Source organism: Lontra canadensis, unplaced genomic scaffold, assembly GCF_010015895.1.
Source record: "Lontra canadensis isolate GAN:19392208 unplaced genomic scaffold, GSC_riverotter_1.0 scaffold127, whole genome shotgun sequence".
NCBI classification, from domain to species: domain Eukaryota; kingdom Metazoa; phylum Chordata; class Mammalia; order Carnivora; family Mustelidae; genus Lontra; species Lontra canadensis.
In genome coordinates, this window is record NW_022631121.1 from 4199069 (window position 1) to 4271157 (window position 72089).

The 72089-nt window shown below is 35.6% G+C and overlaps 2 pseudogenes; both read left to right on the forward strand.

Moving 5' to 3' along the window:
* The first annotated feature begins 14262 nt into the window (after positions 1-14262).
* Positions 14263-14748, forward strand: LOC116857870 (annotated as a pseudogene).
* Positions 14749-17282: 2534 nt separating this feature from the next.
* LOC116857871 lies at positions 17283-43578 on the forward strand (annotated as a pseudogene).
* The last annotated feature ends 28511 nt before the right edge of the window (positions 43579-72089 follow it).

Genomic DNA, 72089 nt, shown 5'->3' on the forward strand with positions numbered 1-72089 from the left:
TCGGTTGCCTTTCCTTGAACTTGTTTTTGAGATCAATCTCCTTTACTCAGGCAGTCAATGAATAAATATCCCAAACCTCAATCCCAAGACACCAATTTCTCCTCCTTTTAGTATTTTTGAGTAGTCCAGTTTACTTTTAAGCTTTCAATTGGCAATTTATATCCTAATAGCTCCCCCCAAAAAATCTCCCTGTTACAGATCTCACTCCTGAAGTCCATTATCTCAACATCTAATGGCATTCTTGCCATCTCTATCCAACCAGATAAAAGATATTTCAAAATCATATATAAAAGGCTATTGAGATTTTTATCTCTTGGCTCTGTTTTTCTTATACTCACTACTGTCTGTGAGTGGTAGGTGTTATGGGTTAAATGCTTGTGTCCTACTAAAATTCGGAGGTTGAAATCCTATGGCAAATGCAAGAATATTAGGAGGTGGGGACTTTGGGAGTAATTGGATCATGAGGTTGGAGCCCTCACAAATGGGATTAATGCCCTAACAAAAGGGAACCCAGAGAGCTTTCTAGCCCTCTTTCTGCAGTGGGAGGATACAAGAAGATAATAGTCTACACCTGCATGAGGGCCCTCATCACAACCTGTTCATACTTGCACTCTGATCTCAGACCTCCAGGTTCTAAAACTGTAAGAAATAATTTCTTTTTTTTTATAAGCCACCTAATCTATGGTACTTTGTTACAGCAGTCCTAACTGAACAAGACAGCAACCATGAAGCCATTCTGTTAGGCAAACCAAAATCTAGGGGTCAATCTTTTTTCTCCTGTATCCAGTCCATTAGTAGGTGCTGCATAACTCCTACATATTTCCATACATTCGCATCTCAACTGAAAAGACAGCAGTGATCAAGTATATGACAGCAACTGCAACTTCACACATGGAAAACTAACAAACATTAAATTTGAAAATCTCCTCACTTCCTGAGAGTTACAGAGACTGATCCCTGCCAGTTTTCTAAGGTCTTATGCTACAGTCTTTTATAGGGCATCAATGTTAGTTCCTAAACAAAATGCATAGGAACAATGTTATAGACATTTGACTTGCAATAAAAATTATCCATTAGCTATTGCAATATAACGAGATTATGTGTCACTAAGAATTGATTTGGTTTCCACTAATGAACTACCAGCAGTTACAACTAGATTTTGCTACTTCTTCAGTCATTTCTTTTAATGCATGAGCACTCAAGTTAATTATTGAGTTGACTTCATTTACATTTTTAGTGCTTATCAAAATGAATACCAACTGCATATATCCATAATTCAATAAGTAATGCACATGATAAATAAAATGAAGGTTTTTGGTGAGTATGGGTTTTATTTAAAAGTTAAATAAAACCAGTAATCTCATATGAAACACTAAATTAACCTATAGTGATATTCCAATTTTCTTAATCTGGGTATAGCACCTTGAAGGTGCACTGATTTAATAACTATATTGAGAAAAAAATGTAATATATGAAACAGATACAATGCAAATTTATGTTCAAATGACATGATCTTTTACAATTATTGTAATGCACTGGAAATCTTTAATATTTCATATCACATTTGTTATTCTAATAATTTCAAAGGCAATGATTATATACTTCAGTTAACTTCTTTCAAAGGATATTAACATCTTTCTTCAAATAAAGGGAAAGACAAGAAAAAATATTAATTTGACATCAAACACAATAGTACAAAAGGAGAAATGGCTTAGTAGATGAACTTTTGTGAACACTGGTTAAGATTACATTATCTAAACCTTTCTGAACCTGGTGATTTAAGCTTTTAGAATCTTAGAATCTCACTAGTACTCTATGAATGTCCATCTAACTGGTTATCTAGGAAGATAATCAGTTTCATAACCTTTCTAAAGCAGAGCACCATTCACACCAAGGCCTTTAAAAAAAATACTTCACAGGCCCCAAATTACCAACAAAATAAAATCCAAAATCTAATAGCTACTATTCAAGATATTTTTGCCATCTGGCCTCTCTCTTTCCAAAATTATCTCCCACTGTTTTTTCTCACACATTCTTATATTCTAGCCAAAATAAATTATCTAGTTTCTCCTGAATATATACTAAGTCTCTACTGCTCAGTGGCTTTGTCTCAACTCTTCCAGTGATGCCATCTCATCAATCCCAAATCTAGACCATCTGTCAAGGTGTAGTTCACATGCCAAGTCAACCATGAAGTTATACCAGACTGCTATGCATGAGAGTAATTTCTCCTTCCTCTAAAGTTCCATCATCCCCAGTGCCTTTCATTTTGACATTCACCACATTCTAGTATGCATTAAAAATATTTATGTAGATATCTTACAATTTAGAATAAAATGTTCTATAAGCAGAACCTTCTCTTTGATTTATCATTTTTCTTTTTTTTTTTGATAGTGCCTTAATCTGAGTATTGACTGAATTGTCATGCTAACAAGGAAAGGGTAACACCTATGTGAACACTCAAAGGGAAATACCACTTGCTGATTTCTCTTCATTTTTTTAAGGTTTTATTTATTTACTCAACAGAGAGAGAGATCACAAGTAGGCAGAGAGACAGGCAGAGAGAGGGGAGAGAGGCAGGATCCCCGCTGAGCAGAGAACCCGATGTGGGGCTCGATCCCAGGACCCTGAGAGCATGACCTGAGCCGAAGGCAGAGGCTTAACCCACTGAGCCACCCAGGTGCCCCTGATTTCTCTTCATTTTAACAAGTGTCCCTGTTTGTTTGTTTTTAATAAAGATTGTATTTATTTGAGAGAGAGAGAGAGAGGGAGAGATAGCATGAGAGGGGAGAAGGTCAGAGGGAGAAGCAGACTCCCTGCAGAACTGGGAGCCCCACGTGGGACTCGATGTGGGACTCGATCCCAGGACTCCGGGACCATGACCTGAGCTGAAGGCAGTGGCTTAACCAACGAGCCACCCAGGCGCCCCTAAGTGTCCCTGTTTCTTTGCTGAATATAACAGTGTAGCTCTGACATATCCAGAAATCTTTATGCATCAGTCTCAGAATGGTTAAATCATTATGAGCTACAATTTAATCACCAAAACAAAACCAGTTTAATTCTTTGTCCTTACTCCTAAACAAACATTTAAAGAGAAACAATTAAAATGATCTAAGCAATGGCAGTATTATACTTGGATTATATGACCTGGCAAGTGCAGTATTTCAGTCATGAAAAAACCTCTATTGTTTAAGTTGTACCTTTTTCTTTTCCACTGGAAGAAGGCCCAGTACATAAATAAGGAAGAGAATATTTTTCCGAAAAGTGGTAATTCAGTCTCCTTTTCTATCCCTACTGGCTCAATTTGTTCTACAAATATCTTTTCTAAAAAGTGTGCAATTCGTTCCCAGTAAGATTACCTCATTACCAAAATGAACTCAAATGAATGAGGAGGAATAAAGAGCAAAGCAACTGTAATAGAATTTTGGAAATTGGGATGGCAAGAAACCTTGGCTAAGAGATACTAAAATTATTGTCTGATACAAATAAAAGTATGGTAATAGTACATAAATAGATTAAATGAGTTAGCTCAGAAATAACTCTCTTATATACAAAATTTTTAAGATATAAAGATAAAACCCCCAGTTTAAATGGGTTAAAAATATTTATTAAATAGTATTAGGACAAATAGTTGACAACTGGACACAAAATTCTACCCACTGTTAACACAAAATACCAAAGTATATATTTTGAGTGACTTAAAGAGATAAATAGAATAAAAATATAAATATGCCTGATTATTTATCATATTTTAAGTATTTGAGCAACAGATCAAAAGAGGAACATAAAAATCTAAATATGCCAAAATAAATTTTGTACCTCTATAATTCTAAATTCACTTTGAACTTCAGAGAATTTCACTGTGCAAATTACAAAGAGAAAGACAAACAGATGCAAAGAAAACATGGTAACATCTACAGAAGGACAACCTTTAAGTTCTACTTAATAAAGAAAGAGAGAAGTGAAATATTTCCCTATCACTGAGATAGTTAGAACCATGTAAAACTTGGTATCAGCATAGAAAAAATACTGTCAGAAACATTAAAAGAGGGGAGAACAAGTGAAAAGGTGTTTCCTTGTTCTAAGAAAGAGACCTTAAAGGGGTGCCTGGGTGGCTCAGTTGGTTGAGCACCCAACTTTTGGCTTCGGCTCAGGTCATGATCTCAGGGTTGTGTGATTGAGCCCCATATTGGGATTTCTACTCAGCAGGGAGTTTGCTGGAGAGTCTCTCTCTCCCCCTCGCCCTTTATCCCTCTCCCAACTCATGTGTTCATGTGTGCATGTGCACGCTTTCTCTATAAAATAAATAAATCTTTAAAAAAATAGAGAGAAACGGTGATCATAATTTGTTGGCTAAAATACAACAACAAACCTTGTTTTAGAGGACTGCATATAGTTTTACAGTTTCTCAGGTTTAGAAGGAAATAATTATTATCTTCATTTTGCCGGTGAAGTTAGTTGAGGTTTATAGAAATATAATTATTTGCTTAAGGACCCATTAAGCCTTATTCCAAGGTTTGGACTCCACTGTGACTGCAGGTAAGTGTCATTACCAATATCCCAACAAGTCTGGATGGTTTACTTGATCCACAGAAAAATAAACTAAAACAAGTTTGTAAAATAAAATATAAAAGTACAAATAAGATTATAAAATGCTGTCGCAAATGGCAGCATTTTATAATCTTATTTGTACTTTTATATTTTATTTTACATGCCAGTGTTTATAATTGGCCTTTTAGTGCATTCAAAACAAATAGAAAAGATACAGTTCCCAGCAGGCATCTCTTCCAGGGAAATGAGCTGAGTCAAATCAGATGAACCATATGTCATAGTGATGATATGGTCTGCTTTACTTTTAGATCCTGTTCAATTGCCTCTGTGTGTATGTGTGTGTGTGTGTATACTATAAGAAGTAATTACAAATTAACCAAATTCTTTAAGAGTCAATGATCCAACAAATTTAATTTTGTCTCCCCAAAGACTGCATTACAAAGAAAAAATTATATTAAATTCTACATAAGAAAGGTGTACTTTAGGGGCGCGTGGGTGGCTCAGTGGGTTAAAGCCTCTGCCTTCGGCTCAGGTCATGATCCCGGGGTCCTGGGATCAAGCCCCGCATCGTGCTCTCTGCTCAGCAGGGAGCCTGCTTCCTCCTCTCTCTCTGCCTGCCTCTGCCTACTTGTGATTTCTGTCTGTCAAATAAATAAATAAAATCTTTAAAAAAAAAAAAGAAAGAAAGGTGTACTTTATTAATGTTTAGAATAAAAAAGCAATATTTTTGCAAATACTTATGCAAGAAATTCTGTGTAGCAAATGGCAAACTGAGAAGGCACAAGCTTATAGTCATTGCTTAGCAACAATCTCGGATGAATGCCCAGGAAATAACTGCTAACTCTTAGAGACAGGTAAAATTCAGAGAGGATAAAACAAATCATTGTTGAAGCTTCTGAAAGAAATAATGCTTTATTTCTGAGTTTAGATATCACTGTTGGATACTATATAGAGGCATTTTTTTTCTTGATCTGTTCTTATTCCAAGTCCTGTTTATTTCTACTGATAATCTTTCAGTAACTATGTGCTACTCACATCTTTGACAACTAAAGGAAATTTTGCTTATTTCCAAATTGCTATCATCTTGCATAAATACAGAGAATAACAATGAAATAAAAACCTTAAATACACTCAGAAATACCAGATACAAATATATAAATTTTCTGAATAGAAAGTATAATTTAATAATTCTATGTCCTCATAGTTTATAAAATACTTTCCTAAACAATAACAATAACCTAGAATTGAGACTCGTATTTTCCTACTTTACATATGTGCACATGTAATAGTAGGCATAGATGAAAAGCACATTAAATGAGTATGAGAAAACGATGAATATTCTGTGGATTTTAACTACCTGAATAATAGTCCCAGCAAATATTTAAGGTCATTTTCCCATTTTAAATCTGCTGTTGAGGGATAATCTACATATACCTAAACTCATCAATTATAAGTGTGCAAGGTGATAAAATTTGACAAGCCAGCAATAGAAAGGAATTTCCTCATCTTAAGTGAACCAATGAAAAATCTACAGTTGGTCTAGTATTTTGAAGAAAAAGACTGAATGACTTCCCACAGATTTCGGAATAAGGCAAGGAGACAGGTTCTTACTATTGCCATTCAAAATTGAAATGATGGTGCTAGTGAGTTTCTTAAAGCAAGAAAAGAAAATATATACAGGTTGGAAAAGATGACTTATAATTGTCTCTTTTTTCAGAGATAGCATTATCATATATAGAAAATCGGAAAGAATATACAAAAAAGCAGACAGAATAAATGAATTTATCAAGTTTGTAGCATACAAGATCAATGCACAAAAAATCAACTGAACATCTATATGCCAGCAAATTATCATTAAAAATAAAACTGATACTTTATCATGTACAATAGTATCCAGAAACATAATGTACCCAGGGAAACATTAGCAAATATGTGTAAAACTTCCAAATGAAAACTACAAATATTGCTGGAAAAAAAGGAAGAAATTGAAAGAAATGTGACACACAATTTTCTTGGCTTGGAAAACTCTACAGTGTTAAGAGATAGCAGTCCTTTCCAAATTTAGGCAGAGACTCACCCTCAATAAAAATGTCAGCAAGCTGTTTGTGCAAAAATTTACAAAACTATTCTAATGGGTAAGGAGGATGTGGTCCATATACACTATGGAGTATTATGCCTCCATCAGAAAGGATGAATACCCAACTTTTGTAGCAACATGGACAGGACTGGAAGAGATTATGCTGAGTGAAATAAGTCAAGCAGAGAAAGTCAATTATCATATGGTTTCACTTATTTGTGGAGCATAACAAATAGCACGGAGGACAAGGAGAGATGGAGAGGAGAAGGGAGTTGAGGGAAATTGGAAGGAGAGGTGAACCATGAGAGACTATAGACTCTGAAAAACAATCTGAGGGTTTTGAAGGGACGGGGGTTGGGAGGTTGGGGGATCAAGGTGGTGGGTATTGGAGAGGGCACGGATTGCATGGAGCACTGGGAGTGGTGCAAAAATAATGAATATTGGGGCGCCTGGGTGGCTCAGTGGGTTAAAGCCTCTGCCTTTGGCTCGGGTCATGATCCCAGGGTCCTGGGATCGAGCCCCGCATCGGGCTCTCTGCTCTGCGGAGGGCCTGCTTCCTCCTCTCTCTGCCTGCCTCCCTGCCTACTTGTGATCTCTCTCTCTGTCAAATGGATAAATAAAATCTTTAAAAAAAATAATGAATACTGTTACGCTGAAAAAATTAAAAATTAAAAAAAAACTATTCTAAGATTAATATGTAAGTGCAATAGATCTTGAATAGCCCCAAATTTTAAAACAAGTTGAGGGATCTTTACCACCTGATTTCAGAACTTCTTATGAAGCTCCAGTATTCAAGAGGGTATAGTATTGGCATAAAGAGACAATGGAACAGAACAGAAGGTCTAGAAATTTGGCCAATTAATTTTTGACAAGGGTGCCAAACTAATCTAATCAAAGAAATGAGAGTTATTTCAATAAATATTGTAACAACTGAATAACCATATGCAAAAATGCATTTGGACATGAATTTCACGCTACACAAATGTACTTGAAACAGATCAAAGACTTCAATACAAAAGTACAAACTGTGAAGCATACAGGAAAAAATCTTTCAATCCTTGCTATAGAAAAAGATCTGTTAGACAGGATTAAAAAAAGATAAAATATGGGGCACCTAGGTGGCTCAGTTGGTTAAGCATCAGACTCTTGATTTTGGCCCAGGTCATGATCTCATGGGTCGTGAGACAAGAGCTCTGCATTAGGCTCCGTGCTCAGCTACGAGTCTGCTTGAGATTTTCTCCCTCTGTCCCTCCCTCCACTCACATGTGTTCGTGTGGGCTCTCACTCTCTCTCTCTCTCTCAAATAAATAAATAATTTTTTTAAAAAGATAAAATGTATTTCATCAAATATATAAACTTTTCATTCTAAAAGTTAAAAAATAAAAACAAGTCACAGATCTAGAGAAAATATTTATAATAGATACATCTGAAAAAGGGACTTGTATCCAGAATCCATAGAAAAGTATCCCAATCAACAATTAGAAAATAAATTTTAAATATATGCACAACTTATCTTTAGTAAATACTTCCTTAGAGAATATTCAATAAGCACATGAACAAATTCCCAAAACCTTTAGTCTTCCAGGGTGTCATAATAAAATCCATAATTGGATAGCAATTCCCACTTTCTCTAAGGGGCAAATTTAAAAGTGTCACAAAACCAAAAGTTGATGTGGATATGCAGAACGATATTGGGGTTGCAAAATTGTAGAATAACTTGGAAAACATTTAGGCAATTTCTTAAAAAGTTCAACATATTCCACCATATGATCCAAACCCTCTATTTCTAGGTATTTACCTGAGAGAAATGAAAGCTTGTGTCTATACAAACATTTCTACCCCAAAATGTTCACAGCCACTTTATTTATAATATCTGAAATCTTGGAGGAACTGTCATCTCTATCAACTCATAAATAGGTAAACAATAAGTGGTTATTAACCACATAATAAGTCAGCAAGGAGAAGGAACTGATTTCTAATACATGCTAGAACATAGATGAACCTCTAAAACCCTATGCCAAATGAAGGAAGCAAGACAAATTATACCACATATTGTATGAATCTATTAACATAAAATTATCCAGAAAGGCAATTCTGTAGAGACAAAAAGCAGGATTATAGATATTTCAAAATAACCTTTAGTATTATGTCTTTATGTGACTATTTCCTTGACTTTTACATTAGTTACAAATACCACATGTACTTATTCTAAAACTTGCAAAAAATGCAAATGTATTTCCCTCTGTAGAAAGAAACCATGATTAGCAATCAAACGTGTGTATTAGCAAACATACATACACAGTTACATAAATAATGTATTTATACATCTGTAGACTTATTTGAAAGAATTCAATTTATCTTTTTTATTGACATTGTGTCTTGAAGATGTTTTCTGTGAGTACATCCAGATTTAACAAACTGTAAAAGTCATATAATATTCACTGTATGGACACATTTTATTTCACAACTGTTTTGCTTTTCGTGCACCTAATTAAAAAAAAAAGTGGTTCCGGGTTGAATCAAAGAAAGGGAGAGTACTGTACTGCTGCTAAGAGCCTGGGCCCTAGATGGAACATTTTCTTTTTGCAATTGAATAAAGGAACATAGTATAACCAGAAATATCTTAAAGCCCTCCTGGTCCAGACTGGACCTGAGGGGGAACTTGGTGGCTCAGCTGACTAGACCTTCTCTTTGGGACAGATTACCCCCACCTCCTAGGTCTGGGAGCCTCCTCCTTTTACTGCTTTTCTGAAGTTCTTTTTTTTTTTTAAGATTTTATTTATTTATTTGAAAGAGAGACAGTGAAAGAGAGCATGAGAGAGGAGAAGCAGACTCCCCGTGGAGCTGGGAGCCCGATGTGGGCCCCGATCCTGGTACTCCGGGATCATGAACTGAGCCGAAGGCAGTTGCCTAAACAACTGAGCCACCCAGGCGACCCCTGAAGTTAATTCTTGAAGAGGTAGGGGAGCCTGGAAGGGAGAGCCACAGCTGGGACAAACAGACAGGGAGCTGGGATACCAGAGTTCCTATCTTAAAGTGTCCCCTCTCTCCCAGTATATGTTTAAACAACGGTGTCAGATATAGTTCTAGAAGCAGAATTACTATGAAAAGGGCAGGCAATAATAAAATTTGTGGAACAGTGTCAAATTTTTTTCCAAAACACAGCAGCATTTTAAATTTGTTCATAATCTGAACTAGGGTAAAAATATAAAAATTATCATTATTTAATTTACATTAAATATTAAGCATATTTAAAATAGTCACTGGTATTTTATACTTTTTTGTATTTATATTTTGATGTTTTTGACAAATACCATTTGTTAAATAGGTAACCATTTAATTATTACTTGAAATATCAAAATCATTACATATTAAGCACATGTATATATGAATATTTTCATCTTACTTTCATATGTTTTATAAATTGTGTTAGTGCATTGAGACCTCTTTTTTTAAGATTTTATTTATTTGACAGACAGAGATCACAAGTGGGCAGAGAGGCAGGCAGAGAGAGGGAGGGAAGCAGGCTCCCTGCTGAGCAGAGAGCCCGATGTGGGACTCAATCCCATAACTCTGAGATCATGACCTGAGCCGAAGGCAGATGCTTAACCCACTGAGCCACCCAGGCGCCCCTAGTGCATTGATTCTTATTTGAATTATTTTATATAAATTACAGAATATAAAATGTTTTGTGCAAGTTGTATGTTATATAATTATTATAAATATAAGAATTTTTGCTATAGGTAACACAAATGTCCCTGCATTTTCTTTAGTAAAAATCTGCTATTCATAAAATTTTTCATCCAGGTCAACATTAGAAGCAAATCAACAATTATAAGGAAAAAAGTTTTAATACTTTGAGATTTTGCTCGGAAATATGCTTAAATAATTTTAATTAGCATATATTTTATTCAAACATTTTAATAAGAAATAAAGAAAATTTCTTTTTTTTTTTGCTTTAGTTACTTTTATGCTAGATCCCCCCTTTTGCTTTATGTGTTGTTATTGTCAGATAACTGCATTTATATTAATCACTTTATATAAATTAGTTTTGATTGAAAAACAGCTATAAATTTTTGAAAAGTTTTAGCATACAATATATTCGACATATACATGAAATATAAATACTATTTACAAAATTAACAAATGCATTTCCACCAACAGTGCCAGAGAAATGAGGACATATTACCAACATGTAAACAGTGATTTAAAAGGCAACTAACCTCTTGTTAGACAAGCCGAACTGCTTTTGTGGGGCGATGTCATTGTCTTTGAGAAGATGGCTGCCTCCTCAAAAGCAACAATGGAGAACTACAACCAGAGTGAAAGAAAAAATAAAACCATCATGGTTGAATTCTATATTCAGCAAGATTATCCTTCCAAACTGAGAATGAAATAAGACACATTCACATAAACAAACCTGAGACAATTTGTCTCTCGACGATCTAATTCGCACGGCTACCGGAAGTTTTTCTGGCTGAAGGGAAGTAACACGTGATAGAAACCGGGAACCAATGAATTACTTGGAAAGAACACTGAGGGGAGGGCCAAGATGGCGCCCTCCATAAGTGGCAGTTGGTAATGGCAGTTTATTGGAATTTTAGCCTAAAAATTTATATAGCCTCAAAACCACTGCATTCTGTTGATTAAAGTGTCATGAGTTTGACCCAGAATCCTGGGAAGAGCCATAAGTTTTATTTGTTGAAAGAAAAAAATGTCAAAAAATATGTGGACATGTTTTCACCTGCCTCGGACAGAAACCCAATAGAGGAACTTAATATGAATAATAAAAAATGTTCAATAAACACAGAAGTATGCACAAAACTAAGAAAAGAGAAAAAGAGATGAGAAATAGAAAATGAAGAGCACTTAAAGTTGATATTTTAAAGCAAACTATATTAATAGTAACTAAATATAAAAAGACCTAAACATTCCAGTTAAAAGCGGAGATTTTCAGATTAGATTAGAAAAAAAAAAAACAACAAAAACTAAGTCCCAATTATAAGAAATTTTTGAAAAAATTTCCCCCAATTATTTGCTATTTACATGATGTACAACTTTTATATTTAAAGATATGGTTAGGTATAAAATATGGCATGAAAAAACATTTAACAAACAAAAGTAAGCATAAGAAAGCTCAAATAGGAACACTGATGCTAGAAAAAATAAACTTTAAGAATACAATTATAACTAGAAATAGGAAGGAATGTTTTATTTTGATTAAAATATCCATTTAACAGGCATACTACAAACCTAAATATTTGGGTGCCTTATAAAAGGACTTCAAATACATAAAACCTGTTGTTTTCATTTCCAGTTCTCTGCTAAATTCTTGTGTTTTTTTTTTTTTCTTTTTCGATATATGTGACATTTTAAATTACATATCTGGTAACTCTATTATATAGTTATCTGGGGTATCTATCTTTATCTGTTGTACCAGGTGGGTTATTTTTTTATTTTCCTTATTTTTCTTAAAGATTTTATTTTTTAAGTAATCTCTACACCCAGCATGGGGCTCTAACTCACAACTCTGAGATCAAGATTAGCACGCTCCACCAACTAAGCCAGCCAAGCATCCTTCAATTGGGTTTCAGTCACATTTTTTCCTCATACTTTTCCTAGTCATTTGTACTTTTGTGTCAGAAATAATATATGAAAATTACAAAGATAATTCAAATTTAATTGTACCCCGGCTGATGAACTAAACAGCACAGCACTATCATTTCCAGACATCTTTAATCTAATCAGAGGCTCCAATAACTCAAAGTCAGGCTTTAGGACCTGATTAGAATTGGCTGATTTCAGGTTCACTATAGCTTCCAAACCATAACCATTAGTGTCGCATCCAAACCCTACAAAGTTGACACCCATTTCATCTCCTACCACACAAAGACAATGATTAGTGACTCCTGAACTTTGTTCTCCCTGCATTCTGGTGAACTTATGGAAAGGTAGTTTTGTTTATCGTCCAGTCTCTAAGTAAGTTCCTGGGACCTGCAGACCTCTCAAAATGCAAGACACTTAAAATGCTGAGTTCACATCTGTGGATGTTTACTCTGCAATATTTATTAGCCTTGCTAGTTTTCCAATCTCTCTCTCTTTCTCTCTCTGTTCTAGTTTCTCAGGTTCTAGTTTCTCAGGTTGTAGTCAGGGGAAAGACGGTCTGATGTCCCCAGTCTACCTTGATCAGAAAAGCTCCATAATACAAACGAGCACAATATTCAAACTACAGATCTTCATATACTGCTGACAGCTTGACCAGAGACTGTGATTTCTTTCATACAATTTCCTTGAATTCCTTCAGATTTTTGTTAAGTCCTAGCATTATGATTTTGTTTCATTAATATGTGCTAATACAGGAACCTCTGCTTACATGAACCTGTAAAGAGACCTTATTTACTTGATGCTATTTTTACTAAGTAGTAGATCTGTAACAGTAGTAGACCATAGTAGATCAACTGCTAGTGAAGACCATGTACTCTAAAATAAATGGTTTATTTTCTTAATTTTATATTAATTGGCTTTATGGATGAAAAGCTACAAACTATAGCATACCATAAAAAAATATACTGTGTTTATGAAGGTATCTGCTACCAGCAATGGCAGAATAGCCTTTTTCAGCACTACCATCATGCTGAGGAAATGTAGAAAAACTGGAAAAATTATCAAAGACATTTGTTTGAAGGCAGAATCTGAAGGGACAAGATCTGAAGAAGAATTTCTCAGGTGGTAAGAATTGCTGTTTTGCTTTTTTCCCCCTTGTTTTTCTATAAGTTTCAGAGATAAGTGAGTTAAATTCTCACACTGTGCTTATTTGTCTCTATCTCCTTCTATTTCTATGACTTCCTGCATTGTAAAATGAGGCTATATTATCATATAAACATAAAGTTAGGATGTTCACATCTTTCTCTTGGACTTAGCCTCTTATTATATTGAAATAAGCCTACTTTTTCCTAATAATACTTTCTTCCTTTAAATCTACTCTGTCCAATATAAGAATAAAAAACTAACTTTTCTCTGCTTAACTGTCACATTGTACGTTTTTTTCTATTCTTTTCCACAGGCCAATACAGTTCACTTTTAAGATTAATGCACTTTTTCTGAAGACCTTTAACTTCTAAAATGGAGTATTTATTAATACCCAGTATATGTGGATTTGACTCTTCCATATTATCCTTTCTTATTTCTTCTTTAGGATATGCTGAGTAGAAAATAACCAAAAGAAAAAACTGAAACAAGAACAAGAACAAAAAAACCCATGCACTATAAAATTTTACAAAGAAAAAAATTTACAGAACTACAACACTAAAGTTGAAAACTTTGGTACACCATCATAAAAAGTCAGAAAGGGCTCTGAATATGGGAAATCATTTGAAGGACCATTAGACACAAGTCTTAGTCAAAAATTGTGTCACATTTTAATAGCAACTGAGATTTATATACATCCCTCTAATTATTTACAAGCTTGCTTGATTTAAATAGATGTCTTTTCAATTTTATGTCAGAAGCTATTTTAATTACAGTGAAATCAATATTTAAGATTCTCACTGCAGCAGATCATGTTGGGTTGCCACTGTTGCTGCCGACATCATGCAGGCTCCCCAGGTCTCAATGAGGTCGGGTGATGCTCCAGAATGGGAAATAAGCCAATTGGGGAGCAGACTGGATCCAGCTTCATTCAACATTACTACCAGTTATTTAATAATGACAGAATGCAACTAGGTGCCATTTATATTGAGGCATCATGCCTCAGGTGGGAAGGATAGCAATTGTAGGGGAAAGCTACCATTGTGGAGAGATTGTCTAGCCTTCTGTTCCAGAAAATCTAGCACAGCCTCATGGCACGGGATCATCAGCCCATGCTAGATAGCCGCATCATCGCCAGGGTCATGGGCCAGCTCAAGGCTGATGAAGACCCCATGATGGGATTCCACCAGACATTCCTATTAAAGAACATGAAGGATGCTTGAGTTTGCACCAATGACATGTTCAGGTTTGCCCTGCACAACTTCAGCAGACCTCCTCTCCTCCCATCCAGGTACTCACACTGTTCCCCCCTCCATTCTCTTTCCTATACCACTCATACTCCTCCAGATGCTCCAAATATCATACACAAATGAGCAGCACTGTTCCAGGAGCAGGTGCAGTATGCTGCTATTACTGAGGTACTGTGCATGATGTTTGGATGCTATGCTAGTTGCACCTGGACACAAGTTTGTGTTGTACAAGCGCATGCCTTGGAAAGACTTAAATAACAGAAAAGGTTGTCTTTTTAAAAAATACACTGACAAGTTGCTCTAGTAACCCAAAGAAGTGAAGGAGAAAGCAGCTGACTCACTACTCACATACTGATTTGTTCAGATGTTTCAATGCCTCATGATACAACAAAACCATGAAAATGTTTTTAACAAACAAAATAAAATAAAATTCTCATAGATGGATACTTTAAGAGCATTATACTGAAATCAGTTTCCCCTACAGAAATCACCTCCAGGATGACAATCTATAAAGTGGGTTGCCTAATATATGTGGACCTTATTGTAGATAGTCCTACCAGACTATGAAGCAATTTCTCTAGATGAAAGTTAGCTTACTTCATTTAAGAATTTGTATATCAAGACCAGACCCATTATTTTAACCACAATAATAAGATGTTCAAGCTCACTCTTCACTACAACTCTAATATAATTAACTTTACTAAGCCTCCTTTCATTTTAAAGCCATTCTAGGATAGGAGCCTATTCATTTACAATATCAGCTTTATTAACATCTTTTTTAATTTAATAAATCTAGCTACACAAGATTTGTTGATTCCATGGAGGCAATGCTGAGTTTTGTTTTGGTCTTGACAATAAAGTACTACAATTTAATTTTATGTTAATTTCTATTTAAATATGGGACTAGTGGTATCACTACCCATCTAATAATAGATTTGGCTGCTTCCAAATAATATTTTTATGTTTAGACTTTTTTTTAATCCAAAGGATAACTATCTTACAATTCACTTGTTTCATCCAGAGGCTTTAAACATCACTACCATATTTTTAGTATAGTATGATATTTATCAAGATTATAAAAAGCAAAAGATTTTTATTTCTCTTAACTATTAAAAAAATGGAATGCACAGAAGTAGAGATTTTCATATGAGGCATGTGGAATTACTTTTATCTTACATATCTACTGTAAGTAGCTTTTAAGTGAGGGGAGATATGGAAAGTTCAAAACTATGACAGTTTTAAAAATGAGTTCACGACTTATCCGAGTGCTATATTCAAAAGCCTTCAATACAAATGAGAGAAAACAACAAAAATAAAACAAATTAAAGAGCTAAGGTTTTAATATTTAAAAAAATATAGATATATATTGCAGTTACTAATAGGGGTTCCTAAGTCCAATGATAAATATGAATGATATGCTAGCATTCCAAATCAGGCTCTGATAGTTCTGCTGGTATTGTATGTACCATCAGTGATTTCCTTATTATCCTAAAGAGGCCGCTAGTGTCATATCTTCTAGCAGAAAATGTAGGGAGTCATTAGAGTCTTTGAAAATACATGTGGACACAATTGGGTATAGGGGTTTTGCAGGTTTATGTATATCAAAAAATAACTGGATTCCATGGAGGTGAAAGTATGGTCTAGTATCAGGAAACAAATGGTTAAAAAGAAAGTACAAATAACATTTAAGATGAAACTACTGGATGTATATTTATTAATTTATGATTTAATGGAGCTGCTAATTTGTGTTAGACTTGATGGAAGGAAAAGCAATGTATATATCTCTCACCAAAACAAGTTACAAAAATAGTACACAGAGTTCCTTTATGTTTAAGGGACAAAGGAATATTATCATATATAACCACACTGAATATTATCGTCTTATATAACCACACTGCTATTACCAGAATCTGGCAACTGGTAGAGTACCACTAACTAATCTACCAAATTTAAGCAAGTATCACCAAATATCACATTAATGTACTTTTACTACTCTAGAATCTAATCCAGAATGACACACAGCATTTAACTGACATGTCTTCCAACCTGAGTCATGGCCTTGACAATTTTGAAGAGAGCTGGCCAATTATTTTGTTGAATTTTCAGTTTGGATTTGTGTGATGTTTCTTCATGATGAATTTCAGTTATACATATTTTGCCAAGAATGCTACAGAAATACAAGTGAATTCTTCTCATTACATCATGTCAAGGGGTTGGTTCTTGATGTTGATATGTCTTGTTACTGATGATATTAACCTTGATCACTTGGTTAAGCCGTCAGGTTTCTCTACTGTCAAGTTACTATTTTCACCTTCATAATTAACATGTATCTTGAAGAGAGAATAATTATACACTATGAAAAAAATCTTCATGAGGAATTGCAGTGTGTCATCAGTTCATACATGTTAAGTATATAAAAGTATTACTCCATGTAGAAATTACAATGAAAGCATGATGAAGTAATAAATTCTACTGAAAGTACTAACTCTAAAATATAATTTTGTTTTTCCTACCAACAAAATATTTTCCTTTAGAGAGACTGTCTATTGCTATTTCTTATACTTTTAGTACATCTGCAAAAGCAAAGAGAAACAGCTGAGTAGAGAAGTATAACAGAACACTATGAGGCCTATAGCAGAATATCCTTCTCCCAGAGTATGCCGATCAAGAAAGCAACAGTGCCACCAGATCTCAGTGAAATCAGTGCAGCAAAAAATAGAGTAAAGGCTTGGCCCCCGAAGCCTTCTGTATATTGCAAGAAGATTCTGCTTAAATGCTTAAGTGCTAATTTTTTTGTTATTTTGAATAAAATAATTCTTATTAGAACTGTCCATAACAAGTCTCTCTTATCTCTCTCTCTATCACACACACACACACACACACACACACACACACACATCACATGTATTACACACAAGCAAAGCTCCAACGAAGCATTATTTACAAAAACAACAACAACAACAACAAAAACAGGTGGTGGGCTGGATTTGGTGAAGAGGGCCATAGTTGCCTGATCCCTGCTTGGACAACTCAGCAAGATTTCTGCACCTTGGCACGACTGATATTTGGGGCTGGATAATTCTTTGACTTGGGGGAGCTGCTCTGTGTATTGTAGCATGTTGAGCAACATTCCTGGCCTCTACACACTAGATGTCCATAGAGTTCCCTCACCCCAGTGATCATCCCAAATGTTTCCAGATGTTGCCAAACATCCCCTGGGGAACAAAATCCCTGGCAGTTGAGAACCACAGCCCTCCAGTCTCTTGGCCAGAAAAAGCAGACCTACTCTATTTTTTCATTGTTTTTTTGTTTTTTTCTCACCACCTGCTGGCATTTCTGAGTTAAGAACTTCTCTTATACTCAGGTTGGGATATACAGAAGGTTAAAAAAAAAAAGAAAGAAAGAAAGAAAGAAACAAACACAAAAAACCCCAAGGGACTCAACTCTGATTCCTTTCTGGAATACCAAGGGCCCTAGCTTGGTCAGCTTTCTTTTCTCCACATTTCATAGCCTTCTGCTGTTTGTTTCATTTACCTTATCCAGGTTCTAGGTATAAGAAACAGAAGGATTAGAGTGAAATATTTTATATTCCCAGATATCTATTCTTAAAAGATGACTCTTGTCTGAGGATATATAGTATCATGCTTAGAAAGTGGTTTAAAGTTCATTAGGCAAGTATAATGAATTATGAAATTAACTTCTAGCTCCACTATTAAAAGGATGTGAAACCCTAGGCAGGACATACAGCCTCTGCTACTCAGTTTTTTCAGATACAGATTTATAGTTTTATTAATATACAACTCACGGTCGTATGTAATATAATCTCATTTAACTGATAAGACTTAAATGAGTTGCTACATATAAATAATAGGGCCTAGTGTTCATTAAATATCTAATACTATGTATTAGATATCATTAGTGTCATTTTTTAGTTATAATTATCTGGAAAAGCATTGACAAGTAAGTTTACAACGATCACACCGATGATTATTAATGTTCCATACTCACAGCCACCCATCCCAAGGTGAAAACAAGAATCATCAGAAAACAAATCTTTCAAAACTGGAAGAGAAGCACTTGAACCTGCACTAATTTAATGCATTATTTTAAAGGGTTGAAAAGTGGGGATGTCTGATATCTTAAGGTACTTCAAATCATGAAGAATTTAAATGCCAGAACTACAAGGGCTCCATCACAGTATTTTCCTTTAAGTAATTCTCCCCACTAAAAGATGGTAACAGAGAAAGGACTAGTGTCTCATTAAGGTGGTACCTACTTTCATTCTCTCTAGAACAACACTTGCCTCCCGTGCAAGGGCACACATTAAACTCTCTTCATGGAAGGACTTTTACCCCTTGTCAACCTGTAGAGGAGAGGTTCCTTCCATCCTTCAAAATTCACAGTATGTCATCTAAGGTTATAAAGCTAAACAGTAGAAAAAAGAAACCCACACAAAATTCACGCACCAGGGGGCACCTGGGTGGCTCAGTGGTTTAAGCCTCTGCCTTCGGCTCAGGTCATGATCCCAGGGTCCTGGGATGGAGCCCCGCATCGGGCTCTCTGCTCAGAAGGGAGCCTGTTTCCCTTCCTCTCTCTCTGCCTGCTTGTGATCTCTCTCTGTCAAATAAATAAATAAAAATCTTAAAAAAAAAAAATTCACACACCAGAAGGGAGAAAACGAAGCATTTAAGATAAAAAAAGAACAACATAAAAGAACTAAGACCAAATATCTATATAACAATAAGCAGAAATGGGATTAAAGTTCACATATTAGATAAAAATAACACTAGCAAATAGATGCTGTGTCAAATCGATTCATCTAAAATGACTTAAAAGCAAAAGTATGAACAAAGTTGTGCCATGATATTAATGCTAGACAATACAGAATTCTTAAAGAAGAAAACAAAGGGCATGTTATAAAGAACACTGCTCATACTGAGAAAATTTTGTGATTAATTTTAAGCTACTGAGTAACAAAATGTTGAAAATATGAAATATAGACTGCAAGAACAAAATTAAGTGAAACAATGAATGAGAAAAAGATTTTAACCTACCCTGAATAGCTAATGAATAAGTCACATAATCTTCAGAGTAGTTTACCACATAATCTAACAGGAAAAAAATGTAGTAATACGATTGGTATTGTCTCATTTTGGATTCCCCCCGAAGCAAGTCTTGAGACAAGAATTCCAGTGAAATGCATTTATTAGGGAAGACAAGGAACACAAGCAGGGAAGAGAAAAGGTGTACAGTGAAAGGAAAGCATCCTATAAAGTGTGCATAATTAAACTACCTGTCACAGATTAATCACACAGAAAAACTCTGGGATATGGTATAAAATATGACCAAATTTTCTCACCAAAGGGAGGGAGGGAGGCAGCTTGAGTGTTTATACACCATATCCCAGCAGTCTTTAGTTGAGAGTTATGGTGCATGTGTTAATTCAGAGCTTCTGGATTATTCATGGGAACAAATAGGCTTCTAAGACTCCAGGGAAAGTCAGTGTCAGAGAGATATGGACACTTGGCAGCTGGAAGTTCAAAGGTGCACAGTCAAAACTATAAGGTCTGAGTGATATGAGCAGGGCACTATAGGATAAGGTGACTGCTCAAACTGAGCGTATTTTAGATCACAAAGGAAATTACAACTCATTTAAGAATGGAAAAAAAGCCATATTTTCTGATGGTATCATATTTAACATCAAAGAGGAAAGAAAATTAAAAATTATCTAAAAATATTTAAGAATTAGAGATAAAACACTATTATACAACTCTTAGATTAAAGGTAAACTACAAATCAAAACTACACAATACAGAGACAATAATGATAAAGGACACATTTTAAAAACAGATAATGCTAAAGCTAATCGAGAGTCTTAAACTCATATACCCCTAAATAAGAAACAGTATTTTTTTTAATTGTTACATTTTCAATGTTTAAAGTTTTGGGGGAAAAAACCCAATATATAGACATGGAAGTAACAAAGGAAAATTTTGAAGTCTTAAATCAAATCAATAGTATTATTTAATCCAAAACCAGTTAGTTTATGTATTTTTAAATGTTAAACTTATACTAGATCAATATATGAAAAAGGATAAATTGTTATAACAAAATTAAAAATGAGTAAAACAGAAAGAAAATTAACAGATATATATCAAAATTCTTTAAAACAAATTGCACGAAATTCTCTGAAAACCAGGATTGTGTATTGTATTACAGAAATAACATAAATTACCAAAATTAGTCCCAGAAGAAATGGAAAATCTAAACAAGCCAGTTATTTCATGCAAATTAATTCTAAAATACTTGATAAAAAACCTCGCTAAAAACTGAGAGGCCCAGATGGGTTCATAGTAAGTAATTTTAAACCAAGAATTTAATTCCAATGCAATTTAAAATTTTCCAGAGCAGTAATTCAGGTGATGCTTAAAAGTATTTTTTTTGATATCAGAAAAATTCTGATAATAAAATTCAAATGAGTAAAATTTATTAACATCCATACTTAGGAAAGAAATCAGGTGTTAATAAGAGAAGACACTGGTATTTTAAAATAACTATATAATTTTAGGGCAAGGATTTTACATGTTTTGTTTATCTGAGTCTCTAGTATCTGAGAAAATATCTGCCACATTTTAGGCACACAATAAGTATTGTTGGCATGAATGAATAATGACAGGAATACAAGGGTGGCTCAAAATTGACAATTCTAGTAAATATATAATGTAATACATAAAATACATATATAACATATATAATGTAATACACAGATTACATAATATATATAATTTAAGTAGATCACAGGAAAAATGCATTGTTGCATTAAAAACACACACAGAATAATATTCAGTACTGATTTTTTAATTAAAATATACTTGACATATAACACTGTATAAATTTAGGGTATACAATGTGTTTGATTTGATACATTCATATATTGCAATATGATTACACTTCAGAGTTAGGTAGTATCTTTATCACATCACATAATTACCATTCCTTTTTTGTGGTGGGAACAATTAAGATCTAGTCTCTCAGCAACTTTGAAGTTTATAACACAGTAGTGTTGCCTTTATCACTGTGCTGTGCATTAGATCTCCAGGACTTTTTTATGTTGTTTAAGGGTACAAACCTGGAACAAGTAGGTAAATATATCCTGTAGTCTTGATTTTTAAAAACTGTCTATATTAAAAAATCAAGGAAAGCATCATGCTTAATGAAAAAACATTATTTATTTAGATGCTCACAAGTAGTTTTAGCATGGATGGTTTTCCACATCATGTGCCAAAAAACACTAGAATAAATCCATGAGGGGCGCCTGGGTGGCTCAGTGGGTTAAAGCCTCTGCCTTTGGCTCAGGTCATGATCCCAGGGTCCTGGGATGGAGCCCCACATGGGGCTCTCTGCTCAGCAAGGAGCCTGCTTCCTCCACTCTCTCTCTGCCTGCCTTTCTGCCTACTTGTGATCTGTCAAATAAATAAATAAAACCTTAAAAAATAAATAAATGAATCCATGAAAATTTAGAAAAACTAAAGAACTCTGAATAACAGCATTATTATTTAAACTTGTTCTAAAATTCCAAGTACTTTAAATTGTAAGCAGTGTGTGTGTGTGTGTGTGTGTGTGTGTGTGTGTGTGTGTATGTGTGTGTTTACAGATATCAAGTACGAAAAAGAGTGCAAAACTTACCAGGTGGCTAAGAAATAAAAGTACAAATGACTGAAAACATAAAAGACATTTAACTTATAGAAATGCAAACATTTTTTCAACCATAAGATTATAAAAGGTAAGTAAAATTATGATTTGGCACATGGTATAGTAAAACAGTCCATTTTAAAACTGTTTGTGAACATCTAAATAAGTTTAACATTTTTGGAGGCCAATTTTTCAATGTCCAAGAAATGTTAAACTCCAGGATCTTGCAATTTTTTTTAAAGATTTTATTTGTCAGAGTGAGAGAAAGAAATCATAAGCAGGGGGAGTGGCAGGCAGAGAGAGAAGCAGGGTCCCCGCTGAGCAAGGGGCCCAATGTGGGGCTCAATCCTAGAACCCTGGTATCATGACCTGAGCTGAAGGCAGCCACCAAACCAACTGAGCCATTCAGGCACCCCTGATCTTGCAATATTTTTACTGGGGAATTACTCCATAGTCCTATTCAAAAACCATGATAAGGACTAATTATAATATCATTTAAAATTTGTATTGATTTTAATAGCAAAAATCAACCACCTTAAGAATGCTTAAACACTCGTGTGCATCCATTTAATGAAACAGAGTAAAACTTAAAAAAAAATATATACTCAGGGAGAATTCCACATGCTGTATGTTCTCCATTATAGGCATATACAGAAAATGTATCTTTTAGGAAAGGATTTAAGGATTCTTACAGTGAGTCATAAGAGAGAACTTAATGTTTATAATTTCATATGCTTTTTATCCTGTGCATATAACACGTTTATGCTTATGTGTGTTTTATATCCATCTACACAGGTTTATATATCTAGAGATTGGAAGAGAGTTTCCTATGACATATTACTAGAAAAAGAGTAACTGCACATTCCACTTAAAATTTTGTATTTCTTGGTATTGAAAATAAAATAAACATAACACGTCATCCTCAGGATCTACCGTGTGTGTGTGTGTGTGTGTCTGTGTGTGTGTGTGTAAAATACCAGGTTGCTACAACATAAGCTATCTCCAATTATTCAACTCTAGAAAATCGCAATTAAATATTCTTGGTAACTTTTCAAAGGGCATGGAAACTCCATTTGTGTTTTGATGATAGAAAAGTATCTATAACAAGAGCCACTTTCTTATTTTTTTTAATTTTAATTTTAATTCCAGTTACTTAATATACAGTGTAATATTAGTTTCAGGTGTACAAGTTAGTGATTCAACACTTTCATATAACACTCAGTATTTATCAAAAAGCTATTTTATTTTTGAAGATTTTATGTATTTATTTACTTATTTGCAAGAGCGAGAGAGAAACTAACCAAGTGGGGAGAGGGACAGAGGGAAAGGAGAAGGGAGAGGGAGAGAATGTTAAGCGGACACTGCGGTGAGTGCAGTCTGAGCAGGGCTCTATCTCTAAACCCTGAGATCATGATCTGAGCTGAAACAAACTCAGATGCTCAACTGACTGAGCCACCCAGGTGCTCCAAGAGCTACTGATTTTAAACTTCATAGTCTGACTTTTTAGAGGTGGTTTTTTTTTAATATATTTTTTTAAGATTTTATTTATTTATTTGAGAGAGAGACAGTGAGAGAGAGCATGAGAGGTGAGAAGGTCAGAGGGAGAAATAAACTCCCCATGGAGCTGGGAGCCCGATATGGGACTCGATCCCAGGACTCTGGGACCCGACCAGAGCCAAAGGCAGTCACCCAACCAATTGAGCCACCCAGGTGCCCCCTTTTCAGAGGTTTTAAGTGTGCGGCAAGGTCTTCTAAATATATATAGGATGGTGGCTTTTTCAGATGCTTTGGCAAAGTAGGCAAATATGCAGGTTACCATTTTTAGCAAACCCATCATGAATGTACTATATATAGCTTTTTTGGGGAAGATTATCCTGATTCACTTGAGAAATAAAATTCCTTAGTGATAGATATATAAATGAGCCCTTCATGTCAGTACAAAAGAGTCAGGGATTTGGTTGTGCCTTTGCAGACATAACTTGGAGTAGAGAAACTGTGGACTCCACTGATGTTTCAGAGAGAGAGCACGTACAAACAGAAGAAGGAGCAGGCTCCCAGCCCAAGTAAGGTGCCCAATAAGGGACTCGGGATCCGGGGATCGTGACCTGAGCTGAAGGCATATGCTTAACGGTCTGAGCCACCCAAGTGTCCCTTTACTGATGTGTCAGATTTATTTTCCCACTCTCTATTCTTATTAATATATTAGAATCCAAATATTAGAAAGAAATTAGAAATTTTATATTATTATAATATAAAATATAATATAATTCTAATTATATTAGAGGTATAATAATGTATTAAAATCCAAATATTAGAATAATAAATATTCATTTATTAGAATATGAATAAATTACAATTTGTTTATTTTACAAAAATGTATATAATTTAATTCATTTCTATATTATGGTCATTGCCTTTAAAATATTGTTGAGTAGTTTTATCTAGCTATAGCTAAAAACAGTAACTTGGGAATCTGTTCTTGGACCATACACCAAAACAGGTATTTGCCACTCATGAATAAAGCTAGAGAGATGTAGAATTGAGACCTTTAAGGAGAATTTAAAGCTACATCCCAGATGATATATAAATAGTGCTCTGACTACACCCTAGAATATACAGTTCTAAGTAAACAACAGATACATAAAATGTAAAACAAAATCAACCTAATTACAGCAAAAATGTATACAATGGATAAACCAGAAGAAAAAAAGAAATACATTGCTAATATCATAAAAAACAAAATACTTGTTAGATAGCATTATGGTATTTTGTCTCCTACAAGTATTTCTATTTAGTAAATTTAAGACGTTGATTTGAAGCTGATTCTGCTTTCCCATGTTCAATGCAAATAGCCTTGCATAGTTGAAATTGTAAGTAATACTAAGAGATCAGCATATTTTGATGAGTCTTCCAATTAGAGAATAATTTTAGCTACAGATAAAACCATTTTACGATTTTGTCAATCTTTATTGCTATCACTTGATTAAAATGCTATCATGAATCTTAAAATATCAAAACTTTAGAAATTAACATTCTAGAACTGCAAAATATATGAGGCTAAAAATTATATTCTATGATAAACATGAATCCATATTTTTTTATTATTCACAAGGCTGAAAATCATATAAAATAAGCATATTTTTCAATCAAATTTCTTGCTCAAATGGTCATTTGAGCCACATCTTTCAGGGACAGCTGTACTATTAAAACTATGTTTGTCCAGGGGCAAACTGGATGGCTCAGTTGGTTAAGCGTCTGACTTTGGCTCAGGTCATGATCTCAGAGTTCTGGGATGGAGTCCCATATGGGGCTCCGTGCTCAGCAGGGAGTCTGCTTGTCCCTCTGCGCCTCCCTCTGCACGTGATTGCTCTCAAATAAATGAATAAAATCTTCAAAAAAAATTCCACCTATGTTTGTCCAAATGTATGAATATGTTTAAAGCATTTTTCTTATAATGTTGATCATGTATATCAAAGATGGAAATATTCTAAAAACCTGGTCAATATCATTTATTAAGTTCCATGAAAACACAAACCAGGTAAATGTTTTTCAAGGGATTTCAAAAAGCATGGTACATAGTGGCTTATTCAATATGTATTTGTTGAACAAAGGATTGAGTTACATATATTTACCAATTATATTCATATCCCATTGGCATTATGTAAAAAAATTTAGAATAATTTGCTATATTTTTAATCAAATAAGACCAAAATACAAATGGATTTCCTATTATTTTCAAACCAATATGTAAATTACAGCAAAGTGAGGAACTTAAGATGGGTATTACAAATCTTTGAATAGCACAGCACATATATGGGGAAAGAGAAGACATTTATTGGATGAATGAATGAATGAAACCTGAATCAGGAGTCAGAAAAAATAGCCCAAGAGTTTTGTACCTCAACACTTGAGTAAAACAATATGATATTATAAATTTAATAACAAGTTAATCAAATGTGCTGTGGGAGCACCTATGGAAGTTTTTAAATGAGAGCTGAAATTTAGGAAACCCTGCCAGAGGGATATTAGCATGAGCTAAATTTCAGTGTACGAAATTTTTAAAATTCCAAGAAAGCAAAACAGTGCATTTGAGAAACTACCTTTGTTTGCCATGGCTGTGATAGGTACCTCTATAATCATGGAGAAGCTTATTTAAAACAAACAAACAAACAAACTGTAAAAAGACCCATTAGAAAGGGCAGTATGGAGAACACTGGTAAATGTAGTGTCTACTGGTATATGAGTTATGTTGGTTATAACTATAACCTAACTGGGTTAAATCTATATATTAATTTAGGGAGAAGCGATACCTTAATAATGGTCAATCTTCCAATCTATGAACATGGCTTATCTTTTCATTTGTTCAGATCTTGATTTATTTCATCATCAGATGATGTACAAAGAAAGCTACATTATTTCACTGCTTGTATATCCTATTCCTACTTCTGCATTAATGCAACCTTTTGGGGACATAAAACAAGAGTCAACAGTGAAGGCTGCACAGGATAACAAAATCATTTTTCCATGAGGTTTTTGTACTATTACAGTACATGGTGCCAGTGGAGAGTAGGAAAATCATAAGGGAATTCATCTTTGTCTCCATTTAGTGGCTAGTATTGTCTCCCTCCCAAAAATGGATTTATACTAGATTAATTTTGTTTGTAGCCAAGAATGGTTAATTTAGCTTATCAAAGTAAACTAAATTATACCCAGGTTGCCCATAATAAGCAATACACAGGGAAAACTAACTGAGCTAGTATTAAATGAATGTGAAGGTAAGAAATACTGAAGAGAAATGTAATGCCTTTTGAGTCTTCGGTAACTTGGGTAGGATGAAACAATTTTAAACTTAACCAAAATATTACATTTTTAGAAAAATGAACAAAATAAACAAAAGGTATTATTTATAGCTTAGTCATAAATATATCTAGTAGCTTTCTTTGGCTTCTATAGTTGTCAGTGCAATCAGCAGAAGTTGAAGGATTTGAGGACTGCATCCCATTGTCATGCCTCTTTCCATCTAAACATGAACTTAATTATAAAACTCCTCACGAAGTACTATAAAATACACTGAAGGTTTTATTTGGGCTAAGGCAGGCCTATAAAACTGATAAATCTGTAATAACTGTTTGTACATTAGTAATATTATTTATTAATATATGTAGTTGCAATCAGCCATCACTGAAGAAGCTTTATTTAAATAAATTTGCAGTAATATACAAACTAAAGGATAGTTCATAAGCCTTCTTAATCAATTAGAGTTTATGTGGTCAATAAAGCACACAGGACCACAACAGCTCATTTCATTTTTTCCCTAGGAAATCAATATCCACAATAAAAAATAAATGTCAATTTGAAGCCTTGAATTTTGTGATCATGAGGTGTACTAGGAATACCTCTGGGCTGGTGCTCAAGGCACTAGGCTTCTAATCCAATTTAGTCACGATTATTGACTTTGAAAGAGTAACACCTTCTTAGAGACTTAGTTTCTCTTCCTAATTTAATTCATGGTCTTGTTACTGAAGTGTCATTGAATGCACTAAGAGAGGACCACAGGATACAATGAGTAGGAACAGTTTTACCATAATTATTGCCTGTTATCTTTCAAAGTCCTAGATCTAATAGCTTGTGGGATTTTGTTACTGTTGCTAAACTCAACAGTAGAAATATGCATGAAAGCATGGTCAGCATATAAGAATCCTTACTATCTTGTTAGTGTCATAGGGTAAAAATAATGAATTTCTGTGAACCTAAAGCCAAATGTTCCAATATTTTATAAATATGGAGTTAAGTACAAAAATAAGCTACTGTTTCTCCCCACATACTCATTCTGACTACCCCATGTCCTTGAACATAACGGTCTGTGATATTATTATTTTGGACTTAATCTTGTTACTTGGATTTCTTACCCCATTCATGTGATTAACTTCTATTTATCTTTAATACACAAATCAAAAATTCTAGGTTGATATTGAGATATTTGAGTAACTGAAAGCTTTGCCAATCTCATTCCTAATTCCCCAACAAAAGGAATGAAAGGAATGTTTAAAACTAATAATAAAAAAAGAACATATTCTGAAACCAGAAGTATTTTATACGACCTTCCATAATAACAGAGATAATTAAGACAAAATACGTTAACAGCTGATTTGATGTTAACCATCCCAAGTCAATGTGCATAATTTGGACAATATTAACCAAGAATACTGTTAAGCTTTTTAAATATCAGCATATGCCCCATGTTAATAAATAAATTCTTAATTGGCCTCAATGGTTGAGAAAGAGCCAGATTCAATCAATGTATCTTAAGTATCTTCAAAAACTGGGTATAGATAGATTTTTGCTGCTGATTATGTTCAAGGATGAGTCAAGAAACAATAATTAAATCATGGATTCTATGAGAATATACTACAACTGAAGAAAAAAGTCTAGAAACAGTTACACATGCATATGCATGAAGAAAGGTAGTAATATTTAAGAAGAGTTAAGCATCCCACAGGAATTAAAATATACGCACATTGCCATTCAAGTGTTGAAAACATATGTGTGTGTGTGTGTGTGTGTGTGTGTGTGTGTGTGTGTATAGCTATTCTTAGATTGCTAAGGTTTCAGTAAATAAAACCTAGTACTTTAGCTAAGGAAGTTGACTGAAAATATTTTCAAAGGTCACCAGAAAACAAAAACAAAATAACAACACAAAAATTGGAAAGTGCAGTTGAAAAGCACTGGCAGTTATTAATACAATCACCTTGAGTCTTTGACAGACTTATATATCCAACTGTCAACTTCACATATCTACTTGGATGTTTAATCGACATCTCACACACAACACAGCCCAAATGAAATTCCTAAAATCTCTCTCAAAAATCTTCACTTCTACCCTTTGCCATCTCAGTTAACAAACAACAACTCTATCCTTCTAGCTGCTCAGGCCCTAAACCTTGGATTCACCCTTGATGCCTCAATTTATCTCACAGCCCTCATGTCATTTGTTACAAAGTCCTTTTGGCTCTATGTAGTGGGTGCTGTGTTAGGCCACCTGGATCTCCCTTCAGGATGGAAAGATTTATTTCCCCAGATGCTGACTAGTACTGAAAGGCAGCCATAATTGGGGCACCTGGGTGGCTCAGTAGGTTAAGAGTCTGCCTTCAGGGGAGCCCCTGGGTGGCTCAGTGGGTTAAAGCCTCTGCCTTTGGCTCGGGTCATGACCTCAGGGTCCTGGGATCGAGCCCCACATTGGGCTCTCTGCTTGGTGGAGAGCCTGCTTTCCCCCCTCTCTCTCCCTACTTGTGATATCTCTCTGTGTCAAATAAATAAAATCTTAAAAAAAAAAAAGTCTGCCTTCAGGTCAGGTCATGATACCACAGTCATGGGATCGGAGCCCCACCATCAGGCTCCCTGCTCACTGGGGAGCCTGCTTGCTCCTGTCCCTCTGCCCCTCTCCCTGCTTGTTCTCTCTCTCTCTCAAATAAATAAAGAAAAGAAAAAGAAAGATAGCTGTCTACCAACTCTCCTCAAGAAGTGACTCCATTGAAGGAGTTAGCTTGCTCAAAGTCACGGTTACTGATCAATGTGGAGGTACGGTACAAAGGCTTGCCTCCCATACCCCAACTCTGCACAACTTTGTAGGGCCATGCCAGCTTCAGAGCTCTCTCTTTTGTTGTATGAAGCTTTCACTGACACTGCATTGCAGCCTGACCTCCCCTTTCTGTCAGATCCTGCTTCCTCTTCTTTCTTCTGACTGATGTTGATGCCAAGAGCACTCCCTAATAAAATCTGTACACATTTATCATTATCTTTGAGTTTACTTTCTGGGGAACCCCACCTTTGATAGTTGGGCCAGAAGTAGTCAGATATTAAGGATTTCCAACTGTTCAGCTAGTAATGAGGATTCCATCACTAATAGTAGGTAGAATACATATATTTCTTGGAATAAGTAACAGTAAAATTTTTATAATTTTTCCTGCGGTTAACTGGGGTTTATATTCTAGTAAAAGGAAATAAACTAGTAGGTGTGGTGATATACCAGGCATTTGAGAAAAATGAAAGAAACAGTCTCCATAAAGACACTGGAAATAGAAAGATACTCTTAAACATAACTGACACTTGGGGAATAGTTTTTATTTTTTAAAGGTTTATAGTGATTAATTGGCAATTAAAAGCCAAGTGTAAAAACCAGAAAGCCTCCTGGGAAGCTTATAAAAAGGTTCTCTCTCCCGTAGCTGGAGGGCAGCCAGGCTCAGGAATTATCCTAAAACTGGCAGGGCTCAAAGGAAGATTAAACTCCCCAAAAGGAGAATGTCTGTAAAACCTACTGATGAATGGATGAACAAAACATAGTGTATCCATGCAATGGAACACATTTGAGCAAAAAAAGAACAAAGTCCCAATACATGCTACAAGCATGGGTTGAAGCTTGAAAACACTGCACTGTTAGAAGCCAGGCACTAAGAGCCATATTTTATATTTTCAATTCGCAGGAAAATTTTCAGAAAAACACAACTATAGATACAGAGAGTGGATGAGTAGTTGCCTGGGGCTGGGAGTGGGAGTGGGGACTGACTACACATGGGAATATGGAGACCTTATGGTGGGATGTGTTGTGGATTGCATCAATAGACCAGTAACTGCAGAGAATTACTAAAAGTCATTGAACTGAACACTTACAATAGGTGGCATCAATGATGTGTAAATTCTATCTACATGGGTTTGAAGAAAAAGAAAAGCAAATCCAAAAAAACAGGAAATAAAAAAGAGAGAGGGCTGTGTGTGTGTGTGTGTGTGTGTGTGTATGTGTGGAGAGAGAGAGAGAGATTAAATGTTAATATGTAAATGAATTTTTCTCTGACTACCTTTGGTTGTATTAGTCATCCCTCTTCTTTGCTCCCATGTTTTATCCAACCACTCCAAAACCATTTATTGAGAACAACTAAATATCAGTCTTATGCTATTTGTAATACAAGAACAAGGATATGATTTGTGCTGTAGAGGCATCTGTAGACTAGTGTGGGAGACGCTGAAGAAAATCAGTCTAAATGGGAGAGGACAATTACAATGTCCAATACTGGTATGCGCGGGAGCTAAAAGAAACAGTGGAAGGAATTTTTAAAAATACCTATATTATGCTATTTACCTGGTTGAATATTCAACATATATAAGCTTACGCTTAATGACACTAACATTAGGCTATGATGTTAGCATGGCAGTGCATGGAAAATATGTTAGAATAAAATTTTGTTTTATTTTTTGAGATCATTCAGATAGGAGAGTGACTCAAGATAAGGCATCAGGTTTGAGAAATAGTAAGCAAACTCCATGTAGACGTATTATTACCTAGGGAAGAGCTGTGTTACTTACATATCTATAAATACTTTTATATATTCACACATTATGTCCAAATACTCACAACACTGTAACATTTCATTTACTTTAGTTTCACACTTCTTGAATTTCATCTTTCTGGAACTCAACCAGGAAACAGGAGGTAAATAACTAGTAGATGATCCAGATCATTCCAAATAAGGCGACCACTTCACTGCATTATCACTGCCTCCTATTTTATATCAGAGCCTTGAAATTAGTTATTTAATGCAAAAATTTCAACAACCTGCTCAGGTAGTTTGTTTTTGGTTCTAGTCTGATTTTTAGTGCCCAGCATGTCAGAAATAGCAGGTTATAAGCAGGCTGTAAGGGCAGGAACTTTTGACAGACCTGCACTACCACAGCAGGAACAGAGACAATGGCAGAAGAGGGCAGAAGAGGAGGATAAAGCACAAAAAAGGAGAAACTGCAATCCAGCACAGGATGGAGATGAGTGTCAACTAACATTTCTGTAGTGCCTTTCAGATTCCGAATTATTTGTAAATGTGTTGCTCATTTAATTCTCACAAATGTCCTCTGAAGCAGGCATTATTACCTTCATTTCACAACTGATGATTTGAGCATCAGATCACTAGATATCCCACAAGTAAAAACAGGAGCATCAGGTCTAGGTCAAACCCAAGATCACTACTGTGCCCAATTACCATACCTTAATGGTGACCCACAAGGTGCTATGAAAAACTGAAAGTGCAATCAACATTATATGGTTATAGAGCATAAAATCAATACTACATATGACTCTCTAAAACAATCTGCTTTGATTTGCACATAAACGGGTATATTTTAGATACCTTACAATTTCTCTTACTGAATAGCTCTTCCGGCATTACTGATAGACAAGGTGTCATTACAGAAATTTGAAGTAGCTATTCATAATAATAAATAACCCTGTTGCTGCCATTTTTATGATTTGCTCTTTTTTCTTAATCTGGACCTCTTCAACAGTCATTTCCATTTTAACAGAACTCCCTTATGGGAATATCAATATAGGCTATAATTCATGTTCTTCCTCAGCAATGTGAATTTTTCCAATAGAGAGGTTTGGTAATTGCTCTGTAAAACGTGACAATTAACTGTCACAACAGAAAGATAAGCACGTATACATTTTTGTGTTAACTGTGTGATTAAAGGTCACACATACAAACACACATACATCCATAGTAACAAGGTTGTGGGATTTATCTGTAAACTGAAAAAACTGTGACATTTCAAATAGAACAAAATCTATTATCTAATTTTCTTGCCCTTCTCAGATTCTGAATTCTTCCTTCTGCCTCTATCAATTACAGATGCCATTACTTGATACCACTAACTATGTTAGAAATACACCTCTATTTTTTCCAAGTTTTAGAAACTGTATTACATACAGAGTTTTCCCTTTGCATTCCTTAGTATTCAACTCACCCCTTTTTTCCCCTCAATTCATGAGCCACCTACATGGGAATTATTTTTATAGTTCTGTTCCTCCAACTCCTACATTTTTTTGCAAATATTGAATATATGGCAAAAAGAAACATTAAAAAAGGAGAGCTATATTCATGAGAATCAAGGTGCAATCACAATTTTTATGGGTTTTTTTGGAACAACAAGTATTAAGAATTAAAATTTAGCCAGATGGCTTTCTTTAGGGTCCTCTTTACAGTGGGCAAAATGACTTAAAGATTATTATGATGACACTTTATGCAAATTACATTTTTACATTATCTTAATGTGTATATAATGATAGCTACTAAGTACTCTAGCTTGAAACAATCATACCACCTGCCCCTCAACACTAACTGAAATAAAAGAAGACCTTACCATTTCAAATTAGATACACAAAAGGACATTTTCTCTTGATACAACCTGAAAATTACATGTATTCCAAAAGTGTATCATTTTCTCTTTCACCTAAATGTCTTGTTACCCATCTATCTCCCGATCCATACAGTGTTTTTAAATGAGTACTTCTTTCCAGTTGTAATCAGACTAGCAGACTTGCTTTTTTTTGACCCATATAGTGTTGTAAAATGTATAACTCGAATTATTCTAGCAGGACATGTACTCTTTAGTTTATCTCAGGCTTCTTCGTTCTTGATTCTATTTGTGATAGCTTGACTCTCTCTGTTGCCCAGTGATCCCTTCTCCTGGTATTCATACTGGCAGTATCAGAGTTGACTTATATGATCAACAGGATAGAGCAGAAGTAATGGTGTATCACTCCAGGTATTACACTACAAAATACTACGGCATTCTCCTTCCTGAATCATTTGCTACAGGGAAAGCCAGCTGCTCTGTCATGAAGATACTCACAGAAGCCTACAGAGAGACACACACGGCAAGGAAATGAAGTTTGCCAACAAGCACACGAGGATGGAAGTGGGTCTTCCATTTCAAATGACTGCAGCCCAAATTGACCTCATGAATGCAACCTCAGGAGAGATCCTCAGCCAAAATGACCCATTTAAGCCACCCCTGCTTCTTGACTCACAGAAAATGTTAAATAATCAATAGTGTTGTTTGCAGTTACTAAGTTTTGGGGTACGTATGTCATGTAGCAATATATAATGTATACAATATTACATCTAGAATATTCACCCATGCAGTATTTAAAGGATTTTGAGAATGGAACCTTGTATTCTTAGGCTAACTATTGTTAGCTGCCATAATACACAGGTAGACCAAAGTTTATTTCTTGTTAATGCCACAGTCTAATTCAGTTCCAGCGTCTCTGCTCAGTGACATCAAAAGTACAGTGTGGATCTAGATTTCTTTTTGGCAAAACCTTACTACTAAAATTTATTCACTTTTAGCTATACATGAGGAAGAGAAAATGAACATGAAGAACCTATACCCATTCTTACTGCCTTGAACCATAAGCAACACATTTCTCTCATGTCATTATTGGTAAAAACTTAAGCACATAACTCTAGCCAAACTGCAAGGGAGACAGGTAAATGAACTCATCTGGATGCAGAAAAAGGAAATGTTTTACAGGTAATACTGACTCTGCCATTTGACTCCTGCTTTAGAGGTGAAGTTGTGAAGGAGGAATGGATATTCGATACATTCAAAGAGAAATTCTGTACTATTAAATACTCCTTGAATTTCTGTGTCTTTATGATTTATTGACAAAGTCAGAATATTCTTAATACATTGTTGATTTTTTAAAAATTATTTATTTATTTTTTAAATAAACATATAATGTATTTTTATCCCCAGAGGTACAGGTCTGTGAATTGTCAGGTTTACACACTTCACAGCACTCACCGTAGCACATACCCTCCCCAATGTCCGTAACCACACTCCCCTCTCCCAACCCCCTCCCCCCAGCCTGATACACTGTTGAATGTTTTAAAGAAACTGATTTCAAGTTTACTGCCTACATGAAAATAATTTTTCAGTGTTTCTTCAGAAAATACCTTGAATGAACTCCAAATACAGAAAGGACTGCAACGTACTACTTATCTGTTACTATATAACAAAAGACTATAAAACTTCAGTGGCATAGGACAGTAAGCATTTACTACTCATAAGCTGCCATGAACATATGCTCAGCATTTTTGTTTATCTTAGCTGGGCTCACTCACATGTTCTGACATGATCTGGTGGTCGACTGATCTAGGCTGGCTTTGTCTGGGATGACTTGGTTGATCTGGCTGTGCCCAAATGTCTTTCATCCTCCATTAGAATAGGTCAGGAATGTTTTCATGGTAATGACAGAGGCACAGGAGAGTGTAGACTTCATGTGCAAGCTCATTTCAAGTCTTTGTTTACATTACATATGCTAACACTCCACTGGCCAAAGCAAGATAAGAGGGGGAGGCTACACATAATATGGCAAAGTGTGTAGATACAGACAGAAGTGAAGGTCAGGACACATCAGTGTAATCTACCACACACAGGCATACTCTGAAACATGAATAACTAAATATACAAATAAATATAAGGAGCACACAAATTTCAGTAAAGGCAACCTGTAATTAATTGTCTCTTTCTAAGGATGGTACCTTTGGAATAATTTTGATTTTCACATCCAATTCTATATAAAATGAAACTCAGTAACTCAATTTGACAAAATTGACGGTGAGTATGCTCTTCTTTAATACACGGTAACAGCTCTGGTCAAAAAGATCACACTATTATTAAATTTTTCCTAATTGTAACATACTGAAAATTTTTATGAATTCATGATTACACAAAATATTTAAAGATAAACTGGCCAATAGGTTTCACAGTAATATTAAAATTTCTCCTCTTTATCTTTTGGGTTTTATTTGTCAGGCAAAATATAATTAATATACTTTGTCTCTTTTGGACTATGAGACAATCATTGGCAATGACAACACATAATAAATCATCTCAGATGTTTTCTTTAATTAATTAATTTGAGCTATGTTTACCGAGCACACTAACCTTACCATTTTGCTAGTTGCTAGTTTTTCAGTGATTAGCAAGAAAAAGTCAGATATTTATAAAGTTTATAATTTAGTACAAAATATAAACAATAAATATTTGTCATACAGTGCAACAAATGCAATTAAGTACAAATGTTTGCGGTACTTAGGAAACCAACCGAAGCCAGACCTGAGTAAAGTTTTCAAGAGACTAAAATCTCAGTCTGAATCTGGTCATGACAAGTCCACCAATGGGAAGAATGTTAGTTTTTTATGACAGATTTATAAAGGCATTTAAAATATATAATCAATATGGGGTGCCTGGGTGGCTCAGTCAGTTAAAATATAAAATCAATAGATTAGGTGATTCATTGGACACTGGGCATGAAGTGGAAAAAACAGTTAAGAAAAACGTTTAATTTTATTGTTAGGGTAAATGCAAGGTAGAGATACTTCATGAGGAGCAGTTCTGGTAGTAAAGATAACCCTATCACCTGGATATGATTGATGTGATATTCTTATAAGAAATCCAAGTGGAAATATCTATGAGGCTGTTGGCTTCCTACATCTGAAGATGAAGGGAATGCCTTAGGGAGGAGGCAAACATTTGGAAATGTTAGTGTATATGTTAGCTATATGCCAGATAGCCACTGAAGTCCTGGGAACAGTGGAACTGTCCAGAGAGGGCTATCCACCAAGCAAAGAAGATAGCCTCGGATTGAAACTCAGAGAACTCCAACACTCCTGGGCAGAATAAAATTCAACAACAAGAAGAAAAAAAAACAAAAAAGAACAACCAGAATTGTAAAAAGAAAAGAGAATATGTTGTGATAAAAACTGAAGGAAGAGTTTTTTAAAGGAAAGGAAAGTGATTAACATTTTTAAAATACCTGTGTTTTATCAAATAAGGTCTGAAAAATCCACTGGTTTTATCAACAAGATGGCTGCTGATATCATTTACAAGAGAGAGGCAGTAGTGTGAATAGAAACTAGAATGTAGTTGATTGAAAATAAATAGGTATTTTGAAGCAGAGAGTCTAAGTGTATCTAAGTTGTTCAATAAAAATATGAAGAACAGGGGCGCCTGGGTGGCTCAGCGGGTTAAAGCCTCTGCCTTCAGCTCAGGTCATGATCCCGGGGTCCTGGGATCGGGCCCCACATCGGGCTCTCCACTCAGCGGGGAGCCTGCTTCCCTTCCTCTCTCTCTGCCTGCCTCTCTGCTACTTGTGATCTCTTTCTCTGTCAAATAAATAAATTAAAAAAAAAGATATGAAGAACATCATGAGAACAAAGAACTTTTATTCTTTTAATAACATGAGAAACTCAAATGTTTTAAAATTCTACTGGCTGGTAGAGGAAAAGGGTAAAAACCCAAATGCTGAACAAAGTGAATAAAGAAAGCAATCTTACAGAGAAAAGAGAGCAGACAGAAGTCAAAGCATGGCTGTAGAAATCAAGCACAATAAAGAGGATCACCAATTCTAATGCATCAACAGTGAAAGAGGAAAGATTTTATGTGAGGACAAAGGTGATTTTATGATTAATGTGATTAATGAGGACACCTAGAATCATTCCACCATGAGTTATGTAAAAGAAAAATGGTATGCATTCTCAGCACTATTAATTAACATTGCTTTGGAGGTAACAACCAAAATAAATGGAGAAGAGAAATTATTATGGCTTACAGAAAATATTCAAAATGCTTTCGAGTGAAAAGAAAGGAAAATTTTCCTATAGAACAACCATGAACTACTCAATAGCAACAAAGGAAACTAGAAGAAAATGAAACAAAAAGTCTGAGGGACAGTCATTTCAAACTACTTTAAGCTGAACCATCCATCAAGGATGAAAAGAGAACAAATATATTTTAGACATATAATAACTCATACTATTTTTTTTTCTCATGCTCTCTTTTTCAGGAAACTATGTAAGTAAACAAAGTAAGATAGAACCCAATAAACAGAAAGCCTAAGCAAGAATGATGATAATGACAGTAATTCAAGAGAGACTAGGAAATTATCGGATACATTTGCTTATATAGATAATAATTGAAAAACAGTTTACTAGTGTACTATTTAGGAAGGATTAGCAACATTTGAAAAATAAATGAAAAAATAATATGGTAATATTATTCAAATGGTTCTGAGACTCAGTTTCTAACTTGTGGACAGGAATGTTTCCCACAGAGCACCAAGTAAATTTCCGAACAGTTCAGTGTTACACTTTAACTCAATCCTGATACTATTAATGGATAGCCAAAAGAAAGGTAGGCAGGGACAATCCCCTCCCCGCCAAAAGGAAACCACCCTTAAAAGGATTTTACACCACCCTAGAAGAAGCCCTCCACCCTTTCCCATGTGAATGGACAAAATCCTGATTGGCTGACAGGCACAGGGAGGGTTAATCAGATTAAAACAGTTTACCAACAAGCCCATAAAACCCCCTGGACTTAGAAACTCCAGTGGCAACCCTCTCGGGTCCCCTCCCTCTTTGGGAGCTTTGCACTATACTGCTCAATAAACTTTGCTTTCCTGCCCACTCTTCATCTGTTCTACCTCTTCATTCTTCAAAGCAGTGAGACCAAGAACCACGGGCACTGAAGGAAAAGAAACCCTGTAACACTATCTACCTGGAGATAGCATCAGATTGCACAGGTTGAGGCCTCGGTCCAACAAGCCTGCCTCCCCCACGTCCCCCACTCCATTCAGATGCCATTCTGAGGCACAGGTTATTATCACCAGATGGCCATAAATCGGAAATTCCCAACCACCCCCCACCTTAGGTTTGACTAATTTGCTAGAGCAGCTCACAGAACTCAGAGAAACATTTTACTTGCTACATCACTGATTCATTACAAAAGGATATAACTCAGGAGGAACCAGATGGAAAAGATGCAAAGGGCAACATACCAGGAAAGAGGGCAGAGCCTTCATGCCCTCTGCAGTGCACCACTCTCCTAGCACCTCCCCGTGTTCACCAACCCTGAAGTTCTCTGAAACCTGCTTTTGGGGTTTTATGGGAGCTTCATTTCCTAGCCATGATTGACGAATTCATTTGCCAAGGTGATTGATTTAACCTCCAGCCCCTCTCCCCTCCCAGGAGGAGGTTGGTGGTGGAGTGTGGGTACTGGAGGTTCCAACCCTCTAATCACACGATGCTTTCCTTTGGCATCCAGCCCCCAGCCTCAGGTTACACAAAGGCTTTCCCCAAAGTTACCTCATTAACATAGCTAAAGACCTTTATTGCTCTTATCATGGGAAATTCCAAGGGTTTTAGGAGCCCTGTGCCAGGAACTGGTTCTAAGGCCAAATAAATGTTTTCTTTATTAACTTATAATGTATTATTTGCCCCAGGGGTACAGGTCTGTGAATCATCAGGCTTACACACTTCACAGCACTCACCACAGCACATACCCTCCCCAATGTCCATAACCCAGGCACCCTATCCCTATTCCCCCCACCCCCCAGCAACCCTTGGTTTGTTTCAGGAGATTAAGAGTCTCCTATGGGTTTGTCTCCCTCCCAATCCCATTTTGTATGAATTATCATATGATCTCTCTGATATGAGGAATTTGAGAGGCAGTGGGGCGGGGGCGTCGTGAGGGCTAGGGAGGGAAAAAATGAAACTAATATTTCTTATAAATCACAATATTGAAACCAACACATTAAGTAGACAAATGCTTGACTACTATACCCTAAGGAAACTCTGGTTAAACTGACTGATTTAAGATCCTGTTCTGCAGAAGCTGACAGAACACCTATAAGACCAGCTGAGATGGAAGAAAACCCGGAAGAATTCTTATAGTTGCACACAAGGGACCAAGAGTGAACAAAAGGAACCCTGAGATGACACACCCCAAGATCTCCCCCCTCATCATGTGTATGCCCACCATGAACATATGTCCCACAAAGAAACAGGATTCCTGTGTGTGCTCAGAAGGGAGGACACTTCTTTTTTCCTTACACCCAATCAGCATATTCCACTCCACCTACATGCCCTGTGATATCTTGACCCATTATTCTTAAATATACCCAACCCCAACCCTCTGGGGAAGTAGATTTGAGAAATTTTCTCCCACCTCTTTGCTTGGTGCCGTGCAATAAAACCCTTTTTCTCTCTCACTAAACTGGTGTCAGAGTTTGGTTTGTTGCCTATTGGGCAATGGACCCTTGACCAACAACAGTATCACAATGACAGCATGAGCTGGTGGAGGCACAGGGGGCTGCCCTAAAAACCCACTAGCATGGAGGACTAAGTAGCAGTATGAGTAGCTTACTATTAATAGACACCAAGGGGGAATCCAAAAATGGATTAAAAACACAAGAAGAACTTTTGATTATTATACTTTCAGGGTTAATTTCAGAAAGCCTGGAATTTTCTGAGATCCTTTGCTGGATTATGAGATGTATCTGCATGGTACTGACCTATGGTCAATGAAGTGTAATGATTAACAGTACTGTTTTGTAACCATGGGTCCAAGGCAAGTTTCAGCATGTTTTGTGCCACCTTGCCAGGATTGCTTATTAAGTTAAATTGATGGTTTGCACCTGATTGATGGTTTACACCTGATAACAGCAGCATTACTGATGGTTTGTACAAGGGCTCTGTTATTGGGTTTGGTCCCACAGCCCATTTGACCATAAAGGTGTGAGAAGGTCTGGCCAAGACTCCATCTTTATCCAAGGGATAAAGCAGGACCATTAGGGAGGGTGATCGGAGGTTGCTTACAACCTTTTCAATCCCTTGCTGGGAGGTAGCCTGTGGCTGTGACACATATCCTGACTCTAAAGATTTGACTTGTTATATCCTTTCCTGGCAATAAATCTGTTTGAGAACTGGGGGGAAGGATGGTGGTGCTAAGGTAACTGCAACACTGCCCTTCCTTTTTCAGACTCAGTTGCAGAGGTAGTCTCCTAAACTTTAATAAAATCCCAGTTTCTCAGTTTTCAGAGAGGATTTTCCTCCCTGAACTCAGGGAGAGAACTGAAAATATTAATCATGTCTATCCATTCATTGTAACCGAAGGTGTCCTGGACTGGTGGCTGAATGTGAATGTCAAGTCAGTTTTCTGGTTCAAATGCCTCTACCTGTGCAAATACTGGTACAGTAAACTTCCTTATCTCTATTCTTCTTAGGTTATTTTTGAATGTCTCAACTTATATTTTCTTTAAAGTCTTATATATCTTCTTTATCAGCCTCAATTCAGCCAAAGCACGGCTGCAATTCATTATGCTTTCAAGCATGTAGGTGCTGCCTCAGTGAGCCCAGTCAGTTCTTCCCAAGAGATCAAGTTCACCTTCAACTAGGACAGTGAAAAAGGACACATTTTGCTGCCCACGATATGCTTCTTTGGCATACTGATTAAGGCTGATTATTTTTAATAAAGAGAAAACACAGGAAAAGCTCTGAACACTGAGTGGAAGTTTCCCTTTTGTAAGAGACATTCACATTTATAAAGGAAATCTCCATTACCATACCAAGAAAAGGATGACTCTAAATGTTTAGAAACATATGAGCAGAGATGGCAAGGACTTAAATCTGCATAACAACCCTCCCCTCATTTACTGTGCTTCTCCTGATAACTTCCCATAACTGACTCTGAACCCCAACATCCATTGTCTTGTCTGAAGATGATGTTTAAGTTGATGGTTTTGGCCACTTAAGAGAGTTACTCCATTTTCGTGGCTCTCTCCAAGTATACTAAATTTTTGTTTTTCTCCTATACATCTGTCTTATGTCAGTTTAATTATTTGATCAGCTGAAGAACCTAGAAAGGAAAAAGGGAACAACTTTTCTGCCCCTACACCAGCTCTCAGAGGTCCTAGTCTCAAATTATCCATTATTCTCCTTCTTTAACACCAGTATGTCCGCTTTTAGGTGGAATTCTTTCAGGAGGTGGGTGTTAAGTGTGCAGAGAATTTCTTTTTACCTTTATACTGCCTCATACCCTGAAGTTTGTGGGTATAATAGTCCTGGATATTTATTTTCTAGAGAAAAAATTCCTCATATCCTAACCAAGCACTAATAAACAAGTGGAAATACACAATCAATTTTTTTTCTTATTCCTACTGTGTAGACTCTTCAACTTAGACATTCTTTGTCTGAAGACTTGCATAGCACCGAGTAGAGTATGCATATCAGACACCTTTTCTGGTGATAATATTTGAGAATGCAAAAAGAGACTATTAAATAAAAAGAGTAAAAAAGATTAAATTTTATATATAAATTCTTATTTAAGCAATTACTCCACTTTTATTCTTTTTCTTTGTTTTTTTTTTAAAGCTTTTATTTAAGTTCTAGTTAGTTAACATGTCCTGTACTATTAGTATCAGGTGCACACCAAAGTGATTCAACACTTCCATACATCACCCCATGCTCACCACAACTGCACTCCTTAATCCTTATCACCTCCTTCACCCATCTCCCCATCCCCTACCCTCTAGTAACTATTAGTTTGATCCCCATAGCTAAGAGTCTGTTTCTTGGTTTGCCTCTCTCTCTTTTTTCCCTTTGCTTGTTTGTTTTGTTTCTTTAATTCCACATATGAGTGAAATCATATGGTATTTGTCTTTCTCTGACTGACTTATTGATCATATGGTAATTCCATTTTTAATTTTTTGAGGAGCCTCCAAACTGTTCACTACAGTAGTACTTATGTTTTAGTATAAGAAATTAGATGGCAGGGAACATCTCATTAACAAAGACTCATCCAGAGAGTCATCTCTTTGGACCCATCACCTTGCAATCACAATCAGATTGGATCACCTCCCATTCTGAGTACCTCTCCCAAAGACTTCAAAAAGTTTATCAGTGTTCTCTGCAAAGAAATGCAATATTTATATATAGTCCATTGGAAGTCTAGGGAACACCAGAATTATCAGAATACATGAAAGAGCTTAAGGGCTACTCTGAAGCATTTTTTTTACAGCTTGACAATAAAACTTCTAGGAATAGTTTCCTGTTTCTGCAACTTGGTGTTCCTTTATATTCACTGACAATAAACAAAACATAAAAATTCATACATGAGGCATGTTTAAGTTCTTAACAAAGCAACACTCAAATGTCTTTCTGGGTTATGGGTATAACAATGATTGGCTTTTACCCAAGAGACTCCTGGTATTTGGTCTTTGAACAAGACTCTAGCAGATGGCACAGGAATAGTCAGCATTGCCAGATATGGCAGTGATCTTTATCTTTCACAATATGAAGGCAAAGTGAAGAGACTTTATAAAATATCTTCAAGCAACTATCCAATTTTTAATAATGATTATATTCCTGAAATCATGAGTATTTTCCTACTTTGATCCTATAAATGTTTAACCTGTGAAATTCAACACAAATTTGGACTCTTTTATTTCCCCAGGCTGGCAAACCTAATACATGGATCTAGCTACCAGGAAGAACCAGACCATGGGCATCTAGACCTTTGCACCATCTGCTTGGTAAGTTACAGCACGCTATTCACTTCAATATTGTAGAAAGATTCAAAGCACAAGTGAGATAGGCTTACAATGCATCTGCTAATATGCCTGAAATAACTCTGAAACATGAATCTGATAAAACCTGGGAAATCCTTTGGGAAATGTAACATATAATTAAGTGACTTCTTGAACTTTCAAATAGGGATAAATAAAATACAATGCTTGCACATTTCAAAAATAATCTAGCAATGAAGTCTTGCCATTTGCAAAAATATGGATGGATCTAGAGAATATAATGCTAAGCAAAAGAAGTCAGTCAGAGAAAGACAAATACTATATAATTTCATTCATATTATTGTCGAAAACCCACCTCTGTGCTTCAGAGCCAAAACATAACACAAAGACAGAGGTTGGGTTAAAGAGAAGCAATAGCTTTACAGCTTTGCTGGGCAAAGGAGGCTGTGGCAGGCTATAGTTTTCAAAAACTGCAAGCCCCAACCCAACCCCCACAGGAAGGGGTTAGGCTGTTTTATATAGAAATATGGGATCTAGCCAGTTTTGATAGGAATTATATATTTGCTGCCAGCCTCATTAGTCATTTTCAGGGTGGTACCCAGTTACTGAAAGAAAAGGCTAAGAAAGGAGGAGGAAAGGTTTGCAGAAGGGGAAAAAGGTTATTTTAAAAACCAAGCTTTGCTGAACAATTAGTGTAGCCATTTTGATTTTTGTTCAACTTCATGCTGTTAGGCCATTTCAATATGTAGAATTTAAGAAACAAAACAAACAAGCAAAGAAATAGAAAGATAGAGAGAGAAACCAAGAAAGAGACTCTTTACTATCGAAAACAAACTAATGGCTACCAGAGGGGGAGGTGGGTGAGGGGTTGGATGAAATAGGTGATGGGGATTAAGGAGTACAACTGTGATGAGCACTGGATGTTGTAGGGAAGTGTTGAATCACTATATTGAACACCTGAAACTAATATAATACTGTATGTTAACTACACTGCAATTAAAATAAAAAACAGACCCAGCCGAGGAACACAGTGATGGAATAGGACTGTAGGTTTACATCTCAGATACACAACTACATAACTATCAAATCATCCTAAATGTCCCAGAAATCAACCTGAAGACTGACAGAACTAATTAATGGGAGGGAAGAGGCCACATTGAAGACAGTAGGAAGCACAGAGATGTGGTGGTTTAGGGGAGAAATGGATCAAGGCTGCTGAGGAAGGGGAGGGAGCTGTGGTTACTGAGCAGGTGAGACAGAAACACACAGGGGAATGCACAAAGAGAATGTTTCCCCAAAGCCACTGACTTGGAAAATGAGATGAGCTGAGTTTTGTGAGTTCCTGCAACCAGTGAGGCTTAAAGCCTGGAGTTTTAAAGGTTAGCTGATTTGGCTGGGATACAGCCTGAAAGTCACTACCCTGCTCCTGAAGAGAAGCAAGACAAACAACCCAGGAGGATAGAGCCTAGAAAGAGTGAACTGTAAAGTGCCTAGGGCACACAGTGGGGAGATCATTCACTCTTAGTGCATGTCCCTGAGAGGCAGCATTCATGGAGACAACTCTCTGGGAACAAAGGAGCTGGCCAGTGCCATTTACCTTTCCCACCCCTCATCATAAACACAGAGCCACCTACAGGAAACAGCATGGTGCCAATACTGGCTGCCTAACTTGCTTACACCAAGTCCCACCCTTCTGTGCTCCAGCAGAACTACCCTTCTCAGACACACTTGCCTCAGTCCCTGCATGTCAGGTCCCTCCCCCAGAATACCAGCACAAGTCCCTGCCCAAACCATGTCTCCCAAACAGAGTATGGCCAGGCTTCAGTTCTGGTGACACAGTGACAGGTCTCATTTCACAAGCAGATGAGAGCACACCTAGCTAAAACTTGACACATTCAGACCAGGGACCAAACACTGCAAACAGCAGGCAAGGAGAGCATTTGCAGATGCCTGGATTGAAAGAGCAGCAAGAAAACAACAGCAAAGCAAATGCATCACAAAATGGATACACTCCCTAAAGTGCCAGGCCCTCGGAACTACATGACCTCTTTTTCATGACGTCATTTCATTCAGGAGCAGGAGACATAACTGGCTTTTCTAACACAGGGAAGGTTGAGACTTAGACAAAATGTGAAGACAGAGGAATTTATTCCAAGTGAAAGAACAAGATAAGTCCATGGCCAGAGATCTAAGTGAAACAGATATAAATAACATGCATGATGGATAATTTAAAGCAATGATTATAAGGACACTCACCGAGCTTGAGAAAAGAATAGAAGGCATCAGTGAGACCCTTATCACAGAGATAAATGAGTTTAAAAAGAACAGAAATGAAGAGTGTAATAAACAAGAGTAGAAACACACCTGATGCAATGAACAGCAGGCTGGAGAAAGTAGAGGGATGAATTAATGACCCTGAAGAAAAAGTAATGGAAAGCAATGAAGCTGAATAAAAGAGAGAAAGAATTATGCAACATGATAATAGACAAAAGGAATGGAGTGACTCCATCAAACATAATAACATTGATATACAAGAGTCCCAGAAGAAGAGAGAGAAAAGGGGACAGAAAATTTATTTGAAGAAATTATAGCTGAAAACTTCCCTAATGTGGGGAAGGAACCAGACATTCAGATCCAGGAGGAGCAGAGAACTCCCATGAAAATCAACAAAACAGGCCAACACAAAGATATATTGCAATTAAATTTGCAAAATATAGTGATAAAGAAAAAATCTTAAAAGCAACAAGACAAAAGAAATCATTAACTTATAAGGGAAAACCCACAAAGCTAGCAGGAGATTATTAACTGAAACTTGGCAAGCCAGAAGAGAGTGGCATGATATATTCAATGTGCTGAATGAGAAAAATCTTCATTCAAGAAAACTATCCAGTAAGGTTATTGCTCAGAGTAGGAGAGATAAAGAGTTTCCCCAGAGAAAAACAAAAAATTAGGAGCTCTTGACTACTAAACCAGCCCTGCAAGAAATACTGAAGAGGACTCTTTGAGTGGAAAGTAGAATCTAAAAGTGACAGTATAAAGACAGGAATCACAAAAGCAGTAAAAATGAGTATTTCTGTAAAAGTCAGTCAAGCAACAACACACACAAAAATGATATAAAATTATATTAATATATACCTAAAATGTGGGGAAGAGAGGAGAAAAGAATGGACTCAGACTTGAGTGACCATCAACTTAATATAGGCTTCAGAAAAGCTTATATACAAACCTAATGGTAACCATATATCAAAAACCACTAAAAAATGCAAAGAATGAAGAGAAAGAAACCCAAATATATTACTAAAGAAAATCTGCAAAATATGAGAGAAAGACAAGAAAGGATCAGAGAAAATCTCCAGAAACAACCACAAAACAAGTAAAAAAAAAATGGCAATATATACATATCTATCAATAATTACTTTGAACACAAATGGACTAAATGCTCCAATCAAAAGTCATAGGTTGTTAAAATCAACAAAAAAAACCAAGACCCATCTATATGCTACCTGCAAGTGGCTCACTTTAGATGTAAAGACATCTGCAGATTGAAAGTAAGGGGGTGGCCTACAGAAACTAATAAAGTATTCTCTAATAAAAGGGGAAAAAATAGAAAGTGAGGGGATGGAGAAATAGTTACCATGCAAATGGATGTCAACAGAAAGCCAGAATAGCAATACTTACATTGGACAAAATGGATTTTAAAACAAAGAGTAAAACAAGAGACAAAGAAGGGAACTATATAATAATAAAAGGGACAATCCAACAAGAAAATGTTACAATTGTAAATATTTATATACCTAACATGGGAGCACACAAATATATAAAACAATTACAAACATAAAGGAACTAATTGATAGTAATACAATAATAGTGGGGGACTTTACAACCCTACTTACAAGAATGGACAAATCATCTAAAAAGAGAATCAACAAGGAAACAACGGCTTTGAATGACACACTGGACCAGATGGACTTAACAGATATACTGAGAACATTCCATCTTAAAAGAGCAGGATACACATTATTTTCGAGTACGCATGGGACATTTTCCAGAACAGATCACATATTAGGTCACAAAACAGGCTTTAAGAAATAAAAAAGACTGCAGTCATACCATGCCCCTTTTCCAATCACAACACTATGAAACTAGAAGTCAACCACAAGAAAAAATCTGGAAAGACCACAAATACATGGAGGTTAAACAATATGCTACAAATGCAAACAATGAAAGGGTCAACCAGGAAACCTAAGAATAAAAAAAAGATACATGGAAACAAATGAAAATGAAAACACAAGAGTCTAAAACCTTTAGGATAAAGCAAAAGTGGTCCAAAGAGGTAAGTATATAGAGCAATACAGGCCTATCTCAAGAAGCAAGAAAAATCTCAAATAAACAACTTAACCTTATACCTAAAGGAGCTAGAAAAAGAACAAACAAGACTAATTCCAGCAGAAGGAAGGAAATAATAAAGATTAGAGTAGAAATAAATGATACAGAAACTAAAACAAAAAAGAAAAATAGATCAGGGAAATCAGAATCTGGTTCTTTGGGGAAAAAAAAGTCAATAAAATTGATAAACCTCTAGCCTGACTTATGAGGAAAAACAGGAGAAAGGACTCAAGTGAAATCACAAATGAGGGAGGAGAAATAACAACCAACACCACAGAAATACAATTAGAAGAGAATATTATGAAAAACTATGCCAAAAAATTAGATAACCGGAAGAAATGCATTAATTCCTAGAAACATATAAACTACTAAATCTGAAACAGGAATAAATAGAAAATTTGAACAGATTGATAACCACCAAAAAACCTGCATCAATAATTTAAAAATCTCCAAACAAAAGTCCAGGACCAGGTATTTTCACAGATGAATTCTACCATCTAAAAAAGAGTTAATACCTATTCTTCCCAAACTATTCTAAAAAAATGAAAGGAAGGAAAACTTCCAAATTCATTCTATCAGGCCAACATTACCGTGATTCTAAAACCAGATAAGGACATCACTAAATAAGAGAACTATAGGCCAATATCCCTCAGAAGCATAGATGTAAAAATCCTCAATAAAATACCAACAAACCAAATTCAACAATACATTGAAAACATCAATCACCATGGTCAAGTGGAATTTATTCCTAGATAACAAATGTGGTTAAGTATCCACAAATCAGTCAACATAATATATCAAATTAATAACAGAAAGAATAAGAACGATATGATCCTTTCTTTTTAATATTTTATTTATTTGTCAGAGAGAGAGAGAGTGAGCACAAGCAGGGGGAGCAGCAGGCAGAGGGAGAAGCAGGCTCCCCGCTGAGCAAGGAGCCTGATGTCCGACTTGATCCCAGGACCTGAGCTGAAGGCAGATGCTTAACCAACTGAGCCACCCAGACATCCCCATATGATCCTTTCGATAGATACAGAAGAAGAATTTAACAAAGTACAACAACCATTCATAATAAAAACCATCAATAAAGTAGGTTTAGAGGGAATATACCTCAACATCATAAAGGCCATATATGAAAAACCCACAACCAGTATCATCCTAAATGGGGATAAACTGAGCTTTACTTCTCTGGTCAGGAATATGACAGGGATTCCCACTCTGACCACTTTCATTCAACAAAGTACTGGAAGTCCTATCCACAGAAATCAGACAACAAAACAAAATAAAAGGCATCTAAAATGGTAAGGAAGAGTGCTTGCTTCAGCAGCACATATACTAAACTGGTAAGGAAGAGGTAAAATTTTCCCTATTTGCAGATGACAGGATAATCTACAGAGAAAAACCAAAAGACTCCATCAAAAACTGCTAGGACTGATAAATGAATTCGGTAAAATCACAGGATGCAAAAGCACTGTCCAGAAATCCATTGCATTTATATACACCAATAATGAAACAATTCCATTTACAGAATTGATTCCTTAATTTTTCCTTAATTTATAATTGCACCAAAAACAATGAGATACTTAGGAATAAGCCTAACCCAGGAGGTGAAAGACCTGTATTGGAAAACTATAAAACACTGATGAAAGAAATTAAATATGACACAAAGAAATGGAAAGACATTCCATGCTCATGGATTGGAAGAACACTGTTAAAATGTCTATACTACCCAAAGCAATCTACACATGTAAGGCAATCTCTATCAAAATACCACCAGCATTTTTCACAGAGCTACAACAAACAATCCTACAATTTGTGTGGAATCACAAAAGACCCCGAGTAACCAAAACAACCTTGAGAAAGAAAAACAAGCTGGAGGCATCACAATTCTGGACTTCAAGTTGTTTTACAAAGCTGTGGTGAGCAAAACAGTATAATACTGCCACAAAAGTAGACAGAAAGATAAAAAGAACAGAACAGAAATCCAAGAAGGGAACCCACAACCATATGGTCAATTAATATTCAACAAGGCAGGAAAGAATATCCAATGAAAAAAAAATGGTCTTTTCAACAAATGTACTGTTGGGAAAACTGGACGTCAACATGCAAAAATTGAAAATGGACCACTTTCTTACACCATATGCATAATTAAATTCAAAATGGATGAAAGACCTAAATGTGAGATCCGAAACCATAAAAATTTTAGAAAAGAACACAGGCAGAAATTCTTTGACATTGGCTGTAGCAACTTCTTTCTAGATGTATCTTCTGAGGCAAGGGTAACAAAATAAAAAATAAACTACTGGGACTACTTCAAAATAAAAAACTTCTGCACAGCAAAGGAGACACTCAACAAAACTAAAAGGGAACCTACCGAATAGGAGAAGGTATTTGCAAATGACATATCCAATAAAGGGTTAGTATCCAAAATATATAAACAACTTACAGAACTCAACACCCATAAAAGGAATAATCCACTTTAAAAAAAATGGGCAGAAGACATGAAGAGACATTTTTCCAAAGAAGACATCTAAATGGCCAAAAGACATATGACAAGGTATTCAACATCACTTATCATCATGGAAACGCAAATCAAAACTATAATGAGATATGACCTCACACCTGTCAGAATGGCTAAAATCAACAACACAAGAAACAACATATGTTGGTGAGGATGTGGAGAAAAAGGAACACTTGAGCACTGTTGATGGGAATAGCCAATTGGTGTAGCTACTCTGGAAAACCGAATGGAGGTTCCCCCAAAAGTTAAAAGAACTATACTATGATCCAGCAATTGCTCTACTAGGTATTTACCTAAAGAATATAAAAACACTCGGGCATCTATGTGGCTCAATTGGTTGAGCATCTGCCTTTGGGGTGGTGTGGTCCTGGGATTGAGTCCTGCCTTGGTCCTTGCTCGCCGGGAGCCTGCATCTCCCCCTCCTTCCCACTCATGCTCTCTCACTACCTCTGCTTTCTTAAATAAATAAATAAAATATATTTTAAAAAAAAGAATACAAAAACACTAATTCAAAGGGATACATGCACCACAATGTTTATGGCAGCATTATCTACAATAGCCAGAGTATGGAAATAGCTCAAGTGTCCATGACTGATGAATGGGTGAAGAAGATGCGATATGTATGTACCATGGAATATTATTCAGCCATAAAAAAGAATGGAATCTTTTCATTTGCAAGGACATGGATGGATCTAGAGATTAAAATGCTAAGCAAAGTAAGTCCAAGTAAGACAAGCACCATATGGCTTCATTCATATGTTGAATGAAAACAAATTAACAAAGAAAGAAATCAAATTAACAAAGAAAAAAAAAGAGACAAATCAAAAAACAGATTCTTAACTACAGAGAACAAACTGATGATTACCAGAGGGGAGGTAGGTGGGAGGGAACTAAGAGTACATTTATCTTGATGATCATTGAATAATATATAGATTTTTTAAATCACTATTTTGTATACCTGCAATTAATTTAATGCTGTATGTTAACTATACTGGAATTAAAACAACATAAAAATTAATTAAGAATAAAAAACAAAACAAAAAAACATAAGCACTGGAATCTTTGAGATTAGGGCTATTTTTGCTTTCTGTCCAAAGTTACGTTCTGTTTACATAATGGCAGGAAATGTTCCATTCATATTGTGTTTCTATACAGAAGTTTCTTTTTTTCCCAATTATTTTATTGTGATAAAATATTCATAATATACAATTCACCATTTTAACCATTTTAAATGTATAATTCAGTGTTATCAAATACATTCATATTTTTGTACAATCATCACTACCCAGAACTCTCCTCAACTTGTAAAACTGAAACTCTGTACCCATTAAACAATGATTTCAACCTTCAGTTCTGAGGAACTGAAAATACAAATGGACAAGGGCCAAACCATATATAAAAACAGAGCTCTCACCCACAACCTGCAGCAATCTGCCCAAGCAACCAATTTCTTATCTATACTAACCAGTCCAGGAAGCCAACTATTATCTATTAGTCAGACTGGTAGAAATTAGGACCACTATCTCTATTCAACCATGGAGGGTGTACCTGAACCCTTCTCTTTATTCCTCTATAAAGCTTTACCCCTCCCCTGCCTGCTTTTGAATCTTTGCCAAAACTCAAGTGATGGTGGCTCGCTCTCTTGCTATAGCAAGCTGAAAATAAATAGACTTTAAGTGTTCTCAGTTGGCTGGCATTCATTCATTTCCAGTTTGAATGGGTTAAACAGCTGCTCTACCACTAGATTGAAAGGACCAGCATATTTGAATGTGTTCATAGAAGTCATATGCAGGGTACTTTCACCTGCCATATGGAAGCACATCCACCACTAGATTTTAGTTTAGTTCTGTTTTTTTAATCAGACTGTTATTTTCATATATTCACTAGAGTTCTTCCACGGCCTACATGTGGAAATGACTTAGAAAAGATATATATATATATATATATATCTATATATATAGATATATATGTATAGATATATATATATATATATCTATATAGATATATATAAAGGAAGAAAGAATGTGTGTGAGAGAGAGATGGAGGAAGGATAGAAGGAAGAAAGGGATGGAGATAGAAAGGAAAACGTTTATTGAATGATAGTCTTTTTTAGTATAAGCAGTGACAACCGGTTGGCCCTTTTAATTAGAAAACTGGTTATCAGAATTTTTACTAACAGAACATTAACTTTTATACATAAACTCCCATCTCTGCCTTGAAAAATGAAAATTTAATATCATAATGCACATTTATTTAGTTTTTTTTTTCCCCAGGCCAGCAAGTTACTTCAATTGTATTTTAGTACAGTAGAATTGGTGGGAGCTTTTATGTCACAACTTAGAAAATGATTGTTCCTGTTTGAAAAAAATAAAATTAAAAAGCCTCAAACACAATGTACCAACAACATGGAAAATCTCCTTATTATACATTTCAATAAGAAAACCTTGCTTGGGGTGAAATTTCAATTAGAGATTAAAATAAAATAAAATCATCCCAAACTCATTAATATAGTGATAAAAAATGGACTCAAACAGTTCCATTCTTACTACTAGAATAGAAGGATAAAATGGATTTAGGAATTAATGGGCCTTTTTTGTAATGCTGCTTCACAATTCAAAAACTGTATATAACCTGTTGCTTTTTTTCCGTTTAAACACTTCCCTATGAGAACATAGGGAAAAGATTAGTAAATATTCACATAGAATTCTCACTTCCTTTCAAAATTAGTGACAATAATGAAAAGTAGAGACTAAAACATCACTTATTACTAAAATGAGAAGAAGCTCCAATCACCATCTTAGAAGCAACTGCACAAACACAATCCACTTCAGTCCCAGTTGAAAAAGGGTTTTGGGAACACAGAACAAATTGTTGGTTGCCAGAGGAAAGATGGGTGGAAAATGGGTGGAATAGATAAAATGGATTAAGAGGTACAAACTTCCAATTACATAATAATTAACTCACAGAGATAAAAAGTACAGCATAGGAATGTGGTAAATAATACTGTAACAATGTTGAATGGTGACAAATGATGACTATATTTATCGTGGTAAGCACTGAGTTAAGTATGGAATTGCTGAATCAATATGTTGCATACCTAAAACTAATGTGACATTGTATGTTAATCATACTTCAATTAAAAAAAAAGATTTTGGGAGCTGACACAAAACTCTGTGTTGAAAATATGTAGCAGAATTTGTTCTGAAGGACCCTGCTGGACACCTTCAATACTAGAGGGCCAAGGGCTGTTTGGCCTGTAGGCCTTCTTTCCTAACCACATTTCAACAATGAAAACTGCATTAAAAACACAGGCTGATCAGTACTTGTTTTTGAAATTTGGAAACAACACTACTTTGCACCTATATACCAGAGATGAATTTCCTCTGAAAAATATAAGTCTACTAACAAATGAGATTTTATTATGTATCTAGGAGAATGACTAAAATGAAAAAGCGACAAAACCAAGTATCAATGGGCAACCATAACTCACATACATTGTTGGTGGGGGTGTGAAATGGTATAAGCATTTCAGAAAAAAGTCTGGAAGGATCTTAACTAACCATAAAACTATCATATGACACAGTTCCTTCTCCCAGTTATAAGTGAAAGGAAAACATATGTTTACAATGAGATGCCAAAATGTTCACAGATTTATTCTTAATAACCAAAAATATAAACACCCCAGGTGTTCATCATTTGAAGAATACACAAACACTAACACAAAATACAAAAAGAATACAAAACTACATATTCATGTAACAGATATAGCTTATCAGTAAAAATGAACAGTTTAGTGATATACTCAACATGGATGGATCTCAAAATTCTTAGGCTGAGTGAAAGGAGCCTTATACAAAAGAGGGTATACTGATGTGCTTCTGGGAGGCTGCCCCAAAATATACCACTTTGGCATGTTAATTATTTTGAATTAATACTTGAGAAACAGCCAGTGCAAGGACACTCTTACCTTAATCCATCCCACTGAAAACAGATAATAAATTCCCCATGTAAAAGGTACCCTTCCTGCACCTGGAAGGTAAAGGCATCCTTATGGCCAGAGATAGGAAGTTCAAGGCCAAGATGGTTATATAAACAAACCTTGTTACTTCTTCACTAATTTATCACCCTAAGCCCAAACCCCCTTTACCTTCCCAATTCTTCACAAATTATGGTTTGTTTAAAAGATTCAAAAGTTGTCTACCCTAGTTAGTTCCTCTATACTCATATTTCTATGAGAACCTATATGTATGAAGTAAATGTTGTTCTCCTATGATTGTATCTTATGTCAATTTAAATATCAGACCAGCCAAAGAACCTAGAAAGAAAAGTTTTTCTTTTCCCTACAGTGCTCTTTACCATATTATATTCTGTCCTATTTTCATAAGTGCTATAATATATACTACATGATTCTACTTATATTAAATTTAGAACAGGCAAAACTAATGCACAGAGAAAAATATCAGAACATTGTTTATTTCTGGAAGGGGAAGGGCTAGGATTTTCTAAGAAGGGGCATGAGGGGACTTACTTTAATTTTATAATATTTTATGTTTCAATAGAAGATTGGGTCACAAAGGTTTATGTACTTGTCAAAACTTAGCAAAATTTAAGATTAAAACAAATTTCACATCAAGAGAGAAAACATGGCAAAAAAATTTCAGTTTAGTTAATACTATACCTATTGATGTATTTAAGGGGAAGAATACTAACTTCTAAAATTCAATTTGAAATGCATAAAAAATAAGATGGACTAGTAATGTATAGATGGACAGAAAGAGAGATGTGTATTTTAAAAAGTATAGTAAAATATTTATCCTAGAATCTAGGTCTTGGGAATATGAAGTTTGGATTACAATTATTTAAATTTTCCTTTAGGTTTAAAATTTTACAATAACATAATTTGCAAAATATTCAGACAGCAAGTATAGGAAGACAATGATCCCAATAGGAAGCTACCAGGGAGCCAATCTTCTTCTCAATGACCTTGAAACACTTAATAACTAAACATGAAACATAAATAACCAGCTTCTAATCTCTGAGCTCAAATTTAATGATTCTGGTCCTAAAAATGTTTGCATTATCTGGAAGAGGAGTCAAGCAAATACCACTGAAGGGGTACAGACTAAGCATCCACAAAATGTGCCACTTTGGCATGTGGATTACTTTGAGTTAAAGTCAATCAAGGCTCAAAAGACTCAACAAGAGCTTTTATTTCCCCCTCAACTACTTAAAAGAATTTCAATAGGTGGCGGGTTCAGGCAGAAAACTAATGTAAGGGCCTATTTAGCCAGAGCGGCCCCACCTCAGTTGAACAGCCATTTTGTTGTTTATGCAGTAAAACTTAAATTGACCCTGCCCCCCCCCCAAGGGGAACTTACTTAAAAGCAAGTCCAGGAAACCAGTCCCAGGTAACAAAGCCCAAATACAAGGGTGGGTTAGGTCAGGTGGAGATAACAGCCCGAATGCAGGGATGAGTTGGGTCACGTGGAGACATCCAATCAGTAGAGCATGCATATTGTCTCCCTAGCTACCAAGGAGTGTGGCCCCTGCCTTTTGGGCGCCAATTCTGACCAAGGTGATAGGCTAGTTCAAATAGCTACTATGGGGTGAATTGTAATTCAATTGGCCACCTGTGTGTGGCTAGGCCCAACCACAGGGCCTTTGCCCTTAAAAGCTAATCTGTAGGGGCACCTGGGTGGCTCAGTGGGTTAAGCATCGGGCTCTTTGCTCAGCAGGAAGCCTGCTTTCCCCCCTCTCTCTCTCTGTCTGCCCCTCTGCCTACTTGTGATCCCTCTCTCTCTGTCAAATAAAAAAAAAATTAAAAAAAAAAAAAGCTAGTCTGTAAAGAAGAGAGGGGTCGCCTCTTTGCAAGGGACGGCCCTGGACGGTCAGTTTGATTCTCGATGCTTGGCGTGAAATAAAGCTTTGCTTGACCTTCGCTTTGTATCAGTCTCGCTCCTTTAATCACGGACCCATTATTGGGGGACCTAACACTATCACCAGACATAACCACAAAGAATATGGGCTTTTTTTTTTAAGATTTTATTTATTGATTCAACAGAGAGAGATCACAAGTAGGCAGAGAGGCAGGCAGAGAGAGAGGAAGGAAAGCAGGCTGCTTGCTGAGCAGAGAACCTGATGCGGGGCTTGATCCCAGGACCCTGGGATCATGACCTGAGCCAAAGGCAGAGGCTTAACCCACTGAGCCACCCAGGTGCCCCAAGAATATGGGCTTTGTGTGGTAAGGTGTTGGGGAAGCTCCAGCAGGGCCTGGAGATCAAATTCCTTTCTATGTCTCATTGTCTCCATATGGCATAGCAAACATTTGTTTAACAAACAATTGCTCTTCCCATTTTCCTATGAATTGTCTCCTTCCTCTTTGAAATCTCAGACCCCTACCTTCTCCTTAGCTCAGGATGGCATATAAGCCTCAATTGCCTGACTGCCTACGGGTCTCAGATTCTTATGGGGCTCCTATATGTACATAATTAAAATAATGTTTTCTCTGTTATTCTGTCTTCTATCAATTTACTAGGCCAAGAACCTAGAAGGATACAGGAAAATTTTTCCACATCAACAGCACCCACATTTGTGTAGAATTCAGTTGGGTAAGGTAAACTTAAAATGATTGCTCCATATACATACTTAAAGATGAATAAATCAACAAGATAAGGAAAAGAAAATATCAGTTTAAAAAAAGGGAGATTTTTCTTTATATGTTTCTGGACTCTGTAATATAGATAGTGATGAATTAATGAGTTGATAATTAAATTAGAAAGTATAGGGGAGAAAAAATAATTTTTCTTTTACCCTTCTAGGCTCTTAGCTGAGACCTTATCCTCTGTCCATAATAAAAGATAGACTAACGGCAGAAAAACAAACAGAAGTTTAATAACATGTGTATCTCCTGTATACATGGAAGATACCCAGTAAAAATTGGATAACTCCTTGAAACAGCCCACACTACCACCTTAAATAACATCTCCAGCTAAAAACAAAAGTAGATATTGGGGTAGGGAGGCCAGTTATGGGAGGTTACCAGGAGATCATAGTAAACAAAGCTATGGTTGTTATGTAAATTTAAGTCCTTGTCTTCTCCATTGATAAGAGCTTCTAGAAATTTAGCTATCCATCTCTTTTAGGTACAGAGAAAGGGGCACCCTCATGAATGGAGATTTCCTTTATAAATGTATATGGGTCTTACAAGAGAGTAACTTGTATTTGGTTTTCAGAGCTTCTCCTGTGTCCTTGGTTTTTTAAAAACAACCAGTTCAAAACAACTCTTGTATAAAAGAGGCATTTTGGGGGGTGGCAGATTCTGCTCCCCTTGGAAAGCAATTGGTAAATTATAAAAACCATTTTAAGGAAGATAATAATATTACAAAACTGAAAACTAAATTAAAAGTATAAATCAGTACCATCAAGTATTTCATTAAAAAACTGAAAAATCAGCGAGCATTATCAATGATACTAGAGAAAAATATATGGAATTCAGTAAAGAAGGACAAAAGTGTGAATACCAGGGAGAGGACAACAGGAAAACTAGTATGTTTAAAGAAGAGACTAGGACAAAAGAAGAAATTTCTTAATTACACATAATGGAAAATACTGTTTTAAAATGAAGGAAAACATAAATATGCACAATGGAAAGTCTCAACACTTAGAAAGATTATTTAATAAATATTAACTACACACCAAACATATATTATGAAGTTAAACAGTTCTAATACTAAAAAGTGAATACTACAATCATACAGAAAGAGTCACATTAACCACGGGAGGGATAGAAAAAATTACATTAACTACAATTCTCTTCTACAACCGTAACTGCTATATGCCAGTAAAGTAATTTCTACAACAGAGTCAAAACAAAGAAGTTTTTACCAGGAAATTTTATTCTGACAAGTCCATCACAAATTAAGGAAATAGAAAAATAAACTTGAATTGCAAGGATCCAAGCAGTCTATCACTTATATACCACAAAGTGCTAATTTTTTTTGCAAAGTGCTAATTTTTAAAGAAACAGCCAGAACTAAAACAAAATGAATACTAATTGAGTACATAAGAAAGGACACCTGGCTTAAAGAATTCATTCTTAATATCTGGAAACTAGGGATACCAAACAGGATATGTATATCCTAATTTATAAAATATAAATTATGTGATACAAAAATCAAAAATCAAAATCACATTACTTAGAGTACAACAAAAAACTTAAAGGCACAAAATAAAGTAAATGAGCCTTTCAAAAGCAAGACCAGTCATATTAATTTTGACAACTGATGTCAAGGAAAACAAAGCAAAAAATGAAAAAGCCTATGTTGTCTAAGTAATTGCCTTGAAAGAACTAACTGTAAGTGAAAACAATAAAGACTCACCATGCTAATGAAACAAAAAGATATACTTACACAATTAACATCAACAATGACTTCAAGATAGAATTTATTAGGTAGGACAATGAACTTATTTTGTGATGACACCAAGTACCATAGGCATTTACCATTAAATTTATAAAATAAAGGACCTATAAATAGAAGAAGAAATTGACAGAAACATTAAATTTTTATGTGATTTTATACCAGTATCTCCATTATTTTAAGATTTTATTTATTTATTTGACAGAGAGAAAGATCACAAGAAGGCAGAGAGGCAGGCAGAGAGAGAGCGGGAAGCAGGCTCCCTGCTGAGCAGAGAGCCCGATGTAGCGTTCGATCCCATAACCCTGAGATCATGACCTGAGCTGAAGGCAGAGGCTTAACCCACTGAGCCACCCAGGCACCCCTTAGTATCTCAATTCTTGATAGATTATAAGCCAAATAACACAAGAATATAGAGATCTAAGTAATACTAAAAATAACTTTAGGCAAAAGATTTCTTTAAAATCAATGCTTCACAAAATAAGTTACTTTTTACGTACCAAGAGATACAGAAACAAATGTCCATATTGAAACCATGCCCCATAGGGTTAATGAGGTTGAAACTAGTAGAAAATTTGAAGCTTGTTTTTCAGAGAACTGTTTTCCCCTAATCAGCTATTGTGTCTTTTCAGATCCCACTAATGAATCCAACAGCTGTCCCTGCAGAAGCCTGGACTCAACGTCAATTGCTAAGTTCTAGCCTAGGAACAAGCAAGGCTCTGCATTCTTTACTGAAAATAACAAGCCCAAGACCTATTCACTTCATGCCAGCTCTTGGAGCATGCCCATAGTCCCTTCTCCTTGTCCTAAAAGAATGTCCTGACATCGGGGAGTAAATTTTTCCTCATTATAATGTTAAATCTCCACCTCAAAGTGAACATGGGAATATAAGCTACACATATGTTTGCTCAAGGTGCGTGCTCCATTTCTTCCTCATAAATAGTCAAAAGTTTCTCTGCCCTTTTCATCAATATGTATGTAATCGCAACCCCTGTCATAAAATACTTGTTCTTTCCCCTTCAGGAAGGCAGATTTGAGGCCTCTCTTCCTGTCTCCTCATTTAGCTGCCTCTCCTAGAATAAATCTTTCTTGCTGCACACTTGATATCGCAGTGATTGGCTGTGCTGTGCATCAGGTAGATGAACTTGGGTTCCATTAAAATTTCATATGTGCAAAGACAACTGCAATGAGTTCGAAAACGTAAACATGATGCAAATAAACCTTTGTAAGCAAAAGGGAATAAAAAGCTCAAAAAGCATGAAAAGAAGATAAACCTAAGAAACAACATTCTAAATAAATAGGTTAACCAAATATCACAACTGCCATTGAAGAATATCCTAAAAATAGTAGGAATATGGACACTGATATTAATATCTAACAGGATGTTGTTTTATACAGAGAAGAAAGATAAACCACTAAACACTTCCGATGATAAAGAAACTACACAACAAATTAATGTCTTTATTTTTAAATGACAGAAAATGAATAACAAAAATAAATCGGAAAAAAGTATTTATATAGAGTTAACACATATGTAAGTAGAAATCCCTACAACACACAAAATAGTAGCTTTGCTCAGAAAAATAATTTCCAAGCAATATGCAGAAGTTAGCCTAATAAAACTAGTTTAATTAAAGGAAAAACAGCAAGATCAGACTAAACTAAACTTCTAATATGCAAATATGATGGCAAGCCCAATCTAGGGGATTTCCACTGTCTCAAGTTTATTAATCCTCTCCAATAACCTTTAAAGGAGGACCAGAGTAAGCTGAAAGCAAGAAGTGGTGGAAAGTTAGTTGTTCCTATATATGACTTTCTAGTCATTAAAAATTTAAATTTCCCCAAGGGTATCATTATCATGATGAAGATGATGATTACTATATAAACTCTTGGTCAGAAAATACAGTTTTATTCTTACTGTTCACTACCAAGACAGGGGAGGGGGAAGAGGGTAGAAGAGTTTTGTGAAAAGAGACCCCCCCATCCCCAATTATTTTGGAATCCTGTTACTAAGAAATCCACTTAACATTAAGCTATAACTGATGCCTGGTCACTTTTGGCAGGTGGGTTGGGGGTTGGGGGGCATGAGTCATCACACTGACAGGAGTAATTGATCTTAATCATTAGAAGGAGGGGGGATGGCTTTGTGTCTTAGAGATGCAGAAGGACTAGTAAAGACAGCCATGGTTTTCCTCACATTTAGTCTCTCATTTAGTTTTATGGGAGGAAAAAGCACCTTATAGTAGAGATTTATTGCAGTGGGTGAGGGAATAAAAACAGTACACAGAGAACAAAAGCACATTGCCTAGGAAAAATTTGAGATTTTTTTTCCCACATATGATGGAGAAAGGCACTCATATCCTGTGTCTGGTATAGGAAGGATAGAAGCTGACTCTTCAGATATGAAAGGAAATTATAGAAAATCAGATGAAAGAAAAATAAATCCATAATTTTACCATCCTGAAAAACAATTTGTATCTTACTATATTTTTCTATGTATTTTTTTCTTGATGAATATATATATATATTTTGTTTTGTTTTTTATTAATTTTTTTTATTTTTAGCATAACAGTATTCATTGTTTTTGCACCACACCCAGTGCTCCATGCAATCCGTGCCCTCTCCACTACCCACCACCTGGTTCCCCCAACCTCCCACCCCCCACCCCTTCAAAACCCTCAGATTGTTTTTCAGAGTCCATAGTCTCTCATGGTTTACCTCTCCTTCCAATTTCCCTCAACTCCCTTCTCCTCTCTAACTCCCCTTGTCCTCCATGCTATTTGTTATGCTCCACAAATAAGTGAAACCATATGATAATTGACTCTCTCTGCTTGACTTATTTCACTCAGCATCATCTCTTCTAGTCCCGTCCATGTTGCTACAAAAGTTGGATATTCATCCTTTCTGATGGAGGCATAATACTCCACAGTGTATATGGACCACATCTTCCTTATCCATTCGTCCGTTGAAGGGCATCTTGGTTCTTTCCACAGTTTGGCGACCGTGGCCTTGCTGCTATAAACATTGGGGTACAGATGGCCCTTCTTTTCACTACATCTGTATCTTTGGGATAGATACCCAGTAGTGCAATTGCAGGGTCATAGGGAAGCTCTATTTTTAATTTCTTGAGGAATCGCCACTCTGTTCTCCAAAGTGACTGCACCAACTTGCATTCCCACCAACAGTGTAAGAGGGTTCCCGTTTCTCCACATCCCCTCCAACATATGTTGTTTCCTGTCTTGCTAATTTTCGCCATTCTAACTGGTGTAAGGTGGTATCTCAATGTGGTTTTAATTTGAATCTCCCTGATGGCTAGTGATGATGAACATTTTTTCATGTGTCTGATAGCCATTTGTATGTCTTCATTGGAGAAGTGTCTGTTCATATCTTCTGCCCAATTTTTTTTATATGATTGTTCTGTGTGTGTTGAGTTTGAGGATTTCTTTATAGATCCTGGATATCAACCTTTTGTCTGTACTGTCATTTGCAAATATCTTCTCCCATTCCGTGGGTTGTCTCTTTGTTTTGTTGACTGTTTCCTTTGCTGTGCAGAAGCTTTTGATTTTGATGAAGTCCCAAAAGTTCATTTTCGCTTTTGTTTCCTTTGCCTTTGGAGACCTATCTTCAAAAACTCTCTCTCTTCGCAGATGACATGATTCTTTATATGGAAAACCCAAAAGACTCCACTGCCAAACTACTAGAACTCATACAACAATTCAGCAACGTGGCAGGATACAAAGTCAATGTACAGAAATCAGTGGCTTTCTTATACACTAACAATGAAAATACAGAAAGGGAAATTAGAGAATCAATTCCATTTACTATAGCACCAAGAACCACAAGATACCTGGGAATAAACCTAACCAAAGAGGTAAAGGATCTGTACTCGAGGAACTACAGAACACTCATGAAAGAAATTGAAGAAGACACAAAAAGATGGAAGACCATTCCATGCTCTTGGATTGGAAGAATACACATTGTTAAAATGTCTATACTGCTTAGAGCAATCTATACTTTTAATGCCATTCTGATAAAAATTCCACTGGTATTTTTCAAAGAGCTGGAGCAAATAATCCAAAAATTTGTATGGAATCAGAAGAGACCCCGAATCGCTAAGGAAATATTGAAAAACAAAAATAAAACTGGGGGCATCACATTACCTGATTTCAAGCTTTACTACAAAGCTGTGATCACCAAGACAGCATGGTATTGGCATAAAAACAGACACATAGACCAGTGGAACAGAGTAGAGAGCCCAGATATGGACCCTCAACTCTATGGTAAAATAATCTTCGACAAAACAGGAAAAAATATCCAGTGGAAAAAAGTCTCTTCAATAAATGGTGCTGGGAAAACTGGACAGCTATATGTAGGAGAATGAAACTCGACCATTCCCTTACACCATACACAAAGATAAACTCGAAATGGATAAAAGACCTCAACGTGAGACAGGAATCCATCAGAATCCTAGAGGAGAATATAGGCAGTAACCTCTTCAATATCAGCCACGGCAACTTCTTTTTTCTATGTATTTTTAATGCATATCACTTGACTGACTGAATTTTAAATTCTTATTTTATTATAAAAGTTATTTCTAAAAATATGAAAAATATGAGAAATTATGATTGATGGAATATCATCACACAAATTCCCACACTGAGATATAATGACTCATCATTTGAGTGTGTTTCCTTATTATCCTTGTTATTGCATATTTTTCATAGTTTACATCAATCAGATTCTACTGGACTTTTAAAAAGGTTAATTTGGGAATATGCATAAATCCCACATTGAAGATTTTAAATGGTAGAGACAAAAATAAAACAATGAAAATGGTCAATTCATCTGACATAGTACTTAAAGTCACAGAAAATCATTACATGTCTCTAATAAGAGTGAGGCTATAATAATTTTCTATTCGTTTGCTTTTGTGGCTAGAAAGAAAACTCATTCTAGGTGCAATTTCATCCTGCAAAGTCTCCAAAGCAGATTAGGTGTTATTACCAATTACTTTTTTAGGACAGTAAGAGTAATTAGTTTATGACATCATCAGAAATAAGATTTTCCCCTAAACTGTGAGATGGGAGACACATGACAAAATAAACAAAGTGAACAAAATAAAACAAACAAAAACAGAAGAAAAAAAAAAACCTTCTAGTACTAGAGCTATCCTGTAATTATCAGAGGAAGGTAACTTCAGCAAGCACTGAGAAACATTCACTTAAGCTGCACAACCCATCTGGCAATAAATCACGCAGAGATAAATTGCATTCAGGGCATTCAGCTTGTTAAGAAAGTCGATTTACATCATAATTTAAATAGCCTGGAATTTAGTATTAATTTTGGAAAAAGTCTAAAAGTAGTATTTTGAAGAAAGATACATGGATAGTATATTTTCTAAACTCTTAACTCTTCAACAATTAAATCATTGGTCTCCATGAATGAAAAACAATTTATTTGAGTTATATAATTTTCAGGTCACCACATCTGAGCCCCCACCCCCACCTCCGAGAAATAAAGAAGTATGAATTCACTGTCTTGTGGTACTTCATATTTAAAAAAATAAAGAAGCCTAAAAAAATAATAATAATAAAGCAGTCTAAAGGCCTTCTTGTTTTCATTCTTTTCCAGGTAATTTTTTATTTCTCTTTCTTATCCTGGATTTTTATAGATGTTTACACTCCACTGTGTAATGTATCCTAGCCCTTTCAGCAATGGATCTAGATGTAGTTTTCTCTGCATTGATTTTGCTGGTGGTTCCATGACTGCTTTTTGATCTCTTGTTGCTGCTGGTGTTGTTCAAGCAACTTTTTAATCAGTTGTAACACTGATCTATTGGTTACTGTTTCTATGTCATCTGCCTCTTCACCTTTTTCTATATTTTGTATTACATTACCCACCCTTGCCAGCACAACTATCTCAGTATATAGTAATTATTTTGTGTTTTTTTCAACCTTTGGAACTTCTCAAGCAACTCCTGTGCAAAAGAACACTATAAGGAAAACCTAGCTCTACAGGTCATTAGCCCTGCCTTGGTTCATATTACGTCATGCACAGATTGTTGTGAAACTTAAACAATATGGCAAATATAAAAGGGGCTTATCACTGAATAAATGTATATAAGTATAAACAATATTGTATATTCTGTTCTTTACTTCTTTTCCAAAACTGATTTATAAACTGCTATTCAATTTTATTTGCACTGCAATTTTTTCTTATACCTAATTTTGTCTCGTGTTCTCTAATTTTATCCACCTCCTCTTTCACTTAGTCCTGCTGATTCATTTAAGCCTAGTGAATCCTGGCTTTCTTATACTTTAGCACATAACATTTGTCTTCTTGTATTCTTCCTGAATATCAACTGTTTCTGAAATGTTGGTTGGATTAATATGGGCTATTATTTCCAGATGTATGTATGCTCTGTCTTTGAAATTTTTAGGACTGTTCCCCTCCTCATGAGATTATACTTATAGGATCACCTATCTCTGCCTTCCTCCAGGGATGGTTTAGATTAGGGATAAGGAATTCATATTTAATTCTTCCAGAAAGTCTTCCACCAGATTTAAGAAGCTGCTACTTCTCACTTCAGTTTTAGAGAGTTTCCCTTCTCTAACAGGAACAGGGAGAGAGATTAAGAAAGAAAGAAATTTTCTGTAGATAGTCATGGCTTTTACACTCTAGAGTAATGGTTCTTAGTGGTGATTTTGCACCCCCACACCCCCTCTCCATGGAACATTTAGCAATGTCTGGAGACATTTTTGGTTGTTTCAGCTGGTGGAACTGAGTGTTACTGTCATTTAATAGGTTAAGGGACAGATATACTACTAAACTTCCTGCAACACACAGGAGAATACCCTGTAACAAAAAATTATCTGGTTCCAAATGTCAGTGGTGCTGAGGATAAAAAAACCCTGCTCTTGAGTTTACTGCTCTCTCCTACCTTAATTATTTTAAGGAGAAATTTCAGTTATTTAAAAGACTTGTCCATGAGTGGAACCATAGCTCCTCATAGATTACTTTTTCCTTCAGAAATTTTCAGGCTGACTATGCAGATTCTGACAATTCATAGTCCACTTCAAACTACCAAGACCTTTTGATCAAATACTTTATTGAAATTTTCAACAGAGACAGAGTTTGAGAGATCAAAGTTCACCTTACTTTAAATAAAATATCTGTGATACATGAGAAATTTAGGCACGATGTTCTCAAAGAACTGAAATGCCAGTTTGGCTGGAGAAAACGTTTCAAAAGTGACAAATAACATGTAAGCTCAGCTATGCTAACCTGAGGAAAAAAGCGAAGTTTTCTCTGAACTTGTTCTTTTTGAATAGCTGAAATTTGAGGAAGAATAGCTAATCTTTTATCTGCTCAATAGACATAAAAGATTTTTAACCAAGTAATGAAGAGATAAAGCAGATAAAACCACTGACAACTGAAATAGGTTTACTGAAATTATTGTAGGCAAGTCAAAATAATTGCTGCTTCAAAACATTTTTTTCTTCCTCTCTTTCCTCAGACATTAGTTGGAATGTTCAGCATTAATCTAAGCAAAGCAAGCTCAGAGAGAGAGAGAGAGAGAGAGAGAGAGAGAGAGAGAAAGAATAAAACATGAGAAAACGGTAAGGCTATGATATCAAAATCTTCAAGGCTTTAGAGATAACTAATTTAGTGAAATAAAGTTAACACTGAAATGATGCAGATATAGCTAGAGACAAAAAGTAACACTGCACTAAAAACAGCTAGCTATATACAGTACAGTATCCTAATCCAACAGGCAGACACACCATAAAATTTAATCGGGTAGTTTAGTGACCGCACATTTTGTCTCGCTAAAACTTTAAGTGTATCATATCTATCATCATTAACTTTATTTTTATTTTTTTAAAAGATTTTATTTATTTATTTGACAGAGATCACAAGTAGGCAGAGAGGCAGGCAGAGACAGAGAACGGGGAAGAAGACTCCCCGCTGAGCAGAGAGCCTGATGCGGGGCTCGATCCCAGGACCCTGGAATCATGACCTGAGCCGAAGGCAGAGGCTTTGACCCACTGAGCCACCAAGGTGTCCCTATCATCATTAACTTTAATGGAAAAAAAAATCCACAAGTGTCTGGGTGTAAGCAGGAATAACGGGGTACAACAGGAAAACCACATGTAGGTGGAAAATCCTGTTAAGTATTAGAGTATAATTGTATATTTAAAAACAAAATAAAAAAGTTATATGTAAGCTATAAAAATTGGTAAAAATCACTTTGACAGAAATACTTAAAATCCTCATTAACAAGGAGGGATGTACAGAATGGATTGTGAGAGTTCATATAAATCAGAATTGGCTACGTATTGGAATACCTGGTATTATAGTTCTGGTATTCTAAAATATTCTGTCAATTCTCCTCAAATTGATCTATAGGCCCATTAAGTTTATAATAAAAATTCCAGCAGGTTTTAATTTGGTTTTCTTTTTTGTGTGTGTGAGTGGAAATTAACCAGCTGATTCTCAAATTAGTATGGATATAAGTCAAGCAGAGAAAGTCAATTATCATATGGTTTCACTTATTTGTGGAGCATAACAAATAGCATGGAGGACAAGGGGAGATGGAGAGGAGAAGGGAGTTGAGGGAAATTGGAAGGGGAGGTGAACCATGAGAGACTATGGATTCTGAAAAACAGTCTGAGGGGTTTGAAGGGGCGGGGGGGTGGGAGGTTGGGGGAACCAGGTGGTGGGTAGTGGAGAGGGCACGGATTGCATGGAGCACTGGGTATGATGCAAAAATAATGAATACTGTTACGCTGAAAAAATTAAAAATTAAAAAAAATTAGTATGGAAAAGAAAAACTAAATCAATCTTAACAAACTAGGAGAACATATTATATATCAAGACTTATATTATAGCAATTTATTTATTACAGAGCTATTTATGATAGCATGGTACTGGGAAGTGAGTAGACTAATAGATTAGATTACATTCATGTAATGGGCAAATACAATGAAGATGAACAAACTACTATTTCTTGCATCATCAAGGATGAATCACATAAAAATAATGTTGAGCAAAAACATCCATCCACAGCAGGGTACATTATTTCAAGTTCAAAAATAAGGAAAACTAATCTTTGTTGTTAAATCATGATACTGATAATCTTTGGTAAGGAAAAAAAATGATCATGATGAGGCATAAAGGGGGAATTAATATTTCCTTTAAATTTTAGTGTTGGTGTGATCACAAAAGTACAATCACTTTGTGATAATTCACCATATGTATACTTAGGAGTTGTGAATGTGTCTTCAAGACTTATTTTATTTTATTTTATTTATTTTTACTATATTATGCTGTTGATATACAATTCAGGAATAGGGGAAACCAACTCATGGTGAAAGAAATAAAAAATAGTGATTCTATATGCTAGCTAATTGAACATAATTTTAAAAAAATAGTGATTAACCACAAAGGTAGTTGCTATTGACTGGAAAATTACAAGGGAACTCTCTGAGGTAGTGGAAAAATCTTGATCTATTGAGTGGTCGCATGGATATAACCACACACACACGTATGTGTATGTATAGTCATTAAACTGTACGTTTAATATCTGCACATTTTACTATATGTAAATTATTCAGTAAAGTACTATTTAAAAAAACACATGGGCACCTGTGAGTGCTGGGATTGAGTTCCACATTTGGCTCCCTGCTCAGCAGGGAGTCTGCTTCTCCCTTTGCCCTTCACCCTGCTCACTCATGCTCTCTCTCATTCTCTTTCCCTCAAATAATAATAATAGATAAATCTTTAAAAAATAAAATAGGGACACCTGGGTGGCTCAGTCAGTTAAGCGTCTGCCTTCTGCTCAGGTCATGATCCCGGAGTCCTGGGATCGAGTCCTGCATTGGGCTCTTTGCTCAGCAGGGAGCCTGCCTCTCCCTCTCCCACTCTCCCTGCTTATGGTCTCTCTCTGACAAATGAATAAATAAAATCTTAAAAATAAAAAAATAAAATAAAAATAAATAACATACAAAATAAAAAACATACAAGCGTCCAAGAATGCATGACTATTTCAGCTACCACCATCAAGTTTCAGTAAGGAAGAAAGATAGGTAAGGAATTTTAAATTTAAAATTACAAATAAGGCCCCTGGGTGGCTCAGTTGGTTAAGCCACTGCCTTCAGCTCAGGTCAGGATCCCTGAGTCCCATGATTGAGTCCCACATCAGGCTCCCAGCTCTATGGGCACTCTGCTTCTCTGTCTGATCTTCTCCCCTCTCATGCTCTCTCTCTCTCAAATAAATAAGTAAAATCTTTTAAAAAATAAATAAATTACAAATAAAATAAAGTAAAAGGGGGCTTCTACTAGACTATAAGGAATGATTTTTTTCAGCTGCAAATACATCAGATATAATTTTTTAAAAACAAATGAGTTCAGAATGTTGCTCAAAAATCCTTAGTGGTCACTACTGGATGCTAGGGTACCATTCCACTGCCCTGAAAATAGTAAAAAGAAGGAAAGAATCCATATTTACCCTCTATTTCTCATACACACTCTATGTCAGAGTAATCAAATATCTGATGAAGTTTTTTATAAGAGAGTTTCAGCAAATAAATACAGAAAGAATGAGATTATTAAAAATTATAATTCTAAAATCTAATGAAAGAATGGAAGTAGCTAATAAACTAGAGTGGATGCTCAATCCTTTATGCAAGGTTGTGGTAGAGAAATTTATAATGGTGGGTAACACAGATACTGCATGAACCCAGAGATCAACCTCAGCATAACTAATAGTTGGACAACACTACTTTATATGCCTACTGATAAGTTGCCACAGGAAATAGATAATACCAACAATAAGATGTCTTCTCAAATTATTATTCCTGAGTATAATAAAACCTTTATCTATTTTAAGTTTACAAGATATATGGGGGGTGATATGTAGACTAGAACCTGAAAGCACGTGATGAGAAAAGAGCAAATTTAGAACATAGGTGTTTTTTTTTTTTTTTTTTTTCACAGAACAGTGTTGTTTGTTGTTTATACAAGAAATGAATAACATTGAACAAAAAAAACTGGGGACAGTGTTACAGAATAAAAGAGGCATTGGAAACCTAATAACCAAATGTAATGTATGGAATTTATTTGAATTTTAATTTAAAAGAAAAAATATTTAAAAATCACCTTCGAGGGGCACATGGGTGACTCGGTGAGTTAAAGCCTCTGCCTTCGGCTCAGGTCATGATCCTAGCTAGGGTCCTGGGCTCGAGCCCTGCATCAGGCTCTCTGCTCAGCAGGCAGCCTGTTTCCCCCCTCCCACTGCCCCTGCCTGCCTCTCTGCCTACTCATGATCTCTGTCAAATAAATAAATAAAATCTTTAAAAATAATCACCTTTGAGATAATCAGAGAAACTTGAATATGGACTGAGTATTAGTTGATATTAAGAAATAATCATTAATTATATTAAGTATGATGGATATCAGTTAAAGACGCTAAATGGAAAATTTACAGTTGAAATAATATGATAAGTTTTATTTTTAACCTCACCAAAAATTTTTTGCTTGCACATGCACACACACACACATCATATATATGGGCATGGATTTTTCAAAAGTATTACCAGATAACCTATTAATAAAGCAAGAGTTAAGTCTGTTTAAAATCATTTCAGTAACAAAAACACCATATGATAAGGTCTTAACAGTGTCTCAGGCTAACGTGATTTAAGATGGGAAAATGAATGGGATTGGGCAAAATTCATAATATAATAATTCAAGACTAGTGACAGCAAGTGACTTAAAGCAAGTTTTCATAAGTAAATCGTTATTTAATATGTGAGCGGTTTACCTAGATAAAGAGACTATTACCTTTAAAAAAAAAGAGTTTATGTATTGATTTGAGAAAGAACAGAGAGAGAGAGAGAGCATGAACTGGAGGAAGGGGCAGAGGTAGAGGGAAAAACAGACTCCTGCTGAGCAGAGAGTCCAAAGTGGGGCTCTATCTCAGAACCCTGAGATCATGACCCAAGCCAAAGGCAGACGCTTAACTGACTGAGCCACCCAGGTACCCCAGACCATTATCTTTGATAAATTGATTTGTAGGAATTGCCTGAAGCAAATAATAAAGTTATTTATTAATTTGCAATCTCATCTTTCCAGACCAAAGGGTCCCTGGAAAGAAAATAAAGTAACAAAGTCATGTTGATATAGATGACCTTAGTTCTTAGGAATTAGATAAACAATGTTTCCAAAATTTGACAACTGTTGAGGCTATGTGTGGGTATAAAGAGTTAATTTAACCTTTCTCTATAGTTCTATATTAATTTAAAATTCCCCACACTAGAAAGCTTTTAAAGGTGCTAATGTTGAGATCCTCTTCTTTTATAAAATCTAATGAGGCCACTTGGTTACACACAAGCATTTGGAAAACTAAAGGAAGAATTGTCCATAAAGCACTGGGCAAGAAAGGAACTAGATAAACATCAAGAATAATAGGAAATGTACTTATGTGACAGTTAGAAAAAGCTACCTGATATGGATGTTTTAAAATTAAATCGCCTGCAAATTTGTATTTTAGCTAATTTTTAAAGTACTTAATATATGCCAGATATTTTGTTAAATGCATAATATATATTATGTCATTTGATTTTCACAAAAACTCTATGAGGTATGAAATCTTAGTGGCAGCATTTTACACCTGATTTTATGAAGACTTTGCAAGGTTCGGTTATATGCCCAAGGACATGTAGCTAGAAATAGCTGGAATAAGATTTGAAGACAGCCTTTTCTGGTTCCAAAGAGTGAAAGATAAACTGCTGCAATAAACTAGTCTAACTTCACAAAATATAATGGAAGTTTTTTCTTAAATTATTATTTTCATTTTTTAGAGTACAGAAACCTCATACTTTATGTAGAAGCCAATGCTTCCGTATGTGTCCAGCATACTTTGAGAAGAAAGTTTGACCCCAAGACCTACCTAAAGAGAAAAGAAGTAACTCCAGATAAATGGTGTTTATGCTTAAATGCTCAAGTTGGACAAATATATTGTAGCTGAATTTCAGTTATAGTCTTGATAAATGGATGAGGGCTCCTGACTTTGAACTATCAGTACTTAGAAGCACCTGAGAATGTGGTCATTTGTCAACATTACTGCTTGCTTTGGTTTTAGAAATACAAGCAATGTGCTCATGCACTGACATTAGTGCTTACAAAATGTGCAATCTATCATCATCATCAACAAATATTTATGCAGTGCTCACTGTATGTAAGCTAGTTTTAG